The sequence below is a fragment of the Monodelphis domestica genome, chromosome 1, assembly GCF_027887165.1.
Source record: "Monodelphis domestica isolate mMonDom1 chromosome 1, mMonDom1.pri, whole genome shotgun sequence".
Taxonomy (NCBI): Eukaryota; Metazoa; Chordata; class Mammalia; order Didelphimorphia; family Didelphidae; genus Monodelphis; species Monodelphis domestica.
The window spans coordinates 352,470,280-352,522,830 of NC_077227.1; the positions used below are offsets into that span (position 1 = coordinate 352,470,280).

The following is a 52,551-nucleotide window of genomic DNA, read 5'->3' on the forward strand; positions in this document are numbered from 1 at the left end:
GAGACCAGGATTGATTGCCTTTGATTTATTACATAATGGTTCTAATGATTCCAAGAATCTTCTTATTACAAGAGCCCATTTTTTCAGTATCAATTTTATTTTTGTTGATGCCTTATGACTACAAACTATAGAATGTCACAGTCTCCAAAGAATTAAATTTGTGGAAATCAGAGTTAACATCTGGCTAACATATTAGGACACAGGAAAGCTTTAATCCTCACAAGCACTCCAATAAAACTCTAAAAATGCTCCAGAACCAGTAATCATAAAGAAAACTAAAGAGAAAAGTCTATGGGCTCTACAGTCAAGTTCATACTACACAAGAAAACTTCCAGAAACTTGAGGAGGCTCTGAGTAGAGATAAGCCAGGGCTGATGGAAGGCAAACCATATAAGACAGACTCGACCCATGATGGGAAATGGGGCCAGACTAATGCCCCAAACAGGCAGCCTGCCCCTGAGCCAAAGCTCTATTAGAACTAGAGGGAAAAGTGAAAATAGAGAGAATTCATTTGATCATTTCCTGATGGTGCCAAAGACTTTGGTGACAAGAACTTTCTTTTCAGGAGCATCCGTAACTGCTGCTGTAGTATTTGTTTGAGCAATTGCCAGGCTACATCTCCACAGGGCTTATTTCCCACGATAATGGCTATGGGGGGCTAGAAATATTGCTGCTTCAAAGGCAATTAGGCTTAGGTCCTGGGTTGTCCCCAAAAGGGATTATGGGGAGATAGTGGTCATGGTGGTTGTGGTGGTAGTTTGACTTTACTATAACATGTTACTTCTTTTTTCTCCCTCAGGGTGCCTCGGTGCTTTGGCTATGCTAGCCTGCTTGCTCTGTGAGTGACATTTGGTTGGTAGCTGGGGATGGCTGGCCCATTTCTCACAGGAGATGCTCTCCTAGATGATGGTTATGAAGTAGGATGGCTGGTCTTCAAGGTGCTCCTTTGCTCATTTGCTTCTTAGTGTCAGATGGTCAGCGATTGCTGTTGGGGGTAATGTTGATGGGTAAGGTAGGCTCCTGCTCCACAATGATTCCTCCCTTCAGTGATGGCTGTGGAGGCTGCACTAGAAACATGTCTGGTGACTTGGAGAACACTGACTTAGAGAACCCAAACTCTTGACTCATCGAATATCGCCTTCAGTCTCTAACAGGAGATAGTGGTGGTTCAATTTGCCTGGCATGTACTACCTCCTTTCTGTCCCTCAGGGTGCCCTGCTACTTCAGTTAGGTGGCTTGCCTGCCCTGTGAGTAGCAGGCGGTGGGGATGACTGACTCCTTTTCCATAGGAGTTGTTTCCCTAGCTATGAGAAAGAGGCTAAAAGCAGGACTGGTAGTCTGAAAGATACTAGGTCTCCTGCACTCATCATGCATATCAGAGAGACCACCACCACTCCATGGAAGTATCAGAATACTGGAGCTCTCCTAGTCATGCCTTCTCGTTATCATTTCAGCAGTATGCTAACTAGTCTCCCTACCCTTGTTTTCTCCTTTCATCTAATCCATCCTCAACACATTCTCGTGGATTTTACATCTGTCTTTTATAGTTGTTCTCCTACTAGACTATGAGCACCATGAAGGCAGGGACACCATCATCTGGGCATCCCAAGTGCCATGTATATCTTAGGAGGTTTAGTTGAATTAAGGAAACAAATAGGTCATCTTGTAACATCTTAATGGACTTCATTATGAAGAAATGCTTGTCAATTAGGCAGACAGGAGATGAATTCTTCCATCCATTTCCCTCCACTCTAACCAAATTCCTCCTTTTAATTTACCTCCTTAAATTTACCTTAAATTACCTCCATCACCTCTTGGCAAGGTATCTCAAAGGCCTTTCCATGAAGTACAGAATAATGATGTGAGTCTTCACAAATATCTTCTGGAGACTATATTCCAAAGACTATGTCTCTACCCTGACAGTTCCTTCTAGCTCTGATATTCTGCACTCTAAGATCTCTTTCGGTTTTTATGTTTTGTGTTCTAAGGTCCCTTCCAGCTCTAAAATTCCCCATTATCAAATCCATCCTAGATGTCACATTCAATACAAAAATATTTGACAAGTACTTAGCATGGTGTCTGGCACATAATAAATGTTAGATTCATATAATATATTTAGGGTGGTTTGAGAGGCTGGATATTAGAGTTAAAATGACAAAAATCTGTCATCATTATAATTTATTTTATTTCTATGTATTGATTTTTTGTCCTTTTAATTCTAATATTCAGCCTCTCAAATCACCCTACCTCCTACTTCCTTGGGTATAGTTCTCATCCAATATTCTCAACAAACTCACTAGGGGGAGCTCCAGGGCCCCCGGTCTCCCATTTCTTCCTAGGGCTGCTGGGGCCTGGAGGAGGAGGCCCCCCTCAGCAGTGGATGCAAGCCCTAGTTTCTTTGGCTTGGGAGCCTATCCACAGCCTGGAGCAACATCTCAGCTGGAAAGAATGTCCGGCTCTGGCCAGAGTTTCTGGCTGACAGAGAACAACTGGGAAACAGGTTGCAGTGCAGCCTGGTCTCCTTCCCCTATCCCACTTCCTTTCTTTGCCCACTCTGAGGGCTCAGTAAAGGGAGATGGGGGTCGTCTCCAAATTGGACACCCAGCTTCAGGCTATGGTTAATCCTTGCAAGCCTAGTCTGCCTCCAACTCTCTGGGCAGCTTTAGACTTGTACCTGAACCTCTTTTGGACCTTAGCTTTTGCTTGACTGAATTAATCAGTCCCAGAGATTGAGCATTCGTTAGGTTCATCCCTTTCCTACAAGCATTATGATGGAATAAAAAACAATCTAATACTGGACTGGACTGAATTCTCCCTACCCTTTTCTCCTCCACACCCCCCCTCCCCACCCCTGCCCTCTTCCCTTGGCCCAGATTCCACTCAGTCTTCTTTGAGTAACTCACAGTCTAGCTGGGCAGATAAAATTCATATTTTCTTTAAACCCTTACCTTCCATCTTGGAATCAAGGCAGAAGAGCAGTAGGTGTTAAGGTGACTTGCCCAGGGTCACACAGCTAGGAAATATCTGAGATCAGATTTGAACCCAGGACCTCCCATCCCTAGGACTGACTCTCCATCTGTCCCCAGCTGTCCCCAAAATTCATATTTAGACACTTATGTAGATGCTTTGGTTTGGTATGTGGGTGGCCCTCTCTACCAGCTCTGTTTCTGATTCATATTTTCTCATCCTATTTGCCTCTTGTCCCTGTCTTTCCATCAGTCCTTAGAAGACCCAGCAAATCAATCCTTCCCCTGGTTCCTTTAATCTCTGTGAAGCATTTGACTGGTTATCCGTTTAGCCCTTTGTTTCACCCAAGACTAGGCACACCTATTTTGTCAGTCACTTGTATTCTTAGTGCTCCTTTCTCATTATGCCCCCGGGAACCTCATCACCCTACAAGATGAAATGAGCCTCAGAACTCACATCACATCAGTACAATCTGCCCTGGACGGCCTCTGAATGAAGAACAGACAGGCGAGCTCTTGCCAGAACCTCCAGGGAAAGAGAAGGCCCATTTCTTCATTTCCCAACCCCTGCACCACTTTGGACTTCATCACGCTCCTTCAGGTACTTTTCCTACCTCCAACCTTGCAGGTTCCTTTAATATACTGTTTTCCCTGATGAGACTATCAGACCCTCGAGGGCAGAAATTATCTTTTTTTTTTCTTTTCCTATTTGTATCCCAGTGCTTAGCATAGTGACTGACACAAAGTAGATGCTTAATAAATGTTTTTTGACTAATCAACAGCAGCTTACTTGGACCCCCTCACTATGTGTTTTTTCCAGTGTTCAGGGAAGAATAAGACCTCTGGTGTGAAGGATTCCTGAGCCCTCTTCAGGGCTGCTCATCCACCTTTGGTGTCCACCTTTCACCAAGAAGTTGTAGTGTTCACAAAGGCCACACTACAATAAAACCAAGTTGGCAGATGGGCTGAGCCAAGTTGAGAACAGGCTGTAAACCCATCAGTGAGTTAGAGGGGTGTCTACCCCAAGCAAGCGAAGACTCCTCACCTTTCCCCACCCCAAGGCTAAAGCAGCTGCTGTGAAAGCTTAGAGCTTGGTCAGACATCAAAGACACCAAAGTCATCCATTGGCCATTTCTGGCCATCACCAGTCATCTTGGCTCCTGTCTATCCACTGGACTTTGATGACTTTGGAAGAGAAAGTGACGCTGATGACTTTGTGCAACTCTGCCTCATTTCAATCTGATCTACTCCCAAGTCTAGACGTCAATCCATGACATGATTGGGCTTCTTCAAAACCAAAGGAGGAAGAAAAACATCTTTCTGGAGAGCTTATATTTTTTAGTCATATTGCATTGAAACTACTATAATAGAACACTCATTTATTCTTTTTTCTAACTTGGCATTGAGTCTACATTGATATGATCTGACTGCACACAGACAGCTGAGTCCAAAATTCTTTACTAGTCATTTCCTATCTGTTAGGATATGGTCAGCTTCATTGTTTGTTGTTCAATACCTTCCGAGTCTCTTCTTTTTTATTTTTTTAAACCCTTACCTTCCAGCTTGGAGTCAATACTGTGTACTTGCTCCAAGGCAGAACAGTGGTAAGGGCTAGGCAATGGGGGGTCAAGTGACTTGCCCAGGGTCACACAGCTGGGAAGTGTCTGAGGCCAGATTTGATCCTAGGACCTCCCGTCTTTAGGCCTGGCTTTCAATCTACTGAGCCACCCAGCTGTTTCCTGACCACCAATATTTCTTGATCCTGAACCACATTTGCCAATATTAGTTTTCTCTTTATGTGAACATGACTTGGAGATTCTAATCAAGTTCTTCATGGAATTCTTCTACTTCATTATTTGCAGTAGATATTAAAGAGCAGCTAAGTGGGGCTCTGTGAATAGGGTGTCAGGCCTAGAGTCAGAAAGACATCTTTCTGAGTTCAAATCTGGTTTTAAATACTTACTAGCTGTAGGACTCTGAGCTAGTCACTTTGGCCTGCTTGCCTCAGTTTCCTCATCAGTAAAATGATCTGGAGAAGGAAATGGCAAACCAGTCTAGTTTCTTTGTAGAGAATAGAGTTAACAAAGATTCAGGCACGATTGAAAAAAGACTGAACAATTGCTAAATAGGCAGCATTCTCTTTATGAAGGTGTCTTTGCGTATGGTAATAAAAGGCAAAATAGAGGGGAGTTAAGTGGTTCAAGGGATAGAGAGACAGGCCTGGAAAAGGGAGGTCCTGGGTCCAAATCTGGCCTCAGACACTCGATGCCTAGACCTTACCACCCTTCTGCCTTGGAACCAATACATAGCATTGCTTCTAAAACAGAAGGTAAGGGTTTGAGAGAGAGAGAGAGATGGAGAGAGGGAGGAAGGGAGGGAGGAAGGGAGGGAGGGAGGGAAGAAAGAAAGAAAGAAAGAAAGAAAGAAAGAAAGAAAGAAAGAAAGAAAGAAAGAAAGAAAGAAAGAAAGAAAGAAAGAAAGAAAGAAAGAAAGAAAGAAAGAAAGAAAGAAAGAAAGAAAGAAAGAAAGAAAGAAAGAAAGAAAGAAAGAAAGAAAGAAAGAAAGAAAGAAAGAAAGAAAGAAAGAAAGAAAGAAAGAAAGAAAGAAAGAAAGAAAGAAAGATCTAAGAGATGGTACAGGAGTAAACTAACCCTGCTCGTTTCTTTATTTGTCTCTCCAAAGAGAACCTGTGAGGTTATCCATTTGATAGCAACTTCCTGATGTCTCCTGGTTGCTTATAGTGAATTTGTTCATTTGGTTATAGTTGAGTTCCTCTGGCCTTGTGTGTCAATTTGTTGGTCTTTGGACAAAGATTATTCATTAACTGCATCGACTGTTAAACTAATGTTTGCAGACATGATTCCTGGGATTCTTATGCCCCTTTCTTCTCTTGTGCCCCTTTAGGATGATTGCTAAAGAGGCTGACAAGGTCCTTCAGGAGCAGGTACATTTTATACACACAACGGGATCGAACTAGGACAATCCTACATTTCCCAGTATGCCATGCAGCAAACATAAGCCCACCTGATCAGAAACTACATCTCCCAGAAAGCAATGGCTCTTTGGAAGAGGTTCTCAAGACTCCATTTTGCAGAAACTGTGACAAAGGGCAATTTCTTTCCAAGGCACAGATTCTGATTATGGGCAAAGAGGGATGGGGAGGAGGGGGGAGTATTGCAGTGGTAGCACCCATGAGCCCCAAACCCCAGCAATTTGCTGAGATGCCTCAGAATGAGGAGGCAAGCTAGAGGGTCCTGATATGCTTGCCTTACTTTGGTGTGTCTGTGACAGAGAAATAGAGAGGGAAATGAAATGAATTAGAGACAGAGAGGTAGAAAGAAACAGGGAGAGAGGAAACAGAGACCATTCACACAGAGAGGAAACAGAGAGAGACAGACAGAGGCAGAAGGGGGGGATGGGAGGGGGAGAGAGAGATAGAGATAAATGGAGAAAGTCAAAAGGGAGGGAAGACAGGAAGACAAAGAAGAGAGAGAAGGGGGAATAAGAAGAGAGTAGAAGTCGGGAGGACAGAGAAACGAGATAAAGAGGCAGAAAGACAGAAAATGGGGAGGAGAAAGACAAGAGGGAAAGGAAGAGGGAGACATGCAGAAAGACAGAGAGAGGAGAAAAAGGGAGAGAAGAAAATGGGAGGAAAGATGGCAGGGGTAAGGGGAGAGAAGAGGGGAAGAAACATAGATTGAGACAGAAAGGACAGAGAAAGCTGGGAGAAGAGAGATATAACAGAAGAGTGAGAGAGAAATAGAAAAAGTGGGGAGAAAGGGAGAAGAGAGAGAGAGAGAGAGAGAGAGAGAGAGAGAGAGAGAGAGAGAGAGAGAGAGAGAGAGAGAGAGAGAGAGAATATTTTTTTATTTAGGAAACTTGAATGCAAGTGTGTTATTTCTCCAAATTATTTGCTTGTGGATGAGACACTAATCCTCAGAAAGTGTGTGTTAAGATTGTTTTCCCTTGCCAATTGTTTCAGTTATGACTAAATGTTTTATTTTTTAAATTCAGGCTATTTGGTTGAAAAGCTAGCTTGGGGCAAACTGAGCTTGGATCATCTTAAGGGATTCCCTACCAGAGCTGGGATGGAGTCTTAAGCCAAATGAGGCCCATATCATCCATTATATCTGTCCCTGAACTCAAGAGTAGTTCCATTTGGATCTAGAATGAGGTCAATGAGGACTAATTTTTTTTTTTTATCTACGTTTTGGGTCGCTATAGCCAAAGGGAATCATCATGCAATGACCGTACTGGTAGTCACACTCTTCTTTGTCCTTACATGGTCTGGTTCTTGGAGAAGACAGAGCTTCTCACCAGGCCACATTCAAAGCCTTTTTAGTTTAGAACATGCAGGAGCTAGTTGCTCTGGCAAAGCCTTCAAGAACCCAGGGTTACCTCTGAGCCACAATGAGGCCTTGTTGAACTTTTGTGGAGAAAAACTCACATTCATGGAACAGTTCCTAAATGGTGCTGGCCAATGGAAAATCAAATGCTAAACAGGGAGAGACCAATGTGGGCTAAAATGGTTATGGAATTTCTGCTGGAGGAGGAGGTGGGATTTTTTAGTTCTGCTTTGAAATGTGGGCCAGTTTGGATTGGAGAAGAGGAAAAAGGACATTTCCTATAGGGGAATTAATTCTGTCTTCGACAATAGGGTTCCCTCTAGCTTTAATATTGTTTTCTGTTACTTGCAGCTCAGACCTCCTATGTCCTACCCTCAAGGTTGCTCTCATCCCTAAGCCCTGGTTCTGCAGGTTCTTCAACTACATTTGCAACATTTCTGAAATGTCCTGCTGACACTTCAAACTCAGCAGGTTTGAAGCTTCATTCATTCCCATCACCTCAAACTTGACCTACATCCCTCTTTCCCTATTCCTAGTGATGGCACCACCATTCTCAAAGGCTCAGTTTCAAAACTTCAGGGTCATGTTTTTGAGCCTTCTCTTTTCCTCATCACCCATACATGGTAAATAATTAGTTGTTGTTCAGTTCTTTTTTAATCCTGTTTGATTCTGTGACCCCATTTGGGGTTTTCTTAGCTAGACTGATTTTAAATAAAACACACAGAAAATCATCTAGGCTACCTATGCTCTATTTCCCACTGACGATCTGCAGGACTGTATCCTTCTGTGTATGGCAAGGGTTTTTAATCTAGAGTCTATCAATAAATTTAAGGGGTCCCATGAACTAGAATGGGAAAAAAATTACAACTTTGTGTTGTTCTTCTATCATGTCTGACCATGATCCCATTGGGGGTTTTCTTGGCAGAGATACTGAAGTAGTTTGCTATTTTCTTCTCCAGCTCAATTTACAGATGAGGAAACTAAAGCAAATAAGGTTAAATGACTTGCCCAGGGTCACTGAGCTAGTCTGAGGTCAAATTTGAACTCAGAAAGATGAGTCTTCCTGACACCAGGCCCAGGACTCTTTCCCCTGTGCTACCCAGCTATCCTTCAATAATTACTTTTGATCTTTCCTCTTTTCACCCTAACTCATACCCATTCATGTCCATTTCACACCCTACCTAGATTACAAGATCCTGGAGGTCAGGGCCTTAGCAGCAAGGTTGTTTTATGTGTATCACGGATCTGACCTGGAGAAGTCTACATGCCAGTGTGCTGGGCAGCAAGTACAAGGTCATTGTCAGGAACTACACTAGCTTGTGTATTTGTTCTCTGCACCTGCAGCAATGAGCAAAGTAACATAAATTGGGAGTCGAGAAGCCCTGGGGCCAAATCCTGCCTCTGGAACTTTGCACTGTATGACTCTGGGCTTCCACTTCCTTCCACATCTGAAAAATGGGGATAAAGCCCTAGCTCACAGGAGGTCTATTGTAAGGCTCAAATGCTATAATGCATGTAAAATTTAGCCTGATGTCAGTTATTATTATTGCTATTGTAGAGATTTAATTTTAAAAGAGCAGTTAGGTGGTACCGTGGATAGAAAACCAAGCCTGAAATCATAAAGATCTGAATTCTAATCCAGGCTCAGACACTCCCTTACTGTATGACTCAGGGAAAGTCACTAATCCTGTTTGCCTCCATTTCCTCATCTGTAAAAATGAGCTAGAGAAGAAAATAGCAAACCACGCCAATATCTTTGCCAAGAAGGCCCCCCAAAAGGGGTCGTAAAGAGTCAGAAACAACTGAACAAGTTATTATAAATGTAATAAAGACATGTGGCATTGACTGAAATAAGATTCCTTTCAGCTCTGCCACTCTGGATCTAGATATGTGGCTGAGATGAGGCGCTGTTAAGTAAAGGACACCAGAAAAAAAAGAGGCGCAGGCTGGCTAAATGTGCAGGTTTCCAAGAAATCACTTTTTATTCTGAAACTTGTCAAATTGCTCACACCGTGGCAAGACTGTATACGATTAGTAAGAAGCAGCAGCACATGGAACACTGGAGGCGAAAGGGTCCTCAATCTCCGGAGAGAGTTGACATCCCTTTCACAGTGAAGATCTTATCTTCATTAAAAACAAAACAAAAAAAAATCACACATCCTCACATTCGCGCGCACACGCATACACACACAGGAGTACAGACAGAAGCTAGAGAAGCCCCTCGAGGGATGAGCCACAACAGTGGAAAAGCAAAAAATCCACTGGCATAATAGGGTGTTTTTTTGGTCCTTTATCCGAAATAGCATACAAATTTGGGGCTTCCCTGAAGGGGGCAAGAATTTAAAGATAAAAGATATAAGAATAGAAATAAGCTTCTAGAGCAAGGGGGTCATTTGCCTTAAGGGAGTTAGCGGGGGTCCTAGCAAGCAGAAGCAGAAAGAATAGCCTAATGTTAGGATACTGGGACAGAAATAACAGGGGAGCATTTTCTTTAGTTTGGTTGTTTTGGGGGTTTTTTGCGGACTAAGGGGGAGGAAAGGACCTGGGTGTCCTTGATGGTTTCTGAATTTACATTCTCTGCTTTTCTTTGACTTTCTTTTTCTCTTCTTTTGTTTTGACAAATTATTGCTCAATTGATTCGCTTCTGGATTTTTTTAGTTTTCCTTTACACTGATTTCTCCTTCTCTGGGGAAGACCCCAGGAAATCTTCACCCAGGACCATTCCACTACTTTCTTAAATTCACCAGCCTTTCCAACATCCTTTGCTCGTCTCCTTCCTCTCCCCTGCCTGTGGGCCAGGGGCTGATGCCCCGGATATAAGAGCTGCAAAAACTGACTGTGAGTTATTCAATTTTAAAAATGAGAGTGTGGATCTGGACCAAAAAGGAGGGCCGCTGTGTGGGATGGATCAAAGTAGATTTGAGTGCCTCCCCATATACTGTGGAATCAATAAGCATTGCTGCAGGAAACAGAAGAAGAAGAAGACTAGCAGAAGTGACTGAGTGAATGAGCGGCCCTCAGGTAGGGTAGTTTTAGACAACCAGAAAGGTCACGGTTTCATTTTCCGTTTGGTTTTTAGCACCGTTAATACACACAACTTAGATCTATATTAGCACCTCATCCCCAGGGAGAAAGAACAAACCAACCACACACATTAATTATAAAAGGAAAATAGGAAGTTGGGAGGTAAGGGAGGAAAATGTGGACCACCGGGAAGGAGGCGTCTGGCTTAAATCACCAGGTCCTTGTCGATATCCTCTGCAAAGGGGAAGAAAAAAGAGGGACAGAGTTATGGGCAAAACCTAGCATTCACATGGCTTTCTTCCTGAGAAAATGTTTGGGATTAAGCAACTGAGCCAGATAACTTAGAAGACCCTTTGCAGTACAATGAGTTTGAAATTAGGGACCTAAGTTCATACCCCAGCTCTGCTGTTTACTACCTGTGTGACCGTGGGCAAGTTGTTTAACCTCGAGAGGCTCCGTTTCTTTACCTGTAGGGTGGGAGGGACTAGATCTCTAAGGTCTATTCCAGCACTAAATCTATGTTCCTAGTATTTTTTTTTAACTCTTACCTTCCATCTTGCAATCAATAGTGGATATTGTGGTTCTAAGGCAGAAGAGCAGTAAGGGCTAGGCAATAGGGGTCAAGTGACTTGCTCAGGGTCACACCCCTGGGCCAGATTTGGACCCAGGACGTCCCATCTCTGGCCCTGACTCTCTATCTACTGAGTCATCCAGCTGCCCCCAGGTAGTAGTATTTTAAATTAAGAAATAAAGTCCAAGACAGTTTAAGAGGCCAGCTCAAGTTTACAGGGGAAGATCAGGCTGGAGTACAGACAATGATCTTTGAACACAATTCTGTTTAACTATCTCATGGATTGAGGTTCAGGAGGAAAATCCAGAGTTTGAAGTCTGGGGAATAATTTCTCAGAAAGACTAATCAGTGCCTAATGAAATGTTCATAGGATGAGGTGGTTTGGGGCTTTCTCAAGCCAAAAAATAATGGGAAAGACTGTAGAGTGGAGCTTTAAATCTTTTAGGGGATCTGGTGATGCACTTACCACATTTATTGCTGGATTTGGTACTTGGGGAAGCTTTATCCCTCTCCACCCATCCCAAAAGGCTCTTATGGTGTAGTAAATTCTGACATAGGAATTTGGGGCTTTTCACCTAGCCAACTTCCTTTTAAAGATGAGGAAACTGAGGTTCAGGTGAGGCAAGTAGCTTACTCAAGGTCACACAGCATCAAAGGCAAAGACAAGAATGGAAGAGGTCTCTTAACCCCAAACCAAAGCAATCCCCCCACACCAGTTCTGCCTCAAGGCAGGTTTCCCATAGGGTGTTGAATGTAGCTACTCTCCTTTCCCTCTTCAGAGGCTTTCCCCCCAATTTGTGAGCTAGGGGAATTTATGTTAAGTCTAGTGTGGCCCCAAGGCAACCTCTACAATGGATAAGGGAGAAAGGGTTCAGTGATACTCACGGTCTTTGATGCCAAAACAGCCAGCCCATTCATCCAGGGCAATGTACTTGTCATTGTCCAGGTCACAGGCTTCGAAGAAGCGAGTGGTGCAGTGCTCCATGGGAATCAGAGGGGCCCGAAGTGGGGCCAGTTCGGTGTGGGAGAGGTACCTAGGAAGGTATTGGAAAGTAGAGAAGAGTCAGAGGCTGAGGTCCTCTGACCCCTGAAAGGGGGATAAGTGCCAATTTAAGCAAGGAGATGACCCATCTTTTAAAGCAAAAAAAAAAATCTGTATTTCCCATATCCTGAGCTGTAACACTAGGGTTCACTCCCAATCTTTCCTCCTCTACACCCAGGGTGCCTGGCTCTGCTCCCTTGGAGAACACAGACAATAGAACTCCACAGAGCTCCTAAGTCTCATTTGAAATCAATAGTTCCTCAGCTTGGGGCAGTAGGATTAGGGATGACTGGTGTCTTGAACCCCAGCCAAACTAAGAAATGAATTAAGAAGGGACCTTAGATCTTAAAATGAAGGATGCCACAGCTGGAAGGGACATTTTAGTAAGCCTCTTGATTTCACAAAGGGGGAACGTAAAGCTTAGAGTGAAGGGAAGTCCCGGGGCAGAGCCTTGATCAGACCCCATGTCTCCTAACTCCAAATCCAGGGCTCTTTCCATAGCACTAGACTGCCCCCCCAGACTGCTGGCAAGGAGGCCAGCTGTGGATGGGCAACTCACCCATCAATGGGGTGCTGGTCCAGCTGGCCAAACTGCCAGTGCACAGGGAAGATGTACATCTGGTAGTTCTTCTCAAAGTCCCGGGCCAGCAGCTCCACAGGGTGGTCTCCGGCTTCTAGACGCTTCTCATTCTCATGGATCTTCTTCACCTGTGGAAGCAGGGCCAGGCAGAGGCCAGGGGCTTAGCTGGGGTGATAGCAAGAACTACTATTCCCACTTTAGAGAGGAGAAAACTGAGGTTAAGCAAAACACTTATGGCCCCGTACGTCTCTCCTGACCAGTGGCCCAGTGTTCTTTTCCATGAAGCTCTCTTTTCTCCCCCAAGAAGTAAGATTGTTAGAAAGCCTCCCCCTTCCCTCCTCCATTCAAGACGCCGGGGGTCTGTGCCTTGGGTGGGGGTATCCCTGGGTACCAGAGGGGCAGGGCCATTGCATTTCATGCCCTCCCAGGCACACTCACTTTGAGTTTCTGCTTCTCAGTCAGCAAGTTGTTATCCTCATCGCGCTCATAGAGGGTGACCAGTACGTTCTTCAGCCAGTCACGCATGCGCAGGGGAAACTCACTCAGCTCAGAGTCCAGGCATGGGGCAATGTCTAGAGTCCAAAACAAGGTTGTCAGCTCAAGGCCCGATTCTCCCTAGACTGCTAGGGATCACGGATTTCCTGACCACCAGACTGGAGCTGTGACTGCCCTCTTCCATCCCTGCCTGGCCCGATGGGCCTTGGGCTAGGAGTTTGCTTTTTCTGGGGCTGTTTCCTCCTCAATCCAATTTGTTCTCGCTCAGAGGATCCCACTGTAAATTACTTTATAAAACATTAAGTTCCATTCAAACACCCTCTCCTAAAGTGGACACTGAGCTTCCCAGGGGAGAATGGTTGGCCCCTCATCTAGTTTCTATGATAACCATGTACCAGCTCTTCTCAATGCCATGTTTGCCCTGAAAAGGAGACAGCAGGTATGTTCTTTGCCACAGGTTCACTTGCTGGAGGGAGGACTTGGTGGATTTGGTTTGTGAAATAAGGAAAAAAGACTGAAGTTAGGAAGTGGAAGCTGGAGGACAGGATTCTTCAATGGGAGCAGAAGTACCTGGGCACCATCCTGGGTTACTATGTGGCATGAAATGACACAATGCCATTCGCAATTGGTTCTTGGAATTGGTTCCCTATTTTAGGACTTGGACTGGTTGCCAAAGAATCACAGAACCCCCAAATCCCAGTGCTGGGAACGATTTTGGCTAATCCAAAAATGCATCAATCTCTTCTACAGCATCCTTCCCACTCCCCCCACAATACACCTAAAGGGGTCATCCAATCTCTGCTTAAAACTTCCAATGATATGCGTTCACTGCCAATCAAAGCAATAGCTGGCAATAGCCCACTTTGGGGTAGCTCTGATTTTAAGGAGTCTGAAATTGGCCTCTTTAGACTGCTCTCAGTTCTATCCTCTGGGGTCAACCCTCCTCCACAGAATGACACTTCAGATAATGGAAGGAAGCGACTATAGTTATAGCCATCTCCAGTTCTCAATTCATAACACGGTTTCCAGACTCTTCCTCTTTCTAGTCAGGCTCCATAGCTGGCACCAGGATACCCAGAAGTGGATAAAAACCTCTAGATGGGGTCAGCCAAGGTAAAATATAGCTGAGCTATCAACTCACTTGCCCTGCACACTGCACTGCTATTTGCATCTCCTAAGAGCTTGCTACTTTTTTTTTTCACTGCCAAGTCACACTACTGCAGTCACTAAAATTTCTTGGGACTTTTTCAGAAGCCTTAGAAGCTTCCCTAGCCTGTGCATTTGTGCCAAGTGGTAGGAAGTAAGCTCTCTTTTGTGTCAGACCCCTTTAGCAATTACGGGAAGCCAACAGTCCCCTTCTCTCAATTTCTTAAATATATAAAATATATAGGATTACAAAGGAAACCAAAAATAGTGAAATATAATGATCAACTTTTTTAAAGTTAATGGTGGGGAGGAAGCTAGGTGGCTCAGTGGATTGAGAGTCAGGCCCAAAGATGGGAAGTCTTGGGTTCAAATCTGGTCTCAGATACTTCCTAGCTGTGTGACCCTGGACAAGTCACTTAACCCCCACTGCCTAGCATTTACCACTCTTCTGCCTTGGAACCAATATATAGTATTGATTCTGACAGAAGGTAAGGGTTTAAAAAAAAAGTTCATGGACCCAAGGTTAAGAAACCCCTAGACTAGGGAGCTGGCCCTTGGGGAAAATGCAGCTCTTCAATCCAGAAAATAGCTTCCTTAGCCCTTGGCTCTCCCCTTTAGCTTTAGTTACACATTCTCCACCCCTATTGCTAGATGCAGGGAAGAAGGGTCTTGTTTTCCCTGATACCACTCAGATGCCAAACAAACCTGAAGCAGGTGAGAGGGAGTCCCCAGGTGCCAACTGGTGCCAAGATGCCTGAGGCCTACAATGAGAGCATTATCCCAGGCAGTAGAGGGGAGGGCGTGGGGGAAGCAGGTTGGAACTTGAGGATTTCAGATGATGGAGGAACAACTCACCTGGCCCTGAGGTGCTGAGCCAGCAGGATTTTCTGAAGCTGTGATTATCTATGTTATCTTAGATATTAAGAGGCATTTGAGTATGAAATCCAGGTGTTTCTTCTCCCTGACACCTGCTTTGCTGCTCTCTGAACCAGAGACATTGCCTAACAATTGGAAGGACCTGAGGGTTCAATCAATTTAACCCGTAGCTGAATCGTGAACCTCCTCTACTATATCTTTGATGAGAGATCAGTCTGTTTGAAGTCCTCCAGAGTTAAAGGACTTAACTGTCACCCAAGGTGGCTTATTCTACTTTGGGGCAGCTCTAATTTTTTTTGAGTTTTCTCTTATATTGAATTGAAAGATTTTTTTTCTTTTTTAAAACCCTTACCTTGGGGGGGCAGTGAGGTGGCTCAGTGGTCTGGGAGCCAGGCCCAGAGACAGAAGGTCCTGGGTTCAAATCTGACCTCTTCCTAGCTGTGTGACCCTGGAGCAAATCATTTAACCCCCATTGCCTAGCCCTTACCATTATTCTGCCTTTGAACCAATACACAGTATTGAGGGTTTAAACCTTACCTTCTGTCTTAGAATCAAAACTAAGTATTGGTTCCAAGGCAGAAGAGTGGAAAGGGCTGGACTCTCATTGGCAAAGCCATGGCACACATGCACAGCCAGCGTTCAGGGAGCTGCTCCATTCCCCCTCTTCCCAGTGCTTGAGGACATTTTTTGCATGCCCCACCCCTCTATCCAGCTGCCATAAGCAAGCACTTTCTCCCTCAGCTCATAGACAGCTTGAATTTGCCCTCTGGGCATTCAAACTGGGAAAAGATTTGCCTCCCTGGGCTAGACCATTGGGGTTAAGTGACTTACCCAGTGTCCTATAGCTAGAAAGCATCTGAGATCACATTTGAATCCAGAACCTCCCATCTCCAGGCCCAGGCCTCATTCTCTATCCAATGAGCCATCTAACTGTTCCTTCTTCTTATCATTTTGAACCTTTTTTTCCTATTCTATCTACTTATCCCTCTGAGGCCTAAATCAAGTCTCCCTCTTCTTCCATAGGCCAGCTTTTTGAATACTTGAAGATGGCTGTGATGTTCCTCCTAAGCTTTACCTTCACCAGGCTAACTGTCCCCACTTAATTCAAATGATCCTCTCAGAACATAATTCCTGGCACCCTTACTCTGCCCTGGTCACCTTTTTCTGCTAGTCAATTGCTGTTCAGTCATTTTGGCTGTATCCTTCTCTTTGTGACTCCATTTGGGGTTTTCTTGGTAAAGATACTGAGGTAGTTTGCCATTTCCTTCTCCAGAGCATTTTCCAGATGAGGAAACGGAGGCCAACAGAGTGAAGTGATTTGCCCAGGGTCACCCAGCTAGTGTCAGAGGCCAGATTTGAACTCAGGTCTTCTTGCCTTTAGGTTCAATACTCAGTGCACTACAGGGACTCCTAGCTTCCCCAGCTAGTCAATGGCCTTCTCAAAATGGGATGCTCAGAAGTGAATGTAGTGCTTTATTAGAACCTAGTACTCCAGCAGTGGCCTGAAACAGGCAAAGGTCAGCAGGACTGTATACTAGGCCTTGATTAATCAATGAGTCTAAGTTAGTTTTAGCTCTGATTGCCCTGTTGTCTTCTATTAAGCTTCAAGGTCACTAAGACCCCTCCCCAATGCCTTTCCCTTACCCTGAAGACCTACTTACATTTGCAGGGTCCAATGTAGTCCAGGTGGAGTTTGTGCCCCTTCTTGGTTCCCTCCAGGGTACATTTGGTGGCAAAGAAGTGGCAGGAGGAGTCAAAAGTCTTGTTGTCATTGCTGCAAACCTACAGGACAGAAAAGAACAAAGGATTTCCAAACACTTTCTTTCTTTCCATTTCATCTGGTCCCTATCCTATCCCTGAACCAAAGGAGCAAGCATTACATCTATCCATTTTACAGGTGGGAGAGCAAAGGCCCAAAGACTTGCTTAATCACAGCTTCTTAGAAGTTGGAAGGGGCCTCAGAGAGAACCCAGACCAACCTCTAAATCAGTGGTTCTCAACCTTTCTAATGCCGTGACCCCGCAATACAGTTCCTCATGTTGCGGTGACCCCAAACCAAAAAATGATTTTGGTGGCTACTTCAAAACTGTAATTTTGCTACAGTTATGATTCGGAATGTAAATAACTGATATGCATTATGTATTCTCATTGCTACAAACTGAGAGGTTGAGAACCGCTGCTCTAAATGAAGCACAAACCCTAGCTACAATAGTCTTTAACAATGTCGAGGCTGGGGACTCTGTTCCTTCCTGACAGAGGCCATTCCTTAGAGAAGTGGAAGATTCTGCCCAAAGAAGAGCAGGGTGCCAGACCCCACGACCAGCGATCCTTCCAGGAGATTCTGCTCCCCCAGAACCTTGGTCATGTCACCGATCCATGTTTTAGAACCATTTCCTATATAAGTACTGCTGCTGAGGGAGGAAACAGGTTCTATGTGGCAAACTGTCTTCATCAGAAGGAGGATGACTTTTCCAGCTGTATCCCAGTTCCTTCTGGAGTTTTGTTCCTTGGATCTGCTTATTAGAACCCTGTTTTCTGAAGGCAGGAGATCCTGGCCTCAGATATTTCTTAGCTGTGTGACCCTGGGCAAGTCACTTAACCCCTATTGCCTAGTCCTTAGGGCTCTTCTGCCTTAGAACCAATACACAGTATAGATTCCAATATAGAAAGGTTTAAAAAACAAAACACAATTTCTTGCTTGGAACTAAAAGGAAGCATCCTCAGGCTCTCTCAGGCTCTCTCCTGCTGTCCCCAGGCAATACAGATGTCTTCCTCCTTTCCCTTAGCCAGCTGAGACCAAGAGCAGGGTTTCCAAAGGCTCTCATTTAGGGAGAGAAGACAAGAACTACCCAGAGAACAGGCTAGTCGAGCCACAGCTCTGAGATCTCTTCACCTCCCTCGTGGCCCTTCCTGCCAATGTCGAGGTATGGACTGATGCTGTCAGGCCCCTCCAGAGGCTTCACCCACCTTAAGCATCACAGGCTGTTATTCTCCACCTTCTTGGCCCTACTCCCTAGAAAAGATTCACATCCATTCCCTTCAGGCATATCTCTGATGAATTCTTGTTCATTCACCGAGACCAAACTCCTTAGCTCGGCATTCGGCATCCTCCACACACTGATTCAGAATGACCTTTCTAGCCTCATCCCTCTGCTTAGCAGGCACTTAAATGCTTGTTGACTTTTGATGGATGGAGTGAATGAAGACATGAAGACTGAATGATGTGACGCAGTCCAGCCCCTTCAGAGGTCTTCATTATATTGAACCCAATCTGCCTCCTTGAAACTCCCACTCACCAGTCCCAGGGCCCGTCTGCTGCGCCAGGGTCCATGAGATGCCCAGGCACCTAGGGTTTAGCGCCTGAGCCCCAAGCCGCAGTAGCAGACATGCAAGCTGCTGGAGATCCCAGCCCCATTGTTTTCCCTCTCTGCCATCCTCCCTGGGCCTCTTACCTTCTCAAACTCTCCTACGGGGGCAGGGCAGCTTGTAGGGTCCTGGCACACGCACATGGGAGTGTTGTTCTCATCCAGCTCGCAGACCTTGCCGTGTTTGCAGTGGTGGTTTTGGCAGGGATCTGGAAAGGGGCAAGTAAAAAAATCAGGGCCTGTGGACATGCCCATGGAATTGTTAACTGCCATCTGCTGAATAAATACTTGAGAATTATTTGCATGGAGCCATCTAGATTCCCTCACCCAGGTCTCCCTAGAAGATTATGGCCCGCGGCAGAGACCAAGGCTAAGGCTGGGGTTGGGGCTCAGCTGTGACCAGGGTTAGGGCTCTGTTTTGGGGTTTCACTCATGCCAGGGGAGCAAAGGAAAAGAAGGGAAGACTAAAAATAAATACACTACGTGGCCCAGGCCTAAAGGTGGAGCAGAGTGAGAACCCGAGAGGATTTCAGAGACAATGTCATTTCCTATTGTGAACTTTTCCTTCCTGCTCATTCACAGCAGTGACGAGTGTCTCTGATTATAAATAGATCCTCCCAGGCCCTAGCGGGTTCCAGGCCACCAAGGGTCAGGGATTATTCCCAGAACCCCAGTCTGCAGACTCTAAGTTCAGAGCCTCTTTTGGTGTCTTTCTCCTCTAGATCCCCAGGGACCCTTGTAAAAATTTCCAGTGGGAAGCAATTTCACAAGCACTAAACATCTTTCCATTTCCACCCCTCAGTCAGGAAAACCTAAGTAATCTGCCATTTACTTACTTTCAGCTACAACCTCCTCGGTCTCCTCGGCAGGCTCATCAAACTCTCCAACCTCAACCTGGACAGGGTTAGCACCCACAGGCTCCTGGCAGGGAAAAAGGACTTGGTCAACCATTGCCCACCCAGGACGGGGTTTGGGATAAGTAGGGATGGAGAGGAGAATGCCTATACACAGTATTGGTTCTAAGAGAGAAGATAAAGGTTTTTAAAAAAAGCAAATTTAAAGGGGACTAGGGGAAACTGGAAGTTAGGGAGTTTAGAGACCGAGCATTATAAACTGCGCTCTTTCCAACCTTCTCTCCTTTTTCCCCTAGAACAAGCACAGAAACCACCAAGGGCAGTCAGCAATATTCTCCCTCCTGCCAAGACTGGCCGGGGACAGGCACTAGTATCTGGAGTTTGTGGCAGATGCTTTCACACCTGTGTAGGGTCATCAGCCTCCCCATCATCCAGGAGCAGTTGAGCATCTGCTCTGGAAGGGCCTGGGGAGGTGCTGGATCCCAGAGAGGCCAATAAACCCCGGCCCTCCTTTGGGATCTTTCAGTCGATTCACAGAGACCGTATACACGTGTGAAAAATAAGAATTACAAGGCAGGATGTGCTAAGTGTCAAGTGAGTGGGAAAATCAGGAAGGAGGGAGGGTATCCAGTGAAGAGAGAAATCCTGATGAGCAAGGACATGAGGGAGAGGCAGAGAAGGGGAGAGGGAAACTTCTGGAGCTGACTTGAGTTTAAAAAGCCAGGGGGAAGAAGGGAAGGACTTGTCATTCAAGGAAATACATGTTATATTCAAAGAACAATGAAAGGAGCATTAGGGGGAGCAGTAGAGGAAGTGGAGGGGTGGCCAGAGAGGAGACCGGAAAGATGGAGTGGGTCAGCCTCGAATGCCAGGCTGGATTTGAGCCCAATGGGAGAAGGCTAGCCACTTCAGGGTTTCAGTGGGGCCTGTGTACTGGATGTACCTGGGGGGTATGTTTCTTTTTGTGTGAACAAGGACTATAAGGAAAAGGAGGAGGCATTTGGGCCACATTCCCCTCTTCCTCAAAGGAGAGAACCCACCCTGTCAGCCTGGATCCCCTCATGAGCCTGGAGCCAGGGCTAACATCAGGCACCTTTGTGTACAACTGGGAAGCTGACTCCTTACCTCAGTCACCTCAGCGACGGGCTCCTCTACGACTTCAGCCTCATCAGGAAGTGCCTCTTGCTGTTGCTGTGAGAGGAGGAAAATCAGGGAAAGTTGAGGTTCACATTCATAACTGGCCAGCCAGCCAACCACCCTCCCCCAGGGAAATTGGATACTTAGCATGAATCAGGGGCTGGCATTTCAATTGGAGATTTAAAAAGAAATCTCTGCCCTGGTCCAAGGTCCACATGTCCCCTCCTGGGTATAACTCAGGCTTACCGAGTCTTTCCCCCAAGACTGCCTTTTGTCCATAGCTAGTCCTCTCTATACACCATCCTGAATTTGTTAGGGAAGCTCAGGAAGGGGCTGCAGGGACTCTGCCCTTGTCCCCTCCTACCCGACTGGGGTGGGGTAAAGCGGTAATGAGGGGTGTCTGGATGGCACAATGGCTACAGTATTGGACTTGGAGTCAGGAAGGCTCAAGTATGGATTCTGCCTTCAACATTTAACTAGTTGTGTGATTCTGGGCAGGTCATTTAACCTCTCTATCTTACCTTCTCTATCTGTAAAATGAAACTGAAAATAGAACCTATTTCCCAGGGTTGTTGCAAGGATCAAATGAGGTCATGCATAAGGCTATCTGCAAACCTAAAAGTGATAAAAACTAATGAGAGAATGGATAAAAAAGGAGCCTTAGGAAGTTAAAAGCTCTTTATAGATGTGTAATGTTCTTAAAAGGGAATCTGTTCCATTGTGGCATCCATATTTGTGGGAGTGGGCACTTGGCTTTTAGGATGATAATGAAATTAGGACATGGTCATCTCCAATCTAATGCGGTGCTTTGCATGCCTGCTTCAAACTTACCTAAAATCTGGGGGCAGAGCACTGGAGGATGACAAAAACAAAGGGTTCCTATCCTGGCCCTGAAGGCTGTTTGGTTCTGGTTGGTTTACCAAGAATATGAGCTATCTCCAACGGCCAAGTGTGGCCAGGACCCCAGCCCCATGATTCCTTGTGCAGTAGTCATAATAATACCTTCCATAATACAGGCTTTAAGGTTTACAAACATTTTTCCTCATAACAATTCAGTGAGACGGGAACTTACAGATTAGGAAACTGAGGTCCAAAGAAGATATGGGACCTGCTTGAAGGAGCATGGCTAGATAAAGTAGAGCAAGAATTCAATCTCAGCCCATCTGCCTCTAGATCCAGTGATCTTTCCAAATGGCCTCTTACACCTCCCCCCTCCCCACTTCCTATTTAGCTTGTGAGCATTGCTCCCCTTCTCCTTGCTCATTAAGGTTGGTATTTGTGGTCTCCTGTCTTGGTTCTGGAGCGGAAACTTGTTAATCTGCCTTCCTCAGATGAGGCCTGGTGGGTGGGAAAGAGAGCCCTAAGAGACCCACATACAGATGGAGAATCATTCTTCTTATTCTCAAGCAAGCATGCCTGGAAAAATCAATCCCATGGGGCCATCTGAGAATCCACCCCTTAGGAAATAAACAGTCATCAGCTATTCCGTAGCTCCAGCTGCAGCAGCTCCAGCTGCAGCCCCTACTCTGGCAAGGGCCCACTTACACGAGGTGAGGCCATTTCTGCCATCAAAAAGACTAGGAAACTTGGAGCCAGATTTACCCAAGGCAGGGATTGCTTTTTAATTACAAACTTGTTTTGTGTTTAATACTTTAAAATTGTTTTTCAATAGAAGTAGTTTTCTTTGAAATCCTCTGTATTTTATTTTATGCATTTAAAAATATTGTTCCAAGAGCATTTCCATAGGTTTCATCAGCCTGCCAACAAAGGTCCATGACACAAAAGGTTAAGAACCCCTGATGTAAAGGGATATGGGCTACTGGTGCCAAAGCAGAGATGAGAATTTATATTCCCTTACTCTGGGACTCCTTCCACAACATCTCATTTCACTAAATACAGAAAAAGAGAGGGAGGGGAAGATAAAGGAGAGAGGAGAGGAAGAGAGAGAGAAAGCTAGACAGAGAGGGAGGGGGGAGAGAGAAACAGACAGACAGAGGGAGGGAGAGAAAAAAAGGAAGACTGGTTTAAATCTAGCCTCCGCTATGTTGGCCAGTCATTTAACCCTTCTGGGCCTCAGTTTCCTCATCAATAAAATGAGAAGGTTGGACTTGATGACCTCTGATACCGTGATCGTTCAGTAAAGTCATACATTGATGCCTCACCATGGTAAGGAGATGACCCTGGGTTCTCCAAAGCTGTATCCATGGAGCACAAACTCTGGTAGGTTTTAACAGATGGAAAGGCTTCAAGAGTGGACTAAGTAAAGGTCTCTTTGTCAGTCAGTCTGCATTCTGAGTTCAGAGAGTCATCAACAGACTGGCCACAAGGTAAGGAATGTTTTGGTCATAACAACTCTCAAAGTCGTCAAGAAAATAGACTCAAGTGGAAGAAGCACTCATGCTGATGAAATCCCAATCACATAGAAGTGCTGGATATATTTATAAGGTTCTGTGATATAGGAGATTTGGAATCCAAAGACCTGAGTTTAAATCCTAGTCTTGCTACTTGTTATCTGTGTGATCTGTGGCAAATCATATAAAGTCTCTGTGCCTCAGTTTCTACACCTATAGAATAAGAGCGTTGGACTGTGTGTCTGGTACTGTGTATCTCATACAAATTGGTAATTGGATCCTTCTCTCCAGGGATCTTGTAGAAGGGGTTAGGGTTTGGAAGACTTAAAGCAACAAAGAAAATAGTTATGGGGCTATGGAGATGTAATACTTACAGGTGCTGCTAATGCCCTGCCTGCCAGGCAGAGGAGGAAGAAAATCCAAGCCCTCATGGTGCTAGCAACCCTGTGTGGGAGAAAAAGAAAAGAACTGAGTCAGTGGGAGACCTTGGGTTGTAGAACTGAATCTCCAGTCAGAGAGCTCTCAATCTGGCCCATGATTCCCCAGCTACCACACACTGGAAAAGAATTATTTAGGAGCTTTCAGAAAACTTTTGAAAACTTTTAGAAATTCATTTTACTCAGTAATACTGTGTGGGGAATCCAGGAAGAATGTCAGCTTCTATGACTTCTTAGATTGTGTCTCCAGCTTAGATTCTACAATTCATTCTTCTTTCTCCCTCTGACTTTGTTTCCTTCCCATCTTTCTTTCCTTTCCTTTTTTTTTTTTTGGTGTTGCTCCCCTTGCCTCTTGGACTCCCTTATATATACAGCCCCTAAACTTCCCCCTTCCTGTTGCCTCTCCCATGTATAATTCAAAACTTCTTTCCCTACCACGCCTTCCTTTCTTGCCTAGAGATCCTTCATTTCCTCATCTCTCCCTCACTCATCCTCTCTTTACACAAGGTCTTTAGCTTTCCTATGTTCTTTCTCTCACACATAAATTAGATTTCTCTTCCTTTGTTACATGCTTATCCTACACACAATTCATTCTTTCCTCTTCTCACCAACTCTAAAATTCCCCATCTCCTTTCTCACCCTCCTCCTTGCATAAACAATCCCTGTAATCCTGCCCCTAAATACCCCCCCCATCTTTTCTTCTTTGACAATACACAGTACATTTCTCTCCCTCCCTACCATCTCAGGATCTGTCTCTTATATACACATACCCCATCACTCCAGCACTCCTAACAAAAGATGGTGGCCTGCACCAAATCCAATCTTGAATTGGCCCATCTCTTCCCAGGAGGTTGTGTTAATCAGAGAAAATGAGTTCCAGACCCCAAAACAATAAACACTGGGTTCCTGAAAAATGACCCAAACTTTTTACAGAGGGGAAAAAATGTTTTTGAACTTCCACAGAAACTTGGTCATATGATGCACAATGCCTGCATTTAATTTTTCTTTTTCCCCCAGAAAAATGAGGCAACAGTTGCCATTTGTGACCTAGAATGTGGTCAGCCTCCATGATAAATCTTGATAGCTCATATTATATCACTTGAAGGTTTTTACAAAGCACACTTGTCCTAATCCTGTAAAGACTTCATTCTCAGGGAAGCTAGGTGGCTCAGTAGATAAAGAGCCAGGCCTGGAGACAGGAGGTTCTGGGTTCAAACCTGACTTTAGACACTTCCTACCTGTGTGTCCCTGGACAAATCACTTAACCCCAATTGCCTAGCCCTTACTACCCTTCTGCCTTGGAACTGAGACAATTTCAATTTTAAGACAGAAGGAAGGGTTTAAAAAAAAAAAAGACCTCATTCTCTGGAACCCTGGCTCTAGACTACTATAAATCTTCTTGGGCCTTCTGTCCACAGAACCTAGCATAAGAAAGGGAGGTCACAGACACCTCTGAGATATTCATTAGTCCTTTATAACTCATATTTCCTATCTTGTATGATTCACAGTTTACAAGATATTTGTCTTATGATAATCCTGTGAGGTAATTAGTCAAAGGTATTATCTCCATTTTACAGAGGCAGAAACTGAGTCCCAGAGAAGGGAGATGCCTTATAATATTTAGTCAGAATAATTTAAACTCCTTGAGAGTAGAAACTGTGCCATGCCTTATCCTCAGCACCCAGCATAGTGCCTTGTATAAAGTATGTATTTAATAAATGTGTGCTGAATGAATTTTATGGATAAGGGACCTATAGTGACTTCCCTAAGCTATCAATTATGACACCACTTTATTAAGATGAAGTCGAATTTGAACCCATGTTTTTTTAATCTAGGGCCAGTGTTCTTTATACAACACTGTACTGCTTCTGAGCTAGCATTACCCAGAATGGTATAAGAGCAGGGACTCAATCCCAGGACTTGTCACTGACCTGTATTACCTCTTCAGTCCCTGTGTACATGACCTGCCATGTTTCCCACTCTTGCACATTGATTTAGAATCTGGGGATACCCTAAGCCTGCCATTGTTTGGGCCCTGATGACTTGGGATTTCTGGAACTTTCCCCCTCACACAGATCTGGGCTTGTCTGATCAAGACTCAAGATGGAAAACTTCCCTTCCTCCTGCTAGTTGGCATGCAGCTCTACACAAACGAACCAGTGAAACTCTGTCAATGAAAGGGTTGTCTGAGCTTGTTTGAAGGCAATCAATCACAAGCCAGACTTGCAGCTGGAAAAAATCACCCCCTTGCCTCCAGGAGAGGCAATCGTGTCATCAGGATGGATCCCAGCCTGGACTGGAAATTTACCATACTGGTTTGAATAAAGGCCACCACTGGACAGAGGCTACATGTATAAAATGAGATCTCTTTGAAAAGAAAAATAAATAAATATATGGTTATACACTGAAAAATAACAAATTATATGTGGCAGCCAGAAGTTGGAGGTGGGGTTGGGAGGAAGTACCAGTAATAGGTTACAGGTCTGAGAGTTGGACAGAATAAATATTTCCTGAGTCTGTTTCTGGGCAGAGGTCCTATGCACCTCTTGGGCCCCTGAAAGGGTTTATCTGTCAGCTAAGAGGGTCTGTCTTCCCATTTTCCTGCCATCCCATCTGGATGGTAGCCCTTCTTCTGTCCCTAATTGGCCAGAAGAGAAGAGCATTTGAGGCCATAAACTGGCTTCAAGGTAGAATCCTGTTCTCTGTCAGAGGACAAGGGTTTGGGGCTGAGCTGAATAAGCAGGTCTCTTTGTCCCCCAATAAAGCAGTGCTCAGACCTAAGAGAGGTTGGCTGGAAGAATGATTAGGAATGTATCAAGTCAGGGAGATCTATATGGATGAATGGCCAGGATTACAGGGACACAAGCTACCCCTTTCCCTTGGAAATAAACTTTTTAATCTTGAGGCCTGGATTGGACAGCTGGCTCCATCTCTAAGAGACTAATAAAACTATTTAAGAGAGAATCAATATGGATTACTATAAAGCATGACAGATTTGGTGTTGGATGGCCATCGTATAAAGCCTGTTTCTGATACTGTATGATCTTGGACTCTCTCTGGACAGAAGTTTTCTCTAAATGTAAAATGGAGGTATTTGGGGGATATTACCTAAGATAGCCATCAAAATTACTTGGTGGGTTGGGTGAGGCATTTTTGTATCCTGTTATAGACGAAATGTTGATCTCTTGTTTACTCACAGAAAGGTACACAGTTCTGCAATTGGTCCAATGGTCCTTGACCCAAATTAGGGAACTATGAAAGGGCCTTTCACAGCCAACCAGAACGTCAATACACTTGAAAAGCAGTCTGTACCAATGCAAATGTTAATTTGTTTCTGCTTGCAGACCAAAAAGAATATACAAAACAAGGGGTGGTAAGAAGGGAGCTTAAGAGACAAGATGTTCTTGTGGAACAAGCAAGCTTTGAGAAGTTACTTATGACTGAATCACAGAATATCAGAGCTGAAAGACCCCTCAGAAATCATCTGTTCCAAATCTACTGCTTTACAGATGAGGAATCTGAGGCCCACAAGTCATCTAGGTAGTAAGAAAAAAACTAAGATTGCAACCAAGATCTAAGTCTAAATCCATTGTTTATCCCACCATACCACACTGCAGAATTTAAAGTTGTTACAATAGGATACTTCAGAGAAATTCCAGTCCCCACTTGCCAGATAAGGAAACATACTCTGAATGAAAGAAGCTTGGACAAGGTTACAAAGTAGTTAGTGGCAAAATAAGAATTCAAACCTAGGTTCCCTGATTCCCATGTCAGTGTCATTTCCATCAATTGGGCTGCTTCCAGAAATGGTATTGGAGGGTAGAGCCAACTGCTGGTTTCCCAGAGTATTTTCTTATGTTCCTAGCCACAACCCTTTTTCTTCCCTCCCTCCTCCCACAACTCCTCCCTAGAGAATTCTGCAGAATGCTAAAGGAACCCTCATGAGACAGCTCTAAAAAGGCCAAGATGTCCTTACAGACTCCTGTGACAGCCCAGTGGGAGGATGGGGGCTGAATGGTAATGATGGAGCCTATAGAATCTACACATCTCTCCCCACTAGGGTCCACCCAGGGCATTTTAGTAGCTCTTAAAAAAAAAGAGAGTCTACATTTTTGGACATGTCCAATGTAGGAATTTTTTTCCTTGACTGTTTATTTTATTTTAAGGGTTCTTCCCCCCCCCAATAAAGTAGGGAAGAGGCTCAGATAGGGAGGTAGGAAAGCAAGAAAATAAATTCTTGTTAATTGAATTTTTAAAAATTGCTGGTCAAACCTGACCTATCAGATGTGTCCAACCTTATTAATAATCCCTCTTGTGATTGTAAAGTTGTTTTTACTTTTCAACAAATATCTTCATCATCTCATGTGTTTCTCAAATTCAGTGAGGAAAGGGATTCTTGTTTCTATTTTATAGATAAGGAAATAGAGGAATGGGGAAATTACTTTGTAGAAGTTACATGGGTAATATGAAAGCTAGACTTAGAGCCTAGATCTTGTGCTTCCCAATAAATCTGGATATTGTCTTTATGCTTCCAGTCCTCTCATTGACAAGTATTCATCAGAGACTTTCCATACTAGAAGGGATCTCAAACCATCCAGTCCAACCTATATCTGAACAGGAATTCTCACTTTAACATCCTTGATAAATGATGACCTACCTTTTGATTAAATAGCTCCAGTGATGGGAAACTCATTACTTTAAAAAGGATCCCATTCCACTTTTGGACAGGACTAATTATTAGAAAGCTTTTCCTTATATGGAATGGAAATCTGCTTCCCTGAAACTATCACCCCACTGGTCCCAATTCTGCCTTCTGGGGCCAACAAAAACAAGTCTAATCCCTCTTCCACATGACAGTCCTTCAGATATTTGAAGACAAGAATCACCTCTCCATCTTCTCTTCTCTAGGTTACTCATCCTATATGTTTCTCATACAAGAAATGAACATTTCCTTAAGGGAGGTACACAGTAACACTGTGGAATCTGATAATGTTAAGACAGGGACTGTCACTGATTCACTATATGACCATTCAATTCTTCTTTCTGAGTCTCTGCTTCTCCACCTATCAGTATAAGATGCTTAAGGGAAGGGACTTTGTCATTTTTGTCTTTGTAACCCTTGTCTGAAACAAGGCTTTGCACAACACATGGATAACAAATGCTCAGTGAATTGGTCTGAATTGATGTGAATTAAACTGAGTTGAATTGAATTAAGGAGCCTCACACAGGTTAGAAGCTGACAGAAGAGGAGGCATATGCTGACACACCACTGCTAGGCATTTCCCTTGGGCTGCAAAAAGCAGACAGTCCTCAAAGCCAGAACCCCCACTCCCTTCCCCTCCTGTTCCGAACACCAAGTCTCTTCCTGTGGCTTTTGTTTGTTCTAGAAGCTTCTGAAAGACCTTCCTAACTGCCAATAGCACTGGAAACTGAGATCACTCAATCTTCTCAGAGCTGGTCTTAGGGATAGAAAAGAACCTTTCTATTCTACCTTACCCCTTCAAATTCAAGGTATCCTCTCTGGGTTCTCTCTAAACACTAGGATAGGATATGGATCAGCCACTGGGAGAAAGAAGAAGAGGAGGACTGGGGTAGGTTAACTGGCTGGCCTTGGCACCAAGATAAAAAGACACTGCTCCTCTGGCTTCAAAAAAGGATAGGGAGATCATAAGCCTCTCTCTGAAGCAGAAAAGTACAGTCCCAAAGGATGAGGGTCTGGGTTCCTTGGCCAAGGTCAAGTCTGTAGGCTCCAGTTATGTGGTTTGGAGGGAGACTATGGAATTTCAAATAGTTCCACCCAATAAACAAACTTTACCTCACAGAAATGGGAAAGCAAATCTGAAGGGTCAACACCACCACCACCAAAAAAATATCAGGTCCTACAAGGAGACCAAATCTACTCTTTCATTGTGAACATCAATGGGACACTTTGCCAGGCCCCAAGGGTTGTCCTGTCCTGAACTGGCCCTACAGCATCTTCATAGGTTTGTATCTAAGGTAAGAGAGTGGAAAGATTCCAAATTGGAGAGAAGGGGAACTGAGCTTGCTCTACCCAGACCTGGCTACCAGACTGCAGGCCAGGTTCCCCTCACTTGGCCCCCATTTTTGCATCTATCAAAGACAGGATAAAATCTGCTTCAACGGTTGCAATGGGAAGCTGAACAGATGGAGGAGTTAAAATTAAGTAGAGTTCAGTCAGGAACTCTTAGAAGGACCCTAGCCTATTTTGGTGAACTGGAGGGCATTTTGTTATAGTCAGAGTTGGGCCATCCTTATTCTGACTTGGCTTGGGTTTGGGCCAGCTGCCTTGGCAGAACCATTCCATAAGTTGGGCTTCCTAGTTAGGGCAGAACTTGTCTCAGGGAAGAGAAGAGACTAAGTGTCTTTGAAACTCAGGGACAGTGGTTCTTGGGAAGCGGAAGGCCATCTCCCCAAATGGAAGCTGCAGCTCAAGCATAGAACCGAGGATGGTTACGTAAGCCCCCTTCAGATGCCACGTTAGTACGGGAGAGCAGACTACACAGGCACCAGGGAGGGGCCTACCATTGTTCTCTGGCTCCCCCTGGGGGCCAAGCTCAGGATAACAACCAGACAAAAGAGCTGTCCCTTTTCCTAGGATTCATAGGAACCTCGGGGACCATCTAATTCAGCCCCTTCATTTTACAAGGGAGTAAACTGAGGCCCAGAGATATTAAGTGATCTACCCAATGTAACATAGTAGTAAGTATCTGAACCAGGTCCTCTGCCTTCCAATATCATGCTCTTCCCATTGACTCTTCTGACTCTTCTGGCGAGGGCATTGTTCCTAAATATTTGTTTTCAGAACTCTTGCTGCCTTCCTGTTTGTGTCCTCTACCCCAACCCTTATACTATCTAGTGAGCTCCCTTTCCCCAACCCCATAAAAAAATGAGCTCCCAACAACATTGGAAATTTGGAGAGCATACAAATTTTCAGCAGGTTAGGCTTAGGTTAGATAGCAATGCATTTAGGGTCTTTTAAATAATACTAATTCTATAACACTTAAAAGTTTACAAAGCACTTTCCCCACAACCACAGAAAATATGAAATTGAGACCCAGGGGCCTAAGATCATATAGCAGGTAATAAATGCTAGTGCCTTGCCCAAATCCAGGGCTCTCTGCCCCAAGCTAGGTGCCCAGATGCCTATGTCTGCCTCAGTCCTGTATGAGGCATCAGGAAACCCCAGTTCCCAGTTCTAGCTCTACCATTAACATGTTGTTCAAACTGGGTCAAGTCACTTCTGCTCTGTGTCTATTTTCTCCTTTATAAAAAGGATTGGATTAGATGAGCGCCTGGCTATTGCTTGGAAAAATCTACCCAAGTGTTTATTTTTCAAATAAGACTTTTATGTCTGTCCCAGAATAAAGCTGAATGGAAATCAGGAGGGGAAGGCTGAAGAGTGGGAAAACAGCAACCTTGGCTCAACAGCCAAAGTCACTAAAAAAACTAAAGGACTGAAATTATTTAACACTATTCCCTATCCTCACCCTAAAGTGAGATGAGGAGGAGACCTCTAATGGCTCAAGCCTGAAACTTAAGATTTTTCTGGGAAAAAGGTCTCAAAGATGGCTCGGGCCAATGGGAAGGCCACTACAGATGAGACGCCCCCCCTTAGCAGGCCAGGTCCAGACCCAGCAAGACCACAACACAAGCAAACAATCTATGATTGGCTTGTTTCTTTCCATCCCTGAACCCAGATAGACTTGCCAATAGGGCTCTCCTGGTGGCCAGGTTGTTTGTGCAGAGAGGGGACCAAGCTCAGTCCAGATGTTGACATTTGTAGACAAACAGCAGGGTGAGGTGTAGAGCTGGTTTCCTGTCCCACCTACCTTCCCTTAGAGAGTTGAGAACAGTTTTTTTAACTAATTTTGATTAGGTCATAACTTGATCTGGGGCAAGAGCTCAATGGTCCTTCTAAGGCCTAATAAATAATTCTAATAAATAAGATTAAATAAAATCATCTCTAAGGTCAATTCTAGCTTTGATATTCTTTCTATCCATTCCAATTCATATTTTATGATCAGTGTTCTAATGTTCCTTCTAGCTCTGATATTTTATGTTCTAAAGCCCTTTCCAGTTCTGATATTTGTTAGAAAGGCTCTTTCAGCTCTGATTTCTATGCCCTGATTCCTTCCAGTTCTAGTATTTAATGAGCCGTAATCTAAACAAATAGCTTGTTATTGTGAGATCTGTCCATACTTTTCCAAGGAGTTTGTTCCAAGAATATATAACAACAAAATATGCACATAAACACACACTCCCCTTGTCCCAATGGGCCATGCTTGCTGAGGGCAGATCATGCTTTTTTTGTCCTGTAATCTCAGTTACTTGAAGCTGAGGCTAAATCCTTCTAAGTCTAGTGTGCTTGGGGCCTAGAATTCCACAAACTGGTTCTTTTTGTGGCCCAACTAAAGTGAGGGCTGTAGGAAACTTCAGCTCTGGGGAAGAGGACATTTTAGTCAAAGAGCAAGCCATTTAGTCCTCTGGGTGTGCCTTGCCAAGAATTCTATATGGGCTTTTAGCAGGGATGGGGCTCAGTCCTTACCCATAGGGAAGAGAGCCCAAGGAGAGAAAAGGTTCTACAATGATGGAAAGGATGGCTCTTAAGACCTTACTGATCCTCTTTATTTAGGATCTGTTTTCTATTGAATGGTGTGTGTGTGATCTCCAAACTTTTGTATGTGTATATATATATATATATATATATATATATATATATATATATATATATATATATATATGTATAATAAAATATATGCATCTGTATGTAGGCATGTGGTTGTAGCTGTGTTTTCTTATGTCTTTGAGTGTTTTTTTTTGTATTTATGTGTGCATGTATTTAAGACCCCTCCAAAGTGAAACAAAATCTGTTCATCTTAGACCCCAATTCCTTCCTCTATTCTATTCTCCAATTCAACAGTCTGCACTGAGAAAGGTATTTCCCCTCTAATAGCCAGGCTCCTTATTCATCTCCTGTCACCCATGTTTATTCTAAACCAGCTCTCCCTAACAAGTGGGTACAAGGAACTTGGGGATGAGGATGGGAGAATTGAGGTAGGGAAAGAGAAGGGCCTAGAGGCTACTCAGGAAGAGGGCTGGAGGCTAGCCAGGGGAGCAAGCCACATAGAGCTTTGGGATGTTCTGGAAAAGAAGGGAGAGGCCCTCACAAACTGTTCCCAACTCTCCCTACCCTAGGAGGTCTGCCTCACACCTCCCCTAGCCCAAGAGACCCTGAAAAAAGGTTACCATGGCAACATACATTCCTCTGAGCCTGAGTCATGGCAGAGGAGAGATTTTTCAGTGGGTGGAAAAAGTTTCAAAAGTAGATTCCCTCACCCTTTGGTGGCCTCCCCCCACAACCACACACAACTCCCCCTCCCTCTACCCCCAACCTCCCTGACTCTGTCGATGTGGCAGACAATGGCGGGAGTTAACTCTTTCCACCATGACCCTTTCCACCATGAGCGTTTACTTCCATTCCAAACTCCTTGGCCCTCTAGTGGTCTCTCCCTTCTTCCCTCCCTTGGGGAAAGGAACAATTGGCATGGCCTTTACTCAGTTCCTTCCTCCCAATACTGAGAGAAAAACCAGTTCCAGAATCTGGCATCATTCCATCCAAGGCCACCAGATGGGAAAAGAGAATCCCTTCCACTGAGTATGCCAGTGCCCTAGGGCAGTGTTTCTGGAAATGAATTTTTCCCTCACCCAAGGCAGTTTTCTCCTCACTGGCCCTAGCCAGTGAAATCACAGGGTCTGTTTCATCTAGAAATACACACAGCATTTTATATTTCTTTATAGTTTACCAAAGGGCTTTCCTCACGACGATCCAGAGAAGCTGATCCCGCAAAGCTTTGTCTCTTCATCTTCAAGTTTATGGAAACTGAGGCTCAGAGTAGGGAATTGACTTACCCAGGGTCTCACAGCATCAGAGCCAAGACTGGGGGCTCCCTGGCCAATGATTACATTGCCTCTCCTCTGCCCAAGCCCACCATTTTGTCCCCAGTTCCCTCCTGGAAGAAACTGTAGTTAGGAGGGGGCAGGGTGATGTCGTGGGGCTCTCTTCTGGGAAGACCTATTCTGAGAAACAACCCAGTTCAGGGCCAGCCCTTAGAATAACTAAGTGGACATTAGAGTCAAGGTAACCAAGTCTGTCCTTGGCAACTTCCTGCGGAGCCCCTAGACACTGGACTCCCCTCCCCCTCCTCATTCTGCACACTCCTCTCCAGCTGAAAAGCTCTTTGAGGCCTTGGGGTTAGTGATTTAATGTATTACCTGGGGTGGGGGTGGGGGAGAAGGGGAGCAACTGCATTAGCAAGGAAGGGAAAACCTGGCGGGTGGCCAATATTTAACCCAGAGGAATCGATTTAATAGCAGGGCTTCAGACAGAGATGCAGGAGCCCAGGGAGCTACATATGCATCTATACATACATACATACATACATAGATTAATGCATGTGTTTGGGGGGTAGAGCCCTTCCAGTCACCCTCCGGTTACATTTCTTTATTTGCCACCCCACCTTTTTCTGGATCTGAACTAACAGCAGCAGCGGGCCCCCACCCCCAACTTCTCTCTTTTGGAACAGGCAGCAGCAGCAATTGAAAGCATCAGCTCGGAAGCGTCCGCGCATTAGCCGAGCTCGGTCTCAATTCACAACAAAAGGTGGAGTGTGTGGTACCTAGCTCATCACTCGCTCGTTTCGGGCAAGTCCCTTCTTCCTCTCCGAATCTCAAGTTTTCTCACCCATAGCTAATATCTGGGATCCCTCAAAAGTCTAGTCGGGCTCGCTCTGCACTCGGATTGTGCAATTTCTAGAGAAGGGGCAAAGGAGAGTCAAACCGAGGAAGCCCCGAGGTGCAAGGCTGGAGGACTGGACCTTCGGACGCCCCCACCGCCACTCCCAGCTCCCAACTTTAAAAAAGGAAACCGGGGGGGGGGGGGGGCGGGAATAGGAGGGTAGGACTTTGGGCATGGATCTCAGTCGGCTGAAATTCACCCGGCAGTTTTCCTTTCCCCCAAAGTCTCTGGAAGAGACTGGTGTAAGGTGCAGAAGGTGCGTGATGGCCCCGGTCTTCCCAGAAAGTGAAGGGCGCATGGTCCCAGCCGGAGGAGGAGAGTAAACTGGAAGGCTAATACCCTACGTAGGGAGCCTAAATTCAGCAATGAGAAGTTCCCATATATCAAGGAAGAAATTGGGGTAAGGGGGATATTTCCCGGGGCCATACCTCAGTGACTGGGTGGCAAAACGGTGCAATCAGCAGAGAGCTTCGGCCAGTCTGAAGCTTTGGAGAAATCTGGAGGGTTTAGAAGAGAGCAACAGGAAACCACTTGCAGCGCAGGGCTGGGTCTCTCTTACTCCCTCCTCCTCTCTGCTCCCCTCCCCCCTCCCCAAATCTGTCTCTGCCTCTCAATTCTCTTTCTCTCTCAGCGGTGGGCTGTCCTAACTAGTCTCCCCCAACTCCGCCCCCTCTCCCTCCCTCCCAGATCTATTCTGAGCCTGCTGGACTTAAGCAAAGTTAAGACAAAATGAAGGTTCTACTGATGGGAATTGGGGGGGCTCGGGGTGGGGTATGGCTTTTGGAGGCAATTTCTACAGGCCAAGTAGACCACTGTTTATATGCGGTGGTATTATCAAGGAGGACCCCGGTTGCATCGCCTGTATCCCTTCAAGATAGGCAGGCCCTCTCCCTAGAAATTATAATAACTTCATTCAAGTCTTTAGGAGTCCCCTCTTAAATTGCAAATATACCTGGGAAGAACCCCGGGCCAGGACGCTAGCTGTCCTGGGTCGGACACTAACTTGCTATGTGACATTGGTCGAGTGGCTTCTCTTTTCTGGGCCTCAGGTTATTTAACTGGGTAATGGGGGGAGGGGGGGGTGGATGAGATGATCTCTAAGGTCCTCTCCACAGCTCTGACAGTCTATGATTCAGGTATTGTCTGGGGTCAGGGATAGGGCTCTGGCTGTGGCTTAGGTTAAAGGTTCATTCTGAGATTGGAGTCAGGACTCAGTCTATTCCCCGGGTTTAATGTCTTTCTATGAGTAGGATTAGGGGTCCACATGTGGCAGAGGGGTTCCCCACCTGAATGCCTTCTGGGAAGATATCATTTTCACTCTTTCTCACTCTTGACTTATGCAATCAGTTACAACTCTTGTGGTTTCTACAAACATTTCTCTTACATCTTTTCTCTTCTCTCTTCTCACACAGCCACCTATTGAAGATCCTTGTCATGTCAACTGGACTATTACAATAACCTGATTGGTCTCCTTGTCTCAAGTCTCTCCGATATCCAATCCATCCTCAACACGGCTATGATTTTCGTAAAGCATATTTGACCATATTACTGCCCTGTTCAATAAACTCCAATAGCTCCTATTACCTTTGGGATTGTTTAAAACCCTTACCATCTGTCTTGGAATCAATAGGAAGTATTGGTTCCAAAGCAGAGGAGTGGTTAGAGCTAGGCACTGGGGGGTTAAGAGACTTGCCCAGGATCACACAACTAGGAAGTATCTGAGGCCAGATTTCTACCTATGTCTCTATCCACTGAGCCACGGAACTGCCCCAAAACAGAGGAATTTTCATTTAAACTTAAAACTAGGGGCATCTAGATGGCTCAGTGCATAAAGAGTCAGGCCTGGAGACCAGAGGTCCTGAGTTCAAATTTGGCCTCATATACTTCTTAACTGTATGACCCTGTGCAAGTCCCTTCACCCCCATTGCCTAGCCTTTATCACTTTTCTGCCTTAGAACTAATTCACAGTGTTGAATCTAAAAGAAGGAAAGGGTTTTGAAAAAGAAAAGGAAAAGAAAATTCTTCTGGTTTCTAAAACCTTTCAGAACTTGATTCCAATATAAATTTATAAGCTTATTATGTATTACTATCTCAATGCTTTTGAACTGGCTGTCCTTCCCCTCCCCACCAACCTGAAATTTATTCCTTCTCCTCTGCCCCTTAGACGCCTAACTTTATTCAAAGCTCAGTGTAGACATTACCTTCTATAGAAGGTCTTTCCTCATCCCCTCAGCTTTGTACCCTCTCCCCAAAGTTATTTTGTATTTACACATTTATTTTAAATATGCTTAAACAAGGGGAATTTGTGTGGATGTTGTCTCCTCCCTAAGGTAAGCCCCTTGAGGGCAGGGAAAGATACTTTTCTGTCTTTATGTCCCTAGCACTTAGCATAGTACCTGGCACCAGTAAGGAGGTGCTTGATAAGTATTTGTTGATTGATTCTGGGAAGCATTCGATTTGAGTGGTATAGTGCAGTAGGATAGCTCTCTAAACAGCAAAATGAGTACTTCCTGCCTTTCATTCTAGAACATGGACTATCAGACTTGGAAAGGCTCTTAGAATATATAACATATGTGCCAGCCCTGGAAGGACTGAAAATGTTACCTAGTCCAAGCTCCTTACTAATGTGGGAATAGCTTCTGTATCGTTGCTTACAATATTCATAGAGCCTGTCTGATCACTTGCAGAGATGGAAGAGTCCTCTATGTCTCAGGGACATCTCTTCCACTGGTGGACGGTTCTGTTCAGAGGTTCCTTAAAGTACAATAATCTGGGTTCTAATCTTGGCTCTATAAGGACTAGAACTGCCACTACTAAAGTGTGTAACCTTAGCTGGTCATTCAGACTCAGTTTCCTTGTCTATCCAATAAGGGGACTCAATTACTTGATCTCTAAGGTCCCTCCTAGCTCTGATCTTGAGTCTCTCTGTGGGTCAGAGGTGTGTCTTCCTTGGGATATCCTCATCTGCCTAAAACAAATATACTGACTGTGCTTTTACAGTTACTCCCTGAGACCAGGGCTCCGGGGTAGTGAGAGGAGAGAGGAGGCAGGGAGTGGGAGCCGAGGCACAGGGGACCAGAGAGGGTCTGGGTATTCTCAAATTACCCAGCCCTTCCCATAATGCAGCATATTTATCCCTGCCAGCATTCACAAACATCTCATTGTTCTTGGGGTCACTTTATTCGTTGCTCTTAAAGGGGCAGGCGGCCAACACCGAACTGTGAAGCAGGTGAAGTTTGACTTTGGCCCCTTTCTTCAGAGTCGTAGTTCACTTTTCTGTAGTGTTCCATGGTTCAAAAACACTTTGCTTCTATTATCTTTTCTTATCCCTCAGTAGAACCCTTGGAAGTGGGCAGGACAGGGATTATTGTCCTTATGCTAAAGAGGAAGAGACTGAAGCCAGAGAGATGGAGTTCTTTGTTTTAAGGTCACAGCTAGCAAGACTTGGAATCCAAGTATGATGCTATTAAAAAAAACAACACCTTATAGGAGAATAACTCACTGTTTCACCTCCTCTACAACAACACCTTCACCCTCAAAGCCTCAGGAGTTCTCCATCACCCACTGGGGACAAGTCTCTTATGTCCTGCTTCCAAAGAATCTTCTGTCTTCCCTGTACTTGATCTCTTATATTTGATATTGCCCTCAATTAAAGTATACGCTTCTTGAGAGCAGTCTGTCTTGCTTTTTCCTATTTGTATTCCCAGTGTTTGGCTCATTGGAAGAGTTTAATAAATGGTTTTTCATTCATTCATGCATAGCAAGCCCCTTGATTCAGCCAAGTGAAGTACAGGCCAAAGCTAGCCCCCTAGTATGTTTGGGCCTTAGCTGGAGATGAATCTCTAGTCCCTGACTCAATACTATCATTGTGATCTTCTCTTCCTTGGGTCTCAGTTTCCTCATTTTTAAGAAAGAAATAATTATCCCTGAGCTCCTTGGGCTACTGTGAAGATCAAATGAATGTAGTAGAAAGGGTATCCTGTCTGAGTGTCTGGAGGCAGGGATGTCCTTCTGGCTTTTTAATGGGGTGAGCTGTATAACCCCAAAGCAAAGTCACTGTTTCTAGTCTGTGGATTTTACTTTTCCTGCCCTCTAAGGCCCCTTCTAGCTCTGACAGTCTATGATTTTAGGCTCTAAACCCAGAGCTTTAGATGCCTCCTAGAACATTTTCCTCTAGCAGACCTCCCTCATTTTGGCCGAGGTTGAACAAACTCTGGAGGGGATTGGCTTTGACTCCTCCTGCAGCCCCCTAAGACTGAATTATTGCAGCTGTTGGTCCTCATCCTGTGAACAGACACCAATTTTTTTCCCCTGAAACTCCACACATCTGGAAATTTTTTTTTTTAACGGAAGGGGAGTTGTGGAGACGGAGAAACTTAAAACCCAGCCCTGACAACGTGGCAGCTCTTATATGTTCCCTGATGTGGCCTGAAAGCCAGACATCTTTCCAGAGCACAGCAGCTGGGAGGGGGGCGTTATTGCCACTGCCACTACCACCATCAACGTGGCAGCCTCCACTGGTGACTCAGCAAGCAAGCACAGCCCAGAAGGAAGTTAGCAGCATTTGGAGGGTCCTCTCCTTAGTTCTGGGGCCCTACTGGTAGATGAACTACCCTCCCTGATTGGCCCTGTGGAGTGAGACAGACCAGATTTTCCTTTCCCTCTTTGTCTCTTTCCCTCCCCCATTTTCCTGCTGGAGAAAGAAAACAGGCCTGTCTGAATCAGGGCTGGCCCCTTGCAAGACTAAGCAGGGAGGAAGGATTCTCTTTGGTGCCCTCAAACTCCCATTTCAGGCTCTCCCTGGCATCCCTTTCTCTCTGAGACAGATTCTCTGTTCACAGAATGTAGGATATTGAAACTAGAAGAAAGCTCAGAACATTAGATGTGGAACAACTCAAGGAACCTAGGAGAAAAACCACTATCCACATCCAGAGGAAACACAGTGGGAGTAAAAACACCAAAGAAAAACAACTGCTTGAATACATGGGTCGAAGGGATATGGCTGGGGATGTAGACTCTAAATGAACATCCTAGTGTAAACAACGACATGGAAATGGGTTCTGATCAAGGACACAAGTAATACCCAATGAAATTGCGTGTTGGCAGTGGGAAGAGTGGGTGGAGGGGAAGGAGGAAATAATGTGATTATTGTAACCAAGGAATAATGTTCTAAATTGACTAAATAAACTCATTCAAATGGAAAAAAATTTTTTTAAAGTTCATGTTTTAGGCAAGGAATAGTAGTAGGTAAGGAGACATACTGTAGACATACAAATAAAGAAAATGTAAGAAGAAAAAATCAGCAAATACAAATAAAATATCAAGAAGGTTTTAAAAAAAGAACATTAGACGTGGAAGTGGTCTTAGCTCATGAGATGCTTGTGAAAAGGACTTTGAAGATGATTTCATCTGTCTCATTTAAAAGAAAAGGAAATTTAGTCTCAGAAAGAAGTGGCACACCCATAGTCAGCCACTATTAAACTGCAACTATCCAGTGAGGGGGTAGCAATGGAAAGAGGAAGATAGAAAAATTCCTCTTCTTTCTTTCTTTTTTTTTAAACTCTTACCTTCTGGTTCTAAGGCAGAAGAGTGGTATGGGCTAGGCAATGGGGGTCAAGTGACTTGCCCAGAGTCATATAGCTAGGAAGTGTCTGAGATCACATTTGAACCCAGGACCTCCCATTTTCAGGCCCAGCGCTCTGTCCACTGGGACATCTAGCTGCCTCCAATACTAACTTTTGGTTCTAAAACAAAGTAAGGGTGTAAAAAACAACAAAATAAAATGGACCATGAACAGAATGATATTCATGAGCAGGATGAAGGGATGTTGTTAGTAAGGAAGTCCTCACATGGTCTGACAACTATCTGCATTTCTTAACTTGGGAATCACATCGGAGTTCATAATATGATGACATCAATTGTCATTGACATCTACCAACTAAGGTTTTGAACTTGATCCTTCTGTCTCTTAGCACTGTGTGATGACTTGCAGCCAAAGTCCTGGGACTGAATTCTTTCTCTGCCTTTCATTAGCTTCCTGACCACAGACAAGTCTTTTCATCTTGATAAGCCTGACTCTTCATTTGCAGTTTATTGGGAGGAAAATACTATGTTAATTGCTATAAAGAAATTATTGTTATTATTATTATTATTAGCAACTAAAGTCTTACTGGAGATTAGGACAGCTAGCTGAAATGGAAGCCAGTGTATAAAATGTGTTTACAGGCGAGGCACCAGAATCGGGGCCCTGAAAGGGGAAAGTGAAGGAGAAGGTGCCAAAAACTGAGCTCTGCTGATTTCACAGCCTTGAGATCCCAGCCCACCAGCTGGAATTCATCTGCTTTAGGGCCTATCTGACCCACTGCTGCCCTGACCCACAAGGCAGTAAATCTCCAACTGCCCAGCTGGTGCAGGAGGGACCTGCTGTGATGACATACTCTTTTCTGGGCTCTGTCACAGGAACAAGCCAGTTAGGAGCATATAGGACTCCTTTTCCCTTCTGTCTTTTCTCCTCCACCATTTCTTCTTTCCTCTGATCTCCACCCACACAACCCCTTTTAAAAAAAAATAAAACAACCTTACCTTCTGCATTAGAATCAATACCGTGTATTGGTTCCAAGACAGAAGAGTGGTAAAGGCTAAGCAATGGGGGTTAAGTGACTTGCCCAGGGTCACACAGCTGGGAAGTGTCTGAGGCCACATTTGAACCTAGGACCTCCTGTTTCTAGGTCTGGCTCTCAATCCACTGAGCTACTCAGCTCCCCTTTTTTCTTTCTTCTGTTCCAGCTTCTCTTTTCCCCACTCTTCCATGTTTCTTTTCTCCCCTTTCTGTCTTCTCTTCTTTCCCTCTCCTTTTCTTTTCTGTTTATTCTTCTATTACTTTTTTTTATATTGGATCTCCCTATCCTTCCCAGGCTGGAATCACAATGGTCACTCATTCCCTATCCCAGTCTCAATTGGCCTGGGAAGGTTAGTCTGATCCCTTTTATGACCTGGGGTGGTTGGCCCCTCTGTAGGCAGTCTGGTGGTCCTCTATTCTTGGAGGCTCACCATATTGATGCCAGACTTAGTATGAATACCCCATAGTCTGTTGCCCTTCAGAACTTCTCAGTTTAAGCAATCCCACCAGCCCCTGCCTTGCTAGTAATTAGGACCACAAGTCTAGGTCTATCACATTTCTTAAAGCAGCTGTTCCAAACATCCTTAAGCTCCCTACCCAACCCCCTTTCTCCCTCCCTCTTAACAGAGAGCCTCACCTGCTTTACTGAGAATATTTAGGCTATAACCTCCCTTTTCTCCTGTACTCTACACTTCAAAACTCTTCTGTAAATGTTCTTCCCCCCTTCCCCACTCCCTTCTCCCTTTACTCTAGTTTCCAGAAAGAATTGGCCTTTCTCCTAGTCAAGGCAACAACTTTACTTGTGACCTTGATCTTTCTCTCAGAAATTTTAACTCTTTGACCATTCTCTCTCACTTTCTGTTTTCTTTTTTCTTCTGTTTCTCTCTGTATGCATTTCTCTGTCTCTCTCTCTCTGTGTCTCTGTCTCTTTGTGTGTGTGTGTGTGTTTCTCTCTCTGTGTTTCTTTCTGTGTGTTTCTGTTTCTTTGTGTTCCTCTCTGTCTCTAGCTCTCCCTCCCCCCCTCTCTCTCCCCCCTCTGTTTCTCTCTCATGCACACACAAGTCTCTCTTTTCTCTCATCTGTCTTTTTTCTTCTCTCTCACATTTATCTTTCAGCCCTTTCTCTTATTTCTAACCCCTCTCTCTTTTCTCTCTCATCTGTCTTTCTCTCTTATTTGTTTTTCTCTTATCTCATCCTTCTCTCTCTCTCATATCTATCTATCTTTCCATCTGGTATTTCTCCTAAAAATATGCCCAGGACTCTCCCTTCCTTAAACCTACACTTTGGGCCTGTGATACCCACAAACTACTGTATCATACTAATCTCTTCTCTCTTTCACAGCAAAACTCCTAGAAAAATATTGGCTACATTTGCTGATTTCATTTCTTCACCTCCCACTGAAATCTGGATCCTTTATAATGTGGCTTCCAATTCGATCACTCAAATGAAACTGCTTTTTCCAAGGTTATTAATGATATCTTAACTAATAAATCCAGTGGTCTTTCTCAGTCTTCATCCTTCTTGACCTCTGTGCAGTTTTGGACACTACTGACAAGGCAATGATTTAAATTTCATAAATATAGTTGAGTTTCAAGTGGTTTACCTTTTCTTTATTTAAGCTGCTGCCCTGTGTTAAATAATACTTTTATGTTGAGTTTACATATCTTTAAACTGCAGTTTTAACTTAAAAAAAAAAGTCCCTTCTTTAGGATATTCTCCTTAGCTTCCCAGGCAATGCTCTCTCTTGGATCTCTTCTCAGTTTGCCCATTCTTTAGTCTTTTTTGGGGGCGAGGGGGTATGCAAATAGGGTTAAGTGACTTGCCCAGGGTCACATAGTGTCTGAGGTCAGATTTAAACTCATGTCTTCCTGACGCCAGGAGCAGCACTCTATCTACTGTACCACCTAGCCAACCCTATTCCTTTGTCTTTTTTGCTGGAATAGCACTGATGCCCTGTCTCCTAAATGAATGTATGCTTTGAGGTTGTGCCAAGGACCTTGTTCTCTTTTCTTCTCTTTACTCTTTTCTCTCAACTCTCTTCCTTATTGTCACCAACTCCCACGATTTCAACTGTCCTTTTGCAGATAAGTCCCAAATCTACATTCTAAAGGCTTTTTCCCATTTTTTCCCAGTTTTTCCCAAACTCTAGTCCTACATCACTGGTTTTTTGGGTGGACCTCTCAACATGAGTGTCCTATTGACACTGAATACTCAGCAGTCCAAAATAAGTTTCATAGGATGACAGATTTAAGAGATAAAAGGGCCTTTGGGGGTCATTTAGTCCAACCTCATCATTTCACAAATAAAAAAAGACTGGAAGAGGGAGGTTATGTTATTAACCAAATCACATAGAAACCAGATCTTCTGATTATCAATTAGTCAAGCAACAAGTATTTATCAGGGTAGCTAGGTAGCTCGGTGGATAGAGAGAGTCAGGTCTAGAAATGGGAGGTCCTAGGTTCAAATATGAAATCAGGTATGTCTTAGCTGAACAAGTCACTTTAAAAATTTTTTTTAATTTTGGGCAAGCTACTTAACCCCCATTGCCCAGCCTTTACCACTCTTCTGCCTTGAAACCAATATTCAGTATCAATTCTAAGACAGAAGGCAAGGGTTTAAAAAAAACAAATAAACAAACATTTATCAAGTACTTATTATGTGCCAGGCATTCATCATCTTTCTCCCCAACAACCTTTTCTCCAGATGTCCTTGTTTTTATGGAGAGCACCATCATTCTTCCAGTCACCTAGGTATACAAACCTTGGAGTCATCCTTAACCCTTCTCTCTCCCTTACCTCTTAGTGGCCAAATCTTGTCAATTTGACCTTTACATCATCTCTTCCATTCATTCCTTTTTCTCCACTCACACATTTACCACTCTAGTTCAGAACCTCAACACCTCTCACATGGATTATAGCAATAATCCCTTAATTGGTTCCCCTTTGCAGTCTATTTTCTGTTCACCTGCCAAAACCAACTACCTGAGGCACAGATGTGACCACATCACTCCCTAATCAAGAATATTCAGTGGCTCCCTATTGCCTCTAGCTCATAGTACAAACTCCCCAGCCTGGCATTTAAAGCTATAAGAAAGGATAAGCAAAATGACTTGACTCCCACCTCCTTTCCAAATTTATTTTTCACCATTCCCCTTCACACACTCAATGTTCCAGCCCAACTGGACAACTAGGTGTTTCTCAAATGCCACATTCCATCTCCTGTCTCCTAGCACTGCCAGTCTCTCCCTCATGCCTGGAATTCATTCCCTCCTCTTCACATTTGTCTCAGATTCTCAATCTTCTTTCAAGGCTCTGCGTGGGTGTCAGCATGTACACAAAGCCAAATCCATTTGCTAGGACTCTTTTCCTTCTCAAATTACTTAGTTATCTACTAGTTGCAGTAAAATGTAAGTTGCTTAAGGTCAGGGACTGTTTAATTTTGTCCTATCCCCTGTATCTAGCACAGTACATTGCATGCAGTAGATACTTAATAAACATTATCAAATTGAATTGAATCTTCTCCTTTCTCTCTTGTTCCAAGGAACAAAGAAAAGTATTGGAGAAAAGCCTGGGAAGCAAGAATGAGAGATATGGAAGTTAGAGTGGGGCTGTTCTGACTGAGGGGCTGACAAGAGGGGGAGTTTATAGGAAATTCTATGTGAGGGTTGGCTAGATCTCTAAGGACACTGGTATATCCTGGTGGAACTAAAGGACATACAAAAGGCATAGGTGGATCTGTGAGCCGGTTGGTGAAGACAGACTAAGAAGGGGATGTTGGCTTGAGGACAGGCAGTACACTAGATAGAAGACTAGTTCTGGAGTCAGAGGTGCTAGATTCAAGGCCTATTTCTCTTATTTATAACCTGTGGAACCCTGGGCAAGTCATTGAAACTTCCTGAACCTCAGGTTACTCCTCTGAAAATGAAGTAGATAGAGAAAAAGAGGTCCCTCCTAAGTCTGGACCTATAATCCATAAAGGGAGAAGAAGAAGCAATTCCTTAGAAGAGGGAATCTTCTTTATAACCCAAAGGGCTATAAAACTGTGCATTCTCTTTGATCCTGTAAAGCCACTACTGGGTCTGTATCCCAAAGAGAGAATAAAGAAGAGGAAAGGACCTCCTTGTACAAAAAATACTTCTAGCAGCTCTTTTGTAATTGCAAAGAACTGGAAGCTGAGGGATGTCTATCAATTGGGGAATGACTGAACAAATTGTGGTACATGTTGGTAATAGAATATTATTGTGCTATAAGAAAGGATAAGCAAAATGATTTCAAAAAAAGCTGAAAGGATCTGCATGAACTGATACAGAATGAAATAAGCAGAACCAGGAGACATTGTACACAGTAACAGCAATAGTGTACAATGATCAACTATGAAACCTTGACTACTCTCAGCAATGCAGTGATCTGGGACAATTCTGAAGGACTTATGATGGGGAACACTCTCCACCTCCAGAGAAAGAACTGTTGGAGTCTGGTGGATGCAGCTCAAAACATACTATCTTTCACATCAGTGTATTTAGGGTTTTATTTGGGGGTTTTGGTTACATGAGTATGTTCTTACAACAATGACCAATAGGGAGGTGTGTTTTGCATGACAATAAAAATGAAATAAAATAAGAAGAGATAATCCAGATGATAAATGTTCTTCTAGGCTATATAAGTCACATGGAAAAACAAAGGTCATGGGGGATGGGGCTTGGGTTGGGGCAAGAAACATAGTGGGGCTTGTAAGGAGCAGCTTGCAGCAGGTGTGGCAAAATAGAGGTACTCTACTCAGAGGGTAGAAAAAGTTGTGGCTTGGGAGTCAGAGGACCTGGGTTCTAATCTCAGCTGGGTCACTGATTCACTTGGTGACCTTGAGCAAATTCCTTCCTCTCTCAAAGGCTGATTTTTCTTCTCTGTAAAATGAAGTGAGGGGTGGAAGAGGGCAAAATAATCTTTAAAAGTCCTTCTAGTAATATTCTATGACACTTTCTTCCCTTCTTTCACTCTTTTCACAAGTAATTTTGTCAGCCCCAAGAGTCTTTATGATTTTGAGAAGATGAAGTTGTTCTCCAACCCTAATCCCACCTCTCCAAATTCCTCTCTGCAGCTGTTGAGAATCTGAGACCACTCCTTCCTGCCTTCTGGATGAATCACTTCTGTCTTGAAGCCCAGAGTAGGGGTCCCCTCTTATTGGTATTCCCTACCCTTCATTTTCCCTGGGATGGCTTGAGACAGCTGGGGGACCCTTACTTCTGCCTCCCTTCCCCTTCTCCAGCCCTAACTACTCAAATTGGCCACGTCTCAGCTCCATCTGAAGCAGTCTCATTTTCCTGAATCAGACATTTTTGTGGGATGAAATCACCCCTGGCTGAACCAGCTAAAGCCCGGATCTTGCTGTATCAGGCCCTCCCCCCATCCCTCCCTGCCTCTGCCACGTCTCCTGCACCCCTGGCTCATCTCATCTAAGCACTCCCAGGTCTTTGAGTGTTCTATTTTTTTTTTTCATTTTAAAGATTAATTGAGATAGAAAAGAAGTGAAAGTAGAGGGTTTAGGGAAGTAAAGAAATAGGGAGAAAAGGGAGAAAAGGCAGAGACTGTGAAACTAGAAAGACAAACAGAAGAGCATTGGAAACTTGGGGCAAGGGGAGTCTGATTAGATTCTGACAACTTGGAAAAACTGGGAAAGTCTCAGATGCCAGAGAAGGGAGGGAGAAGCTTCCTAAGGCCTCTTAGCCATGCCTGACATTTCTAAACCCTCTGTCCACATTCCAATGAGGGAGGCAGGCTTCTCCCTAGACTCCATCAAATTGACTGACACTGGTAGCTGGAGAGATATGGTATTTAAGGGTCCTCTTAAGCACTGAACTTCTGGGAAGCCAAAGTTCATTTTCTGAACTGGCTCTATTTGACCCTCCAAAGAACTAACAGGTACTAAAAATCTTGGGATCTGTGAACTCTTTTTTGATAACTGTATTTCAATATAATTGGTTTCCTTAGTAATTATGTATTTTAGTTTGTATATTTAAAATCAGTACTGGGGGGGCAGCTAGGTAGCACAATGGATAGAGTATCAGGCCTAGAGTTGGGAGAGGACCCAAGTTCAAATTTTGCCACAGATACTTCCTAGCTGTGTAATTCTGGGCAAATCACTTAACCCCAATTGCTCAGCCCTCACTATTTTTCTAAGAATTGATACTAGGACAGAAGATAAAGAGTTTTTTAAAAAAAAACTACTATTCTTCTAAGAAGGGGTATACTGGCTGCTAGAGGGATTTGTGAAACTGAAAAAATCGAGAACTCATTAAAGAATTTCCACTAAGCCATGAGCAGATTCTGGATGCACCTAAATCTAGGACCCACAATCATGATGCTATTCTTGGAACCACTAGGTGTCTGAGGTGGAATGGGATTTGGCATATAGAATAAAAATAGCTAATAATCATTATAGCTAGTTCTTTAAGGTTTGCAAAGTACTTATCTAATCTTATCCTAAGAACAAGAGATAGATGATATTATTATCTCCATTTTACACATGAGGAAAACTGAGACAGACAAGTAAAATGATTTGCCTGCAGCTTGCAAACTGCTAGTATGTGAGGCCAGGTTTAAACATGTCTTCTGGATTCCAAATCTAATTCTTTATCTGTTGGACCACCCGGATGCCTCAGAGAATATCAGAGCTAGTAGAGACCTTGGAACACAAAAAGTTATAGCTGGAAGAGACCTTTTGCACACTGACCAATATAACCTTTGAACAAAAGCACAAACAGGAAGGTAGAGAAAGAGAATGTCAGTGCTAGAAAAGACCTTGGTGATCATATCATCCAACAACTTCATTTTATAGAGGATAAAAATGAGACCGAGGGAGAAGAAGTGACTTTCCCAAGGTCATTGATAATACCAAGACTAGAACTCTAAATCCCTGACATCCAGGGACAGCACTCCTTCCATTAACCCATACTGCTTCTCTCCAAGACACTTCTGTATTGTGCTTTCCTCTTTAACAGTAAAAGGTATAATGTGCACAAGTTCTTAGGGGATAATTTTCATTTCAGCAGCTGTCTTGATGCAACTAGTCTGGAGCAGATCAAGGAGAGGAGCATGACTTGGGCAGGAGGCAAGATTTGGGGTTTCTTCCTAATCCATCCAAGGAACAAAGGAGGAACAGCATTATTCATTTTCTCAAGCAGTCCATGCTTATCCTTATCAAAGAGCAGGGTTAATCAAGGAACTCACATTTCTCTAGCACTTTCAAAAAGGTTTGCAAGGTCATTCCTTTGAAATAGCCCTGTCTGGTAGATAGGGTTATCGTGATGATGATGATGATTATTACTACTTCCACTAGTAGATGAGGAAACTGAGGCTCAGGGAGATTAAGTGATGCACTTAAGGTCACACAGTAAAAGTACCCCTTCTACTACACCACTCAGAAATAAGACAGTTGCTGCCATCCTCAAGAAGCTCAGGCTTTAACTAACTAATTAACTGATTAACTAATCAGGCAAGACAGAGATAAATAACAATACAATATAATATAGAGCAAATGAGAGTTACATCATCATTGGTTTGCAGAGGAAGGAGTCCTGTAGGCTAGAGTAACTGGGAAGTGGAGAGAAAGGGAGGCTTCTCGGAGCATGTGGGTTGAGAGTTGATCCTTGAAGTATTGCTAAATCTGGCTCAGCAACCTGAGCCTCCTCCCCCATCCCACAGGGCTGACCATGTCTTCTCCCTTGCCTGTCATTTGGGTCTTAGCACCAACTGGGGGATGGCAAGGAGTTTGCACCTGTTCAGAAAAGGGTGACTAATTAAAATCACCAAGAAGACTTATGCAGCCTGGACTTCTTAGTTTTAGAGAAAGAGATCTCTCCACAATAACAGCCTCCTACTGTTCCTTAAAGCAGGGACCAAGATGCTCAAAAGAGTCATTGGGGATAGGAGTGGAAGAATGCAAAAGGGACTAGAGAAATGAACACCTTCCCCCCCACAACAACTATTTGTTGGTGATGGGTGGTAGGGGAAAACCACAGGTCAGAATGTTAGACCTGGAGTCCAATTCCCTCATTTTCCAGATGAGAAAACTGAGCCCTACAGAGAGGAAGTTACTTGCCCAAGGTCAGTGGCAGAAATAGTTTTGAACCCCAGGTCTTCTGACTTCCCAAGTCCAGTGCCATTCCTACATTGTGCAAACTCCTCAGTTCTAAATTCCCATATAGTTCTAACATTGTGTGCTAAGGCCCTTTCCAACTCTTAACATCTCCTGTCTCCCTTAGCTCCAACATTTAATGTTCTAAGTTCCTTTTTCCAGTTCTAACATTCTAGGTAAAGGTTCTTTCCAGCTTTAGCATTCTATGATATGTGACCTCTACTTCTGGCTACCCATTACCCAGCATCAGAAATTTCTGGCTTGCCTAATTATTCTCAGGATGAGATCCACTGATGCTTCTTTTCCTTTTTTCTCAGGCTTTGCTTGGCTTAAATTCAATCACAGGCTCTGACCATAGTGAATTTGACCCCTGAATCATTCTTGATGGCAGCTGGTTAAGCAGAACTCCCAGCAGCTAACAAGTCTAGGATATTAAAAGCCTAAAAGGACACAAAATTTAGATCCTAAGGGCAGTGAGTTTGGAAAGAAACAAGCCTGTAGTTGCTCAAAGACCTACCCCATTCCCTTGCCAGACACACCCTGTCCTCTCCTCAAGGCAATGGCAGCTCCTTGTCCCAACCTGCCCCTCTTCTAGGCCCCATCTCTGAATTAGAGGTGTAATCACAGAATTCTCCAATGTTACAGTTGGAAGAGGATTTAGAAATCTAATCCAAGTATGGGTGTGGCACATTACACATATTGCCAGACCCTCCTAATGTGCTGGTTAGTTTTCTAAAATGCTTTTTTTCCCTTACTTTTTTTTTTCTGTCATTAAGGATGGCTTGTGTGTTTGGGGGACAAAGGGAGAGTTAAGGAAGGGGAAGAGTACATTTAGCAAAGAGAAAGAAGGAAGAAGGAAGGAAAGAAAACAGAAAAGAGTAAAAAGAAGGAAGAAAGGAAGGAAAGAAGAGAGGGAGGGAAGGAAAGAAGAAAGGAAGCAAGCAAGAAAGGAGGGGAGGGAAAAAGGGAAGCAGGACAGGAAAGAAGGAAAGGAAGAATAAAAAGAAAAGGATCATCTTCATCTTTAAGCTCTACTATTTATTATGGCTCATCCTTTGTTTTTGATGAGGACCAATGACATCACAAGGGTGATTGATGTCTTGTCTTGTGCATGAATTGAATTTAAATGATGCCAAGTTGCATAGTCTTCATCCTCACTCTCTCATTCAGAGTCATAGAAGTCCAATGGCAAGACAAAGTCAGAATGACTGGCGATGGCCCAGGATGCACTGGACAATCTTGGTGTCTTTGATGTCTGACCAAGCAAGCACCCCACAACATCCATTCTAGTGACCTTCATGGATACTGGAACAAACTGTTCTTATCCATGCTTGAGGTAGACATCCCCCTAATTCACTGATGGATTGGCAGCTTATTAGGTTACCCTCAAAATGATTTAGTCCCTCTGCTGAGATGGTTTTACCAAGGTGTGGCAGTTGGAAATGCTGTGGCTTCTTGGAGCCACAGATGAGAATTGAGTGAAAAGTAGACATCAAAGATGGATGGATGAGCAGCCCAAAAGGGCTGTGCAAGCCCTCACACCAGAGGGGCTAGTCCTCCCTGAATTCCCCATATATCTCATTTAACTCCAAAATGGAGATAACAGTACCTATGGCACCTTCTTTATAGAGGTGTTTATAAGGATCCCATGAGAGAAGGTAGGTAAAAAAGTCTTTGGTAAATCTTGTGGTCTATATTGATGTCAGTTGTGAAGATTGTGTGTGTGTGTGTGTGTGTGTGTGTGTGTGTGTACATATGTGTATATATATATATATATATATATATATATATATATATATATATATATATATGAAGAGAGAGAGAGAGTATAAGAAAGAGAGATCTAAATAATATCTTACTACATTTGTAAAATGCAGGTTAAAATGATTCTACTATGATCACCTAAAAGTACTTTTTAAACTTGAAACTAACACAGAATATAACCCAAATGCTGGGTCGCTTTCCGGAGGGCTTAGGCCTAAGGCTTTATTTTCTTTATATCTCTATTGTCCCCTGCAGTAAGGAAACACCTCACTTATGAAGAAGCCAATCTTAACCACTTTAGCCTTCCTCTTCTGAACTTTTTGTTTTTTTTAACCCTTACCTTCCGTCTTGGAGTCAATACTGTGTATTGGTTCCAAGGCAGAAGAGTGGTAAGGGCTAGGCAATGGGGGTCTGTGACTTGCCCAGGGTCATACAGCTGGGAAGTGACTGAGGCCAAATTTGAACCTAGGACTTCCCGTCTCTAGGCCTGGCTCTCGACCCACTGAGCTACCCAGCTACCCCCCTCTTCTGAGCTCTTATGGCACAAGAGCTTTAAGCCATCCAATCTAGGGCTTGATTAAAAATTGTTTTTTAAAATTTTATTCAGTGGTACAGTGTGTGAATTTATCTAGTCAGTAAACATTTATTAAGTGCCTACAAAGTACAAGATACTATTCTCTGAGCCTGAGAAGCTCACAATTTAATGGAACAAGACAACCAAGGGGGAAGCTAGTGGCATAGAGAATAGACCATCAATGTCCTCTTCCTGAATTCAAATCCAGTCTCTGCAACTTCCTACCTGTATATCTCTGGGTAAGTCACTTAACCCAGTTCGTCTTAGTTTCCTTATCCATAAAATATAAAAAGCAATGGAAAATATAAGAAAAAGAAAAGGAAATGGCAAACCCCTCCAAGCATCTCTATCAAAAAAACAAACAAACCCGAGGGGCAGCTGGATGGCTCAGTGGATTGAGTCAGGCCCAGAGATGGGAGGTCCTGGGTTCAAATCTGACCTCAGACACTGCCTAGAAGTGTGACCCTGGGCAAGTCACAACCCCCATTGCTTAGCCCTTACCACTCTTCTGCCTTAGAACCAATACACAGTATTGATTCTAAGATGGAGGGTAAAGGTTTAAAAACAAACTAACTACCTACCAAACCCAAACAGGGTCATGAAAAGCTGGACTCAATGACGAGCAATCAAAGTCATACTGCGGCTATCAGGGAGTCTGAGCCTTGTGAGTTGCTCCCACAGTGCAGATATGAGGTGAAACTAAAATAGCCCCACAAAGTTCTTTTACCTTTCAGGGAAATTATGATGGTGATGGATGGTTGCAATAAAACGTAAATACTTCATTAAGGTGCACTAATAAGTCCTTTGTGTGTTAAGCATTGTTTTTTGTGGTGCAGGAAATAAATAGCTGCCTTGTGAGGGGTAGGGGTGGGGGGAAATGAAGGATTAGAACTAAATGATATTTAAGGTCCTATATTTTAACAGTCTAGTTATAGGTTCCTTTGCTGCTCTAGCCATCTGCTGTTCCACAGGGGTACACTGCTGACTGCCTGGGACAGTCCCTGGAAATCAGCCCACCCTTGAGCCACCTGGGGCCATGTGGGTGCCAGGAGCCCATGTCTAGGGTCACTTTCCTCCCACACAGCAGCCCCAAGACTTCTCCCCCCTTGTGTAAGCCTGAGGAGGGTTTCTCCCCAGGGGCTTGGCATGACCTGCAGGAGGGAGAATTGTGCTCATTGTGTCTCCTGAGTCAGCAAGGTCCCAGCCAAACTGCCTGAAAAGCTCTCTGTCCATCGGTCCTGTTTTCTCTTAGCCTAGGTTTTCCCTAGGGGAGTATAGATTCCTCCAGTATTCCCAAACTCTGGGCTCTCAGCAGGGGTGGCCGTACTGAAATAATCCAAAGGGAGGGACAGAGTTAGATCTAGAGACAGTCTGTCTCCCCCAACTCCCCCCTCCCCGCTGGCGCAGGGAAACTATAATCCGCTGCCCCATTCCATGGGACCCTGGACACAGCTGTAG

General features: G+C 44.1%; 1 protein-coding gene across 2 annotated transcripts; it reads right to left on the minus strand.

Annotated features, from left to right (window-relative positions):
• Positions 1-9,269: 9,269 nt before the first annotated feature.
• On the minus strand, positions 9,270-34,747 carry SPARC (secreted protein acidic and cysteine rich). Of its 2 annotated transcripts, none has more exons than XM_001369467.5 (10): positions 34,435-34,747; positions 23,128-23,197; positions 20,391-20,456; positions 19,248-19,332; positions 18,499-18,620; positions 16,708-16,828; positions 12,968-13,101; positions 12,509-12,657; positions 11,793-11,941; positions 9,270-10,570 (listed from the first exon to the last, which is right to left on the minus strand). In XM_001369467.5, the coding sequence occupies exons 2-10, from the start codon at positions 23,182-23,184 to the stop codon at positions 10,542-10,544; spliced, it is 912 nt and encodes a 303-aa protein (XP_001369504.1). In that variant the 5' UTR covers positions 23,185-23,197; positions 34,435-34,747; the 3' UTR covers positions 9,270-10,541. The 2 variants fall into 2 exon arrangements, with proteins under 2 accessions (XP_001369504.1, XP_056667469.1); XM_056811491.1 differs by lacking the exon at positions 34,435-34,747 and adding an exon at positions 33,121-33,400.
• Between the last annotated feature and the right edge of the window lie 17,804 nt (positions 34,748-52,551).

Bases quoted from the DNA above. Each gene is read 5' to 3' on its own strand.
- SPARC (XM_001369467.5), bottom strand. From the start codon at position 23,184: ATGAGGGCTTGGATTTTCTTCCTCCTCTGCCTGGCAGGCAGGGCATTA. The intron at 16,829-18,498 runs GTAAGAGGCCCA...TCTGTCCTGTAG, and splicing joins CCGTAGGAGAGTTTGAGAAG to GTTTGCAGCAATGACAACAA. The intron at 11,942-12,508 runs GTGAGTTGCCCA...ATACCTTCCTAG, and splicing joins GACCAGCACCCCATTGATGG to GTACCTCTCCCACACCGAAC.